A 72,089-nucleotide genomic window follows, 5' to 3' on the forward strand; every position below is an offset into this window, starting at 1 on the left:
CTTTTTAGATTTTAGACAAGTAGCATTGGGTTAACTTTTCTTAGTGACAGGCATGTTGAAACCTTTCCACGATCTTCCAATGTCAATGCATGCAATCTTGAGTGTTTATAAAATACAAAACTTTGAAGAGTTGCCACCATGCAGTTGCCAATATTATACCTCGGGCACTGATTTTTTTATTAATAACGAAAAATACGTTTTGATCGAGGACAATATCAATCATGATTTTTCTATTTCCTCTTGTTTATATTTACGGCTTACTTACTTATATACAATTTTGAAATCTAAAATGTAAAAGTGCAGCAACACTTAAGACAAAATAAGCATTTTATTTTTATTCAGGAAAACAATTTTTGTTATAAAATATTATTATTTTCTTCTCACGGACGCTTTATTTTCTTCGGCTGGCGCTATTTCTTTAGAACGGTAAAAGTGACGCCACCCAAATTCAAACTTGATTATTGATTGGTGGAAATAAACATTGCGTTTAAGTTTCATAACATTTGGATGAGGCAAACTTAAGTTAGAGAATGGTAACCAACTCTGGGGCGACGTGTATGTACTTACAGACGGACAAGGATGAAACTTAATACCTCTTCGCTACGGAAATAGTCAGATTTATTTTGTTGAATTCTTTTTTAAAAATAATTTTCGATTTTTGTTCTAATACTAAATTAAATTAAGGGATTTGTTCATATGCATAAATGTTATGTATACCCTTTCCCGCTTTTCACTCTAGTAAAGGTGCAGCGTAATCGAGAGCGTAATGATTGGCATTAATACTAAACAGATGAGGCTGTTACGATAACAAAAATACAAAAAGTCATTTAACCTTAGGTCACTGAAATACAAGGAATGGGTCTTCAATGTAGCGAGAATTCCCGCACCCGTAGGTGTCCTTCAGCTGGCCCCTAAAAATATGTATACTAGTATGTAGTGATAATGGACGTCATACTAAACTCCGAATTATACACAAGAAACTAAAATTAAAAATCATACAATACTTGGGACAGGCGCAAAATTGCGGCGGGGTTAAACATGTTAAACAAGTCAGAAATATGACAGTTGTTGTCCATTCGTTTGATGTGTTTGAGCTTTTGATTTTGCCATTTGATTAAGGACTTTCCGTTTTGAATTTTCCTCGGAGTTGAGTATTTTTGGGATTTAACTTTTTACACAATTTAATATAACAAAAAAATCTAAAGTGTTAGACTAAACCCTGGTCCTCAATGCTCTTCAACTTCGTACTTTATTTGGCCTTTTTTACATTTTTTGATTCGAGCGTCACTGATGAGTCTTTTGAAGACGAACCGCGCGTCTGGCGTAAATATAAAATTTCAATCCTGGTATCTATGATGAGTTTATAAAAAGCCATTCAACTTCTGTGTTTATGATTTTGCCTTCTTACTGTTTTTATTCATTTATTGATGTCTGAAAAACCTTGTCCTTAAGCTTTCTTAATTTTAACTCCAAACGAAATACTTAGTACATTTAGCATTAAAAAACTGAAAAACAATTTAGCTCTTGATATTGTCTTTTGATCACAATGAACAGAAGCATTTGTCCGAATCCAGGTAGTTTAAAATAATCCATTTTTTTAAAAGTTATATCGATGTCTGAAACAAACTTTATTCTTATACTGTATCTAAATATTAAATGCCAAAAACTCTAAGTCGAATTATCAGTAAAAATACTGATCAAAGCAAATATTGATAATGCTATGGTTCGAAGAGTATATCTAGTTAAGGCTTATAAGCAATACAAGCAATACAAACATATTTTGTTTTCTCATTGTTGACGGCCGTACGGTTGCCTATGATATCTTACATCCACTTTATTTGAACTTTGGTAAATAGTTGTCTCATTGGCAATCATACCACATCTCCTTATTGTTATATCTTATAAAAAAGTTAATATTTGATTTGAAGAGATTGAAACTTGTGTGTTAGGGAATATTTGAATATTGAATATCCGTTTCACAGATGATAGCGGATTGTCGTAACTACAATCCCGTCCCCCTTTCCCCGAATGTGACGTACCGAATTAGACTTATTACCGGGTTTGTACGAACATGAGCAACACGACGAATGCCACATATGGAGCAGCATCTCCTTACTCTTCCGCATCACCTGAGATCTCCCCCCAGTGTTTGTTGTGGTTCATGTTGCTCAGTCTTTAGTTTTCTATGTTGTGTTTTGTGTACTGTTGTTTGTATGTTCGTCTTTTCCGTTTTTAGCCATGGCGTTGTCAGTTTATTTTTGACCTACGAGTTTGAAGAGTTTGAATGTCCCTTTTGGTATCTTTCGCCTCTCTTTGGATACTTACTACATGACTAAGCGCGGTGTAATAATGTCCATTGGACGTATTGTCCTATCATATCAAGATCAAGAGTGGTTGGAGGTATTTATATGTTAAAAATCCATTTCCTGATCAAAGCTGCAATGAACGTGATCGTATGATGTTTGTCTAATATGATAGAACGAAACAAATTCGAATTTTGCAGCCGGAATTAAAAAAAATTGACAGCTTTATATTATTTTAATCACATAAAGTAAAAGTAATATCACGATTGTAGTTGTAGACTTTGACAATGAGGGTCAGTTGAGAACCATTATTTGCTATAAAAGATTATTTCAGTTTCCCAATTCTGAACTTTTCATTTATATGTAGCAACAATAAAGCAACGCCTGTATATGGAGTATACAGAAGGTAACTGCTTACAAGGAAAAAAAATTAAAGCAAGGGTTCCAGTGGTGAAGTTGAAGTCGTCACCTCGAAAATTTTAAGGACGCCATCACCTTTACTGAATATCTGTTTCACAGATGATGAAAGGTATGTTCTACTTGTCGTATAACACAAATCCAGTCCTCTCCTCCTCGGATGTGACATCACCGAATTAGACTATCACCGAGTTTGTACATGTTCACATGAAACAACACGACGGGTTCTACATGTGAAGAAGGTTTTTAGAAGGTTTTTTTAGAAGTTTTAGAAAAGGTATATGATCGATGTCTTATGAATTTGGTAATGTCTTTAAGTTAGATAAGAGTCTATTATTATTGGCACAATAATATTAATAATCCGAATTAACAGATTTTGTATAATTTAATATACTGAGTGCCAATGAAAACGCAACACTTGGTTTTTCAAGAATAAAATTTATATTAGAAATGATAATCTTTCAAAATAAATTGTTCTTGAAAATTAGCAATTTTAACAATAGATCGACATCAAACAAAAATGTTTTATTGTCATCTTTCGTGCTCACTATGTAAACGAATCATCCAATGTCGAATCATCAACTCACAGTCCTAACAAAAATATTACAACCCCGTGGTGCAGCGCAATCTCGACAGCGCCGTGGAATTGATCATGCCGGACGTTTAATGTGATCCAGAGGACTGTTATTCCACTTGTCCCGTAAAGCAAACTCAAGCTGACTTTATGATAGAATGAAATTCAAAACAGTGTGGCTGTGGCCATTGATTGACACATTAAATTCATCCATTGACTGGGACAATTTACATGAACGTTTGTCTGTAACGACCACTGTTCACGACGTACCTACGATAGACATTTAAACTGTGGGGTCACCAAAGGTTTCTTAACGCCTTTAATTATAAAATAATTCAAAAATTAATCAGGAATAACCTTTATGTTTTGATTTATATAATTGATATAAATCAAAACTTCGTTTTATTTCTGATTAGTTTTTCGAATTACTTAATTAAGGTGTTGAGAACCTCTGGTGACCCCATAGTTTAAGTGTCTTTAAAAAGTACATAGTGAGCAGTGGTCGTTACATACAAACGTTCACCTAAATTGTCCCATTCAATGGATGAATTTAATGTGTCAATCAATGGCCACAGCCACACTGTTTTGAATTTCATTCTATTGTGGGTGGTTTTCTTCGTCTAAACCATGTCAAATCTGATGCAAAATTTGCTCCTTCGGAAGAAAATCCGGCGAAAAGCATGACTTTTGGCCAAGGCGGGTACCAAATGTCTATGTTATCACCACTGCCGAATTTTGGTACATAATGAATGATTTTTGGTCTACAGAATTCGATGTTTACGCCAGACGGCCGTTTAGATGTCACTAAGGAAAGACTGTGGTGCTCTTTAACAATTTCAGCGCAAATGGTGCTTTACTGAAATTGCTCCAAAGGTTCTACCGTGACCACCATTGAACTCTGGTGACCTTTGAACAACCATCAGAGTCGATATCGGATATGTTAAAGGCCAAATGTATCGGTCTTGCTGAGCGTTTCTTGCTTTTTGTATCCCGGGATGTGGCTTATCATTAAATGATCCATTTTGGTTGAATGTGTGGATGATTTGGGTTATTGTAGAGGCTACAACATTCAGTCTTCTCGTAATTGTATGCTGGGAAAGGCTACATTGGATAATGCCCAAAACTGCATGTCGCTAGTTGTCAGAAAGTCCTGGCATTTACTCAGATGTTTATTGCAGTTTTTTAACAATAAGGGCGGGAAAATTCATGACATCAACCAAGCTTTAAATGACAAAATCGTGAAAATGGTACGTATGTTGAAAAGCGATGAACTCGGTTTATGTCCGTTCAAAATAACCCTTACTTCGCATTTGTTCCAAAAATCGCTCAACCGTAAAGTTGTCGACAATTGTCTTAAAAGTCATTTTCAACCAACTATACAAAGTTCTAATATAAATAAAATAAAACTTATAAGATTTTTTTTAAAAACAAAGTGTTGCGTTTTCATTGGCACTCAGTATACAACTTGTCAACATATTGTATAGGAGTAACACGACAGGTGTCATCTGTGCAAAAGGAATTACTTACCTTTCTGGAGCATCTAAGATCAACTTGGTTTTTAGTGGGGTTCGTGTTGCTCAGTCTATAGTTGTTTATGTTGTGTTTTGTATATTGCTGTTTATCTCTTGGTGTTTTTTCGTTTATGCCATGGTGTTGTCAGTTTGTCATCGACTTATGAGTTTGAATATCTCTTTGGTATCTTCTGCCTCTCATTTTTATTACAATTTGTATTCCAGCAAGCAAAAACTAGGCCTGTTACGAATGATTCCGGCAACAAAGGTAGGCGTGTTATACGCCATTTTGTAGATAAACTAATTTAGATTTACGCCATAACGAGTTTTTAGTGGGGTTGACAACCGAGAAATCAAAATAAAACGGAATTTCGCGACCGGGTGACATTTAAAAATAAATGCTAGTTAAGTACCTTGTGTTATATTAAGGTATATAGAAAAAAATATTCTGAAACAAGTGATTGTGCATATACATGTAGTTTAAAACCATCAACACAAAAAAAATATTGCTGAGATGAAAAAGAAATACGGAAGTCATAGGTGTACGGATTTTTTATCTTAAATTATTAATCTTGATGAATGGAATAGTGCAATTATATAAATAAATGATCGGTATGAGAAATTTGTTTTAAACATTTTATAAAGAACACCAGGGCCCAGTTTCACGAAGCTGTCTTAGGACTAAGACATGTCTTAGGATGGTCTTGCGACATATCTTAGTCCTAAGTGGGTTTCACAAAGCGGTCCTAAATTAGGACATCTCTTAAAGTTGGTCATAAAGTTAGGACAACGCGAGAGGTGTCTTATGATGGTCTTAGGATAGTTATACGTTTATTTATATAAATTACACTCATTTTTTATATTAATTTTGAAAAAAAATATCTTATTATTATCTAATTATCTATTCTCCTGTTCCTGCTTAAAACATATACATTGACGGATTATCAGGATTTGTCAACAATGAAAATTCGATGTATTGATATAAAAATGGCACGATTTTATCTCTTTACCTTTTATAACCAATAAAGTCGAAATTGAATTCAACTCACTTGTACCAAAACAATGTCATAATTTTATATTCTTTTTTCTTAATTTTGCATTGAAAATTTCATATTTATATTGATGTATTGTTTAAAGATAATTATATATAAATTACTTTTATTTTTTTATATTTATTTTGCAAATTATGTCATTATATTAATCAATATGTTTAGAATAATTTATGGTAAGACATACTACATTTACATGATTTTTTTCCGTAGATCATATTTATATTTGAAAATTTAAAGAACTTGCGACAGGTTTAGGATGTCTTAGCTAAGATGATCCTAAGACAGCTTCGAGACGGGGTCTGAGATATGTCCTAGGATAGTCATAAGAGGATCATAAGACATGTCCTAAGATATGTCTTATGACATGTCTTAGGATAGCTTCGTGAAACCGGCCCCAGGCTGTTCATTTTATATAATTCATTTTGAAATGTATTGATATAGTGTAAAATCCGATTTGTTTTAAATTCATTTGAGTTATTTGTAATATTTTTAATCTTAACTGCATTTAATTAACAAGTTACTGCGAGCAAACGTAGCCCAGTTTTCATCTTGCCTCCTATTTAGCTATGTACATTGTATATAGATTAGAAATATTCAAATTAGATCGAATTGATAGGAGAATTTTATATGTTCAAACTTTACTCTACGATGGACAAAGAAAACGACCGGCACACATTCTATTTTACCAAGAGAAATTCGTTTTTGGAAAGTAAAAGGTTAATAAGGTAAACGTTAAAATAATGTAAATAAACTAAATAAAAATCCAAAAAACTTAGTAAATTAGGAGCTTAAAGACCAAAAAAAGGACAAAAATATAGTCAAAACCGGGCGACGAATCAGAGCTTTGCATAAGGGAGATAAATTCGTTATTTTAAAATAGTTTCCAAATTTACAACAGCTAATCTTAATAGTACGATATCCTTATTTGCATGCCAGTACCGAAGTACTTTTTATACCTAGCTGGTGATACCCTCGGGGACTATCCACCAGCAGTGGTATTAACCATTTAGTATTAATAACATTAACGGTGACATTTTTTTCTGTACCAGATGCGCATTTCGACAATGCAAAAGCTGGGCTAGTAATCAGAGCTTTGCATGAGGTAAATTTATTCCTTAATTTAGAATTTTCTAACTTTATAACAGCATATTTTAACATTCAAATCATTTCTGAACCAGTTGTGACTTCCTACACAATCTGTAAAAACCTATAAATTGTATTTTTACCTTATTGGTATAATATAATAGTAAATACAAACAATACATGTATTTTAAAAAACACGTTTTAGTTCAAAGTCGTTCTGCTATGAAATTATTTAAAAAAAAGATAAGATAAGTGTGCCTTCTTCACTAGCATTCAGCCTGTACATACACAAAAGTAAAATACATCAGTTACACATGTACATGGGATTAAAAAAAGTTAATAAAAAATACACACTTGACACAAAATTGTGCTGAAAGCACAGAAAAAAATTATTGATTCTGTGTTTGTCTCCTAGCAAAAAAGTCATGGCTTGTCAAAACGTGGTTCGTTCTTTATATTTCTTCATTTGTACCCAATCAAGCGTGCACAGCTGAAATGTCTCGCCTGCTTTACTGATCATTGATTTTATGTTGAAAGTTTTAAAGATAAAGGTTTTACTACAAGTTTCACATAAACTTAACATTTTTAATGAGCCATGCAAATGAGTTTAAGGTCAGATGATACCTGCCAGACTGACATGTACACCTTACAATCATTCCATACACCAAGTATAGCTGACCTATTGCTATTAATATTTGAAAAACAGACTTAACCAACAACTTCAAATTAACCAATGGACCAGGAAAATGAGGTCAAGGTCAGATGATACCTGCCGGACAGACAGGTATACCTTAAAAATATTCTATACACCAAATATAGTTGACCTATTGCTATTAGTATTTGAAAAACAGACCGAAACACAAAAAATTCAAATTGACCAATAAACCATGAAAATGAGGTTAAGGTCAGAGAATCTCAGCCAAACTAACATGTAAACCTTACAATCATTCCATACACCTTTTATAATAGTTGACCTATTGCTAATAGTACTTTAAAAACAGACCAAAACATCTTAACACTGACCAATGAAACATGAAAATTAGGTGAAGGTCAGATGAAACCTGCAAGACTTACCGTATACAACATAAAGGTTGACTTCTGCTTATTGTATATGAGAAACAGACCTAATCACATAACTTAAACCTTGAAAACTGATCCATGAAATTATGCCGAGGTCAGGGGAACCATGTCTGACGGACACGTAGACGTTGCAAGGAACCCATATACCAAATATTGTTATCCTATTACTCATTATAAGTGAGAAATTTACATAACAAAAATAAACAGTCGCTGAACTATGAAAATGGTGGCAAGGACGATGGGCATATGACAGAAAGAAACTTCGTAACATAAGGTATCTGTATACAAAGTATGAAGCGTCTAGGTCTCTTACCCTGTTAAATCTAAAGCTTTATACAAGTAGTGTCCTGCTGGATTGTAGTACCTATGTATCGCATACTGCAACTTTCATCACAGGCGAGACAAAAAGTGCAATTCATTTTTATACCAGTCTTAGACAAACTTTTATTTGTTGTGTTTTTATCTTAGAAACACTACAGAGCAATGCAAATGTAAGGTGGCATAAATGAATGAACGTTTATGATATAAGTAATACAATCATCAGCTAAATTGAACTAGCGAGTATAAAAAGGGATTAATTGCATAATTAATTGAAAATGTGATAACACCAATACTGAGAAGAATATCGTAGTTCTCCTCTGGCCAAGCTCTGATGAGGTTTCGTGTTTCACAAAAATTCAATATATCATAGATCACATAAGGAATCTGAGATAATATGTACACAGTAACAATAACGTAAACCACTTTCGTCATTCGGGAGGTCATTTTTCTAAAAGGAATTTGATTCCTTTTCATAGAACATCTTTTAATTTTCCAAAGTTTTGCACAGTGAAGAATCACTAGGGCTAGTAATGCTGTAAAAGTCACCGGAATACTTATAAATGAGTAGTAATCTGTGTCCATTATATAACTTGGACACTCTTTTGTCTGTGACATAATGATTGCGTATGTTGTGTTGATAACTAACAGCACAAGCAGGCCAACGACAGACCTGATTAATACGAGTTTGCTGGTATGTGTTGTAATGTATTTGAATGCATCTGTCACCAAAACGTATCGTTCGTACGCCATGAAAACAACATTCCAACTCGACCACAAATATGGTGTATAAAATATAATAAAAGATGTGAGACAAAACGCGTTTGAAAATCCAATGGTTTCTTCAAAGTAATCAATATTTGGATAAAACACAAGCTCTTGTCCTATATTACACAACAGTGACAGAAGATCGCTAATAGCCAAGACACAAATACTCATTTGGAATGTTTTACTGTGCTTCAACTCTCTCCTGATCATAGTAATAACTACAACTAGGTTTCCAACGAATCCAAGGGCGAAGATGATAATAACAGTGACTGTAACCGGACAATTATACGGAAATCTCTGTGTGCATGGAAACACTGATGACCAATTAACACTGCTCGAACAGTTTGTACAGTTTGTCATAGTTATGATTACGCTCTTAAAGCGCTCTTTGCTCTTTGCAGGATAATCTTACAAGTTTCACGCTGGTTCAAAATTAAGAATCTCTAATGTTCTATACTAGCCAACTTTTATCCTCCTATGAAAAAAAATCTTACATAAAGCATCAATTAAAACTAACATGTAAAGTATGGATGATATAATATAGGCTCAGTTGAGATTTCCAAATCTCATCAATAGATAAAGAGGTCAATTGCAAAGCATAGTACATGTAACTTTATGTTGTATTGAATAGAAACGTATAATGGCAGACGTAGTTCTATCTTTAACGCTTTAGTTAGCTTACGATCAAATACACAACGTAACGCAATAATCTACATTGGTGCCGTGACTTCAAACGGAGAGAATGGACATAAGCCGATTAAAATCCTTGAGAGCGGGGAATAAAGCAGCGGTAACAGGTAATGTCCGGATACGGTGATTATAGACAGACGTATTCAACCGCAACGCCTAGCGCAGATTTCATAACAGGCGTTAAACGAGTAACTGCAGATAAAACCCGTCCGATACACTCAACAGACAAATCACTGACCTCGAATCGGAAGAAACAATGCATATATTGTGACGGAACCACTGGCCAAACGAATGTAAAGATGTCATAGATCACGATAAAAGAGTAGCCATTATAAAAGAAAAGAGGTTATGCTTTAATTGTTTAGGTAAGCATAAAATAGCCGATTGCAAATCCAAGAATACGTGTAAGTGTTGCCACCGGAAGCATCACTCTTCATTATGTAAACAGAACTCGTACTCAAAAAAACATCATATTGAAACTGAAAAATCGCAAAATAAAGTAGACACAGAAACTTCTATGTTGTATACCGCTAGCGAAGAAAGGTCCACTGTTTTACTGAAAACCGCATTCAGTCCAGTCGTTCACAAAAATACATGTATAGATGCAAGAATACTCTTTGTCGAGGGAGCTCAGCGCTCGTTTATAACAGAAGAACTAGCAGCTAAATTAGACATTAAAAAGGGGGGTCTTAAACATTAAGTATAGCTACATTTGGAATTACTACAAAAAAGGTGAGAAATGTTGACAAAACAACAATTAATCTTTAGTCTACAGAAAGAGAATTAATCCCTATTAAAGTTTTAATTGAACCAACCATTGCTTCACCACTTCAAACTCACAACATATGAATAACGCAAAAGTTTTCATATGTATGTGGTCAAGGAAGGAGAGCAATTTGACATATCCTTATTAATTGGAGGTGATTTTTACTGGGACATAGTTCAAGACAAAATAGTCCATGGAAACGGTCCAACTGCAGTTAGCTCGAAAATTGGATATTTATTTCCGGTCCTGTCCCTACACGAACCAGTAATGCATCTTTCTCAATGATGAATATACTAGAAGAAGAACAGTGCGATCTTGAAAAATGTTGGAAGCTTGAATCGTTGGGAATTGACGCTAAAGAACAAAATGATCCAGACCTAGCTGAATCAATTGAAAATTACTTACAAACCTCCATTACGAAGAAAAATCATAAGTATATTACGAAATTACCATGGAGAGAGAATGCGCAAGAACTACCGACAAATGAAGACATCGCAAAACGCAGAACGGAAAGCGTTATTCGTCCCCTTAAGAAGGATCCCGAGATGTTCCGAAAGTATGGTGAGATAATTACAGACCAAGAACAAAGAGGATTCATTGAAAAGGTATATGATTAAAGTACATGCACAAACAAGGTTTATTACATTCCGCATCATCCCGTAAAAAAGGATTCAGTCACCACCCCGATACGCATAGTATATAATTGTAGCTGTAGAGCGAACGACAGTAGTCCTTGTCTTAACGATTGCCTAGCAACATATCCACCAATTATGACTGATTTGACGAAGATATTAGTACGCTTTAGAATGTATAAATATGCAGTTACAGCGGATATTGAAAAAGCCTTTTTGCATATTGAATTTGATGTTGATGACAGAGATGTCACAAGATTTTATTGGTTAGAGAATCCCATGGACATAGAAAGCCGTTTGATTACTTACCGGTTTAAGGTTGTACTTTTCGGCGCCACCTGTTCGCCATTCATGTTAAGCGCCACGCTAATGAAACATTTTAGAGATAATCCTTCAACTACATCAACAGAATTACAGAGAAATGTTAACGTGGATAACGTTCTGACCAGTTTTACAGATAAACAATCACTTTTGAAATTCTACACGGAGTCAAGAAAATTATTGTCAGAGGCAGGATTCAACTTACGGTCTTTGAATTCTAATAGTACGGAATTACAGAACGTCGCAGGACGAGACAAGATCGACGACAATGACGACATAGTCACAGTTTTAGGCATGAGATGAGATAGGGAATCCGACGATTTGAAATTTCAACAGATTGAATTTATGGAAAGGACAAAATGATAACAAAGCGTGAGGTTTTGCGCACATCGTCTAGAATTTTCGACCCCCTAGGATTAATCACGCCAATTACGGTGAAAGCTAAGCTGTTTATGCAGACTTTATGGAAGGCAAAGTTGGATTGGGATGAATGTTTGTCCGACGAACTGAGAAGTGAATGGCAGGTATCGAGGAGGCTACCAAAATAGTATTTCCACGAATGTTAACGGAAGGAGTTATTACCGAGAAAACGTCGCTACATATTTTCACAGACGCCAGCCAGTTAGCATACGGAGCTTGTGCTTACTTAGTTACAGCAAATTCATCGGTCATCATGACGTCATGGCTAAAAACAGAGTAGTACCCGTAAAACCGATTTCATTACCACGTTTAGAACTGATGGGCACGCTTATCGGCGCCAGATTAGCAAGGCATCTTCTTAAAGTCATAACAACAGAACATGTGTATATGTGGAGAGATAGTCAAATTGTTTTGAGTTGGATTAAATCGTCAAAAAACTTAAAACCGTTCGTAGCAAATCGACTTAAAGAAATAAGAAAATTAACAGAGAATGCTGAATGAAATAATTGTCCAACAGATGACAATCCAGCTGAACACTTAACTCGCGGAATTTACGCTAAACACCTTTATAATAACAGCTTATGGATGAACGGTCCACAATGGATTTTAAATCGTGAAAATTGGCCGACATGGACGAGGAAAATTGAAGACTGCAGCACGAAGGTAACGGTTAGTGATGACAATACAGACGATGAAAGTTCAAATGCTTCAACACAGACAATTTCATGTATAGATACACAACGATACAGATCTTTAGAAAAAGCAATTAGAGTAACAGCATACCATACGTCTTGCGTTTTATACAGAATTTACGGAATTTAAAAGATAAACGGTCAGTCGGCTTTATCAGTGTTGAGGAGCGATGTAAAGCATTAAAAGTTCTAATAGTAACAGTACAACAGGAAACATTTAAGGATGAAATTGAAAGCTTGAATTCATCTTCACAGAAAAAAGTGCCACTTGTTCGACAACTTAAACTATATACAGACAAAAAGGGATTACTACGTTGTATCGGGAGAATACAAAACGCACCTGTGAAGGAGAGTACTAAATATCCGTTGTTATTGCCAACACATCACAGTCTTACGTCCTTAATCGTAATGGATGCACACACAAATACTTTACTCACCGGACTTAATAGTACAAACGCATATATTCAACAGAAATATTGGATACCGAGAATAAGGCAGTGCGTAAAATCACAAATTCGTAAATGCGTTCAATGCATTAAAATATCAGGAATTCCTTACAGCGCACCCGATCTGCCACCGCTACCTAAAGATCGAGTCAACTACGATTATCCTTTTTCAGTAACCGGCGTTGATTTCACAGGAGCTTTGTATACAAAAGGAAAACACATCGAATTAAGCAAAACATATATTTGTTTATTCACTTGCGCCGCTACACGATCTTTACACTTGGATGTAGTCACAGATTTAACCGAGGAGTCTTTCATGCTTGCTTTTAAAAGATTTGTCGCTAGGAGATCTACACCAAGGATTATGTTGTCCGATAATGCGACAACCTTCAAGGCAGCCGCCGAAAAGTTACAAGATCAAGCCAAGACAACCGAATACAAGAAAAACTTGCCGATCAAGGAACTGAGTGGAAATTCATACCCAACCGTGCACCGTGGTTTGGAGGCTTTTGGGAACGTCTAATTGGACTCACGAAAAAGTCATTTAAGCCATGCTAGGAAAGTCATGTGTCACTACGAAAATGTTGAATACAATTATAATCGAAATCGAGGGAACTCTAAACAATCGTCCTATAACTCACGTGTCTACTGATATTAAAGATCCCGAACCGCTGACGCCAGCGTACCTTTTATATGGTCGTCGACTTGACAACCAATCTGAACAGAATATTGACAGTGTTACTTCCGAAGATTTGCACGTGAAACTGAAAAAAAATTTACAGAGAAATAATGAACTAATCAACCATTTTCGCTCAAGATGGAAATACGAATATCTGACGTCACTCCATGAATTCCATCGTACATCTGGAAGAAACGAACAAACAATACAAATAGGTGACATTGTACAAGTACACAACGACACAAATCGTATAATGTGGAAATAAGCAGTTGTACAAGATTAAGTTCGTGGAAAGGATGGGCTCATTCGATCAGCTGTTACCAAGACCGACACAGGAATCACCAACCGTCCGATTGTGAAGCTCTATCCGTTGGAAATACGCAGTACAAATGATGACAGTGAATGAAATTTTCTCCCCTGGAAAAATTAGTTTATGTATAGACGTTTAATTAACTACGGTTATCAGATAGACTTGTAAAAGTGTTAAATTATTCAAACGTGAACAGTTAAAAAATATTGAGAGACTTTAACTATGATTTTATTTCATTTTATGTCACAATTAATCAGATATTTAATTTCAAATTTACAAATTTTTCATATTGTGTTTCAAATTTTAGTTAAATATCATTTTCTGCGGCCCAATAATGTATATAATTGCGCTAATATTAACGTACCTTTTTGTGGTACTGCCACTATCTTTGTGACGTCGCGTAATTGTAATACTTTATGTTGTATTGAATAGAAACGTATAATGGCAGACGTAGTTCTATGTTTAATGCCTTAGTTAGCTTACGATCAAATACACAACACAACGCAATAATCAACAGCACATGTAACTAGCATTCAAGGGTAAAATCACATACTCCAAAAGGCGCGAATTATAACCCGGATGTTTCATTCGTTAGAGTAAACGTGTCCTCATATGCATGCATCATCCGCCATGCGAATACACACTCGGTCAAAATCTCACAATCGAAAATAGAACACAATCGATAAAATAACTGATAAAACTACTATTCTAACATCAGACTATTCTGGTATTAGTATTACGCTTTATCTTACCTCCTATACATTTCTAGGAATATGATTGGTTAATAGAAACCTTGTGGAGACCGTGTATATTTCATATGGGGTTAGTAGGTGTGGTTTATTTCAATACACGGTTATTAGTGGTGTTACATTTGTAAAAACAACATAGTGTTGAGGAAGAACCTGAAAGGTTTCAACAGACGAAGAAATTGATAATGAACGATTGAAAATAAATTCATAAAACACACTAAAAGCTAACAAGTTGTTAGTTGTAGAGTCATACTACTAAAAGGGGACATAATAGTATATATATAGTCGAATAAATGGAAAACTACAAAAGTAAATAAAATGGTTCATAACGTCATCTCCTAGATTTTATAACTCAAGACCATCTTGTATTATTGACACTAAATATTTCAATACGACTGCAAATTTTTTTCTGGCAGTATAATGGTATGGCGATGTCGTCGTCCAAAGGCATTTGGTTTCCAGACAATAACTTGAGTATATATGTATGAATCTCTATGAAATTGTACCACAATGTTCCATACCACAAAAGGAAGGTTGTGATTGATTTTTGGAGTTATTGTCCTTCCTGTTAAGAATTGAGGGGCAAAAAAGGGCCAAAAACAAGACGTAGGTTCCAAATATTGAAGACTTAATCACTATGATAGGCCACTAGTCTAATTACCACATGTTGAGATAGTCGGTAATATCAATTCGTTACACAGTGTGCTCGTGATTTAATACGATAAATATGAGTTCAGTAAATTCTATATGGGGATTCGAACTTCGATCTTACCCCATATGCAATTTACTTACCCATATATATCGTAATAGGTCACTAGCAAACTAAAAACCATAAGCTTTAACTTCATTTAGCTATAGGTAAATAAACAAATGTAATAACAAAATTACCTTACTCAAAGGAAAGTTAAAAAAAAACACAAATACCGAATTCAGGCCAAGAGTCATACTACTAAGAGGGGACATAATAGTAAATAGTCGAATAAAGGGAAAATTACAAATTTAAAGTAAATAAAATGTTCACAACAAGCATTTTTCTTGTTTCAGGACAATAACTTGTGAATAAGTGTATGGATTGCTATGAAATTGTACCATAAGGTTCCATAACTTTAAAAAGAAGGTTGGGATTGATTTTGGGGGTTATGTCCCAAACTGTTTAGGAAAATAGGACAAAAAGGGAAAAGAAATTTTTTGTTTCCGGACAATTATCATAACTTGTGAATAAGTGTATGGATTTCTATGAAATTGTACCTCAAGGTTCCATGCTTCATATCTTGACTTAAATCTAGAAATTGACAATGAGGGTGGGTTGAAAACAAAACTTTACGACAAAAGAGATGATTTCAGCTTTCCAATTGTGAACTTTCCATTTCTAAGTAGCAACATTCCAGCAGCACCTGCATACGGGGTATATGTCTCCCAATTGATACGATATTCCCGTGCTTGCATTTCCTATTATGATTTTCTTGATAGAGGGTTACTGCTCACAAGGAAGCTATTAAACCAAGAGTTTCAAATGGTGAAGTTGAAATCATCCCTTCGTAAATTTTACGGACGCCATCACGAGTTGGTTGACCGTTATGGAATAACCGTTTCACAAATGATATCGGATATGTTCTTTACGTCGTAACTACAATCCCCTTCCCTTTCATGAATGTGACCTACCGAATTATACTATTTACCGGATTTGTAATCACATAAGCAACACGACGGGTGCCACATGTGGAGCAGGATCTGCTTACCCTTCCGGAGCACCTAAGATCACCCCTAGTTTTTGGTGGGGTTCGTGTTGTTAATTCTTTAGTTTTCTATTTTGTGTCATGTGTACTATTGTTTTTATGTTTGTCTTTTTCATTTTTAGCCATGGCGTTGTCAGTTTGTTTTAGATTTATGAGTTTGACTGTCCCTTTGGTATCTTTCGTCCCTCTTTTAAAAAGTAGGTTGGGATTGATTTTGGGGGTTATGGCCCAAACTGTTTAGGAGAAAAGGACAAAAAGGGGAAAACAAGAATTTCCTGGTTCTGGACAATAACTTGAGTATAAGTCTATGAATCTCTGTGAAACTGTACGATAAGTTTCCATACAAAAAAGGAAGGTTGTGTTGATTTTGGGGACATGCCCCTAACCGCTTAAGTAAGAGCCAACAGGGACGAACACAATACTTTTCTTAAAATTTTAAATTGCTTTTTCTTGACCAATGTCAATGGGGTTTTAGTCAAAGTCTTGAAGTAATTGTGTATTTAGATTTTTAATTTTGGGCCCCGTTTTCAAATTGGTCAACGTTGAGGTCCACAGTGTCGAAATTAAACTTTGTTTTATTTCATCAAAAAATGAAATATTGGGGTTCTTCAATATGCCGAATCCAACCGTGTATTTGGATTTATAATTTTGGGTCCCGTTTTTAAATTGGTTCGTTCACATTAATATCAAAAGGGTCCAAAGTTAAACTTATTTTGATTTTAACAAAGTTTAAATTTCGGGTTCTTTAATATGCATATATGTATTTAGATATTTGATTTTTGGCACAGTTTTCTAGTTGGTCCAAATCGGGGTACCAATTTTAACTCTGTTTGATTTCAACAAAAATTGAATATATGGGTTTTTTTAATATGTTGAATCTAATTGTGTATATTTAGATTTTGGATTCTGGGCCCCGTCATCAAATTGATTCACATTAAGGTCAAAAGAGTCTTAAATGAAACTATGTTTAATTCATCAAAAATGGAATTATTGGGGTTTCTTTAATATGCTGAATCTAACCATGTATTTAAATTTCGTATATTGGACCATAACAGGTAAATGTTCAATTTCAATTTTTAAGGTCTTAGACCACATTCATTCTGCGTCAGAAACCTATGCTGTGTCAAATATTTAATCACAATCAAAATTCAGAATTGTATCAAACTTGAAAGTTGTGTCCATACTTGCACCAGCTGTTCAGGGTTCGACCTCTGTGGTCGTATCAAGCTATTAGGTCTTGGAACGTGGCGGGAAACGTTTGCGAAAAAGGACAACCCGTTAATGTCTCCAAGTAGGACAACCTTTAAACTGCTTAAATCCATCATTGAAAAAACAAGAAGGTGGATTGCAAAATTTTTACTTATTCAGAGTAAAAATGTTTCTCATACAAAAATAAACAATATTATATATACATATACAATTGTCCAACAAGATAATAATGAACGCAAAACTTAAAACGATAATAAAATAATACAGAATACAATGCTCTTCAACTTTGTACTTGTTTGGCTTTTTAACTATATTGATCTGAGCGTCACTGATGAGTCTTGTGTAGACGAAACGCGCGTCTGGCGTATCAAATTATAAGCCTGGTACCTTTGATAACTTTTGGCCTAGGAAGGGGTCAACTACGCCACCTGGTGCCAAAAAACAAAAACATAACTTAGAAACTTAAACTTTGAATCATTCACTTTTGTATTAAATAAACTCATCATAGATACCAAGACTAAATTTTGTATAAACGCATGACGCGCGTTTCGTGTACAAAAGACTCATCAGTGACGCTCGAATCCAAAACAGTTAAAAATGCGTATTAATAAAACAAAAAGTGTGATAAAAAAAAGTTCTACTCACAAATATAAACAAATAATTTTCAGATATTTTTAAACGTAAACAAAGTTATACTAGCAAAAAGAATCAGCTTATGATGTCAAATTAATTATTCCAACTTCATATCCCTCAAACTATTTAAAAGGAACAATAATCATAAAACTATTAAATAAAAATTTAATAGATAAATAATTTTCTTTTTACAATATAAAACGATACTTACATTTAACTAGTTATGAATCATATACAGTACAACCTGTTTATTAGGAACTGTTTACATCAATGTTTCCAGTAGTGAAGTTTTAATGTGTAATAATAGTGTAACGATTTTTCCAAATCAATTGTCGCAATGAATAATCAATTGTTTTAGTTAACTAAGAAAGCCATTCCCATATACGATTATCAATTCACAAATGAAATCATGCCATTAGTTTGATTAAAATTATACCTGACCAACAGGGATTTCAAGATCCTGAGCGCGTAAATATAAAGATGTTTAACTGATTCAGAAGATGGCAAATTAAATGCATATTAATGACAAGTTGAGTATAATGTGATGTGAATATAAATCCTGTCTAGTACAATACCGACACGCTGGGCTTAACGTGCTAGTTCACAAGGCTACAATTTGCAGGAACACATGTCACCCTACCAGGACATATTATTTTGTCTCGGAGCCGACCAGTCTTTGCTCTTACTCTTAAGACATTGTTGTGAGTGACGTCATTCTATTGTTTTACCCGTTCTTTATTTCAGTGATTGGACTATCATTTATCTGTAAGAAACCATTATGTTACCTTTAGCAGTCCAATATTTTTAAGAATAGCCCTTCTCTTTCTTAAAAATATTGGACAGCTAAAGGTAGCATAACTGATTCTTACAGGTAAATGATAGTTCAATCACTGAAATAAAAAAAAAATATTAATTACCCCAATTGTTTTCATCATTAAACAAAAATACAACCTAAGAACAAATGACAATTAAAAAAACATTTTATTAAAGTCAGCTTCCAATACAACAACTTTGTCACTCATCAAAACGGTTTCTTGAGGGAAAAAAATCACTTTCAAATTGATTTTTAACACTACCAATACCTATATCACAGCCATTTTTCTCATGTTTTCGTATTGTCTCTTTTAGCACTAATTCAATAAGTTGATTATGCTCGTTGTAAGTCTTGTTTTGTTGCTATTATGAAATTCTTTTTTCAAAAGATTAATCCTCGTCCGTCTTTAGGTTATCAAAATTGACCTCTGGTGTTGCTCTTATTCTTCCTAACATCATTTTCAACTACAATTAAAATGAAAAAAGCAAAAATGAAAAAAGCAATAAAGTAATGCTTCTTAAGATTGATAGATCATGCCGCAATCCGTGTAGAACGCCACAGGCGGGGTGTCGGCTATGTTTGACTCGGGGTGGCAATTTCGAAGCGAAGAAAAACTATCAAAGTAAGTTCAAGCATCAAAATTTCTTTTTTTAGAATTCTTAGTACCATATAATAATGTATTGAACGGAAGGAACCGAAACATGATCTATTTCCTGCAAGCAGAGGCAGTCGTTTTCAGTGTTCTGTTTTCTCAAACACCTCTCCCTAGTTTTCCGTGTTACAGATTCTGAGGCTTCACATGCAAATTTCTGGATAAAAACTACTTTAGACGACTTTCCCCCGTATCATTTATATAGAATTGAATTCCTATCATGGAATTTAATCAAATACCAGCTTCACACTTAAAATTAATTGGTTTTAATACTAGTTTTTCATCAAAATATAAAGTGTCGTTCGGGGTGTCAGATTTTGTGTCTCAAGGGGTTGAGGCTTTTGATAAAACAAAGAATAGATTTGCAAATAAATATTTATCTGATACTTTTTAATTCAAACACATCTACTATATTATAAAAACACATTACAAACTGAAGGTACTAAATTAAGCCTGTTTTTTTGTCTGATAAGACATGGGCTTTTGATTTCATAAATAGTAAAAAATAACTCAAAATATTTTGTTTTAAAGCTGGAAAATTATTTGTTTTCCTTTTCAGTTACTACCATGGTCAGAAAAAGTCACGGCTGTGGCTCAATGCACCAAAACATGGAGGAAAATCATATAGCAGACCTCCATAAAAGAATTGGCCGAAGCTACCAACAGTCAAACCCCATCATTGGCATCAAAGTTCTTCACCAGGTTCAAAAGCACTCGTGCACGCCGCAAAAAGCATTCACTCCAAAACGATTTCAATTAATCTCTCCAATGAAACACTCACCGGTATCTTTATCATCAAATGAAAATACAGCTTCAATGAGACTTGAAGACGATGACACTACTATTCTTAACGATTTCAAAACAGCGATCCAAAATCTTAAAAAACTTAATCTGGCTGCTGATTTTCTATCTTTTATCCAAATGGTAAAAGAAAATAATTTTCCTCTAGACAATTTATCTCTTCTTCTTTTCCTGGAGACGGTCAGATTTATGTCAAAAAGAATAACATCGGAAATGTGGTATCGGAAAAAAAACAAAGAGGTTTTGGAAAACTTGCTACAGACTTTCGTAAATTTTTATATTTAACGGGTGGACCAAAAAGTATTGGACACATTACAGAAAACTTGTGTGAGCGCGGAATAGCCGATCCGAAAGACGAATTTTGCAGTTCCAAGCCAAAAGATACTATCAAACTTCATCGCCATGGACCTGGACCTAAAGTCAACTTCTCCAGGCATTCTTTATCCTGTATTGAATATGTTACATAACCAACAAATTGATGAGTTTAAGGAATGGCAGGTGACAATTGGCGTTAATCGAGATTTGTAATTGTGATCAGTGGATCACATGCGTCATTGTTTCAGCTAACCGAACGTGTAGGAAGTGGCCTTTCTTGTATTAACTCGGTTCTTTCTAGTGCAAGTGACATATTTGGAAAACAATCACATGTTAATGAAAGCACAGTAGACATCTCGTATCAAGGAAACAATGTCAGTCTCATAGAACATGATGAAATGTTTCAACGTTAGAACCAAGATATCTAAAGCAGAGGTCATACTTTGGGATATCAAGGTCCATGGTGATGAGGTCTGATAGTATCTTTTGGCTTGGAACGGAGCTTAAGAAAGCTTCCCTGTATATCAAAGGCCCGCAGTTTATGCCATAGTAGTGTTTTATTCACGGTATCAAACGCTTTTCGCATGGCGATAAAGCATACATGCGTTGACAGTCGAGATATTTGCTTTCATGTCGATCCGGCCCATATTTAAAGTCGATCCGGCCCCAATAAAAAAATATTTTTATAAGGAATAAAAAAAAAATATATATTAATTGTAATTCATAAATGTTTATGAATTTTATTATAATGTAATTATAATTTTATAATAAAGTTGTAAGGTAATAAAAAAAAAGGCCTTTGACAAATATTTTCTTTATTAACCTCTGGTGTTGCTCTTATTCTTCCTAACATCATTTTCAACTACAATTAAAATGAAAAAAGCAAAAATGAAAATAGATGAGTATAAAACAACTAGGTTGATAATGTTTTCATTACAAGTTTTCAAGATTCTTGGAAATAATTATAATAAAAACCTATATAACAGAATTTAGTACAACCAACAGACATCAACATTAATCAGTTTCTATTTTCACTTTTTGCTTTAATATAATCATGGAAGTCAATACAATACTTCCATGATATAATCAAACTGTAATTTTGTATATAAGTCTTAAATAATTTTTTCTTTGTTTTCATCATTAAACCATAAATATGAAGAAAAAAAGTATATAGTTTTGTTATAAATCAGGGAATATTAATTTGCGTGTTTTCAGGTGTAAAATGGTGAAAACCTTATAATTGAAAAAAAACCATATATTATTCGATTATCTAATATAGTTTATTCATATTTTGTTATGGGGACGGATAGACTTTGCGCCGGATCGGTTTGGGGACGGAACGACCGGATACCGAGATATTTTTCTCTCGTTCAAAGTTAAGTATAATGCTTGGATATGTTCTTCACAGTTTCTACCGTTGCAAGAGCCATTTTGTTCCTCGCATAAATGATCGTTATCTTCTAACCACTTACTAAGCCGTTGATTAATAAGTAATACAGTATATTCTACATGGTGCTGATATCAATGTTATTCCACGGTAGTTTAGTAGTATACGTTCATCGTCTGCGTTCGGTTTCAATATTGGGTTAATTATTGGCAGTGGCTATTTTGCCGGCACCGGCTAAATAGCAAATTTGCTTTTTTGCCGGCACTGATTAAAATATCTTAATTCAAGTTGGCAAAATAGCTTATTTGTATAAAACTGGCTATTTGACCGGCACCAGCATATGGTATTTTGTCGGCTCTGATTAAAATATCTGAATTCAACCGGCAAAATAACATATTTCTATAGAAATGGCTATTTGACCGGCGCCAGCAATATAGAGATTTGTTATTTTGCTGGTTCATTGTAAAGAGCTATCTTTATTTATTTTTAATTTTCTATAGCAGTAGGCTTTGAAAATGTGCACTGTCAACATAAAAGAATCAAATAATTCCTGATATACCAGTAGTCAAGGATGTGTATACACATGTGTATACACATCCTTGCAGTAGTTAAATAGGAAAACAGCTTTCAATATTTGAGACACATAATCGTTTTAAAACATTAATCAGCCAAAGTGTAAGTAAGAATTTATATAAAAAAGACTGAAAAACAAAATAAAAATATTGAGCATCTAATTGTTGCAATGAAATCATATCTAAACATGTACATTTGTAGATGAAATTATTTCAAAAATCAGTCAGTCTAATATGCTACCGTGATGTATGTTTATTGTATAAGAATCAAATCTCTTTTTAACTGTATGTTATAAAAAAAAAAACGAAAGTTAAAAATCTCATTGCATTATACATTTCAATCACATATCTTCAAAAATCAAAAATGTTTAAATTAAACTTTCTTTTGAAATAAAAGTCAGCTATTTGCATAAGAGTATTTAACAAAACAGTTTAACTTGGCTTCCGCTTATCTTATGTCAGCACAATAACATATTTTCTATTTTCCAGCACAGGTTACAAATTCTATTTAAGACAGACAGACAGATACCATAAACTTATTGACATATAAACATGTCAGCCAGAGTTTGAGCTTGTTTTGCTATATCTATAAAAACAAGATTGACGAAAAAAGGTCATTTATTCAAAATCATAAAATGCAAAAAAATACAATTTGCAAATAAAACATTTGACATAAAAGTTCATAATTAATATGCAATTATAATACATAATTAATACGAAATTACATCAACTAAAATCATATCAATTGAATAAATGACAAATAATAGCAAAGGTGGGGAGAAAAATCTGCCCAACTAAAAAAAAATAATCTATTAACAAAACTACTTGTAAAGATAAATAAAGGGAGGTTTGCGGGTGGGAAATTTAAATTTCACGCAATGTTTTAGAATCACAAGTTATCAAGGCGAAAGTTAATGATAAAAGGAAGTGCACACATGGCACGTAAACTTGTGTTGACCCCGCAAGATCATTGACCAATAAGAAGTAAGGAATCCACTCACATGGTTTTCTACACGTGAAAAAGTGATACACAATTTAGACAATAAATCAAATAGCAATGTTATACAAATCTGACCCCAAGGTCACATCAGAGACATCGTAAAATTTACAATATAAAGTTCTCATTCTTTTTATCAGTTAAAGCTATAAAACTACAAAGTTAATCTTCCCTGCTGTCTTAAATTATTTTATTCCGCTTCTCAATTAGCAAATAAAATTGGTTTTAAGACAGACAGACAGATACCATAAACTTATTGACATATAAACATGTCAGCCAGAGTTTGAGCTTGTTTTGCTATATCTATAAAAACAAGATTGACGAAAAAAGGTCATTTATTCAAAATCATAAAATGCAAAAAAATACAATTTGCAAATAAAACATTTGACATAAAAGTTCATAATTAATATGCAATTATAATACATAATTAATACGAAATTACATCAACTAAAATCATATCAATTGAATAAATGACAAATAATAGCAAAGACGGGGAGAAAAATCTGCCACAAATACACTCTTACATTAAGAGTGGATCCCCCACCCGAGGGCTCTGGCGACATGAATCCAGTCTAAAATTCATGTTATAAAAATCAATTATTTATTAATAAAAAAACAAAAAAATTTTAAAAATTTTACAGATTGCAGTTACAGACCAGGCAATGCTGACATCCATAACATGCTCTCAGAACAAATCACAAATTAAACATATAATAATGTACACAACTGTAAAATTCAAAATTGAAATTAGCATTTCTTATGACAATGATTAATCACAAGATTAATAAAACAGACACAGGTTATTAATAACAGATATTAAAATAATTAAATGGCACATGTTTTGGCAGGCAATGCTGACCCAAAGCTGTGCAATAAATAACTTAAAAATTTTGCATCCTTATATATTTCATAAAAGCACTCGATTTCCATCTCCCCATCCCTTGAATCACGGAGTGGGGAATTCCCCTAGCTGCAGCAGAAGTCGCAGCCCCTATCCTGAAACTGTGTGCTTTATAGTACCGAGTATCTAAACCGATGAATGAGAGAGCCGACTTTAAAGAGGTGGTGAAATAAGACCTAGTAACTGGAGCTCCGGACTTAAATTGGAACAAAGGTCCACTTGAATGGCCAAATTGAGACAGATAGTGATGTACATGAATGACTGGACACGTAATATTATCTGCACAAATCGGGATATAGATGGTTTTTGGATGCAGATCACTGTGTTTATAATATGTCATGGTTAAAGACATACCTTTCAAAGAACTATTTTCACGATCAAATGATATGTCGCCAACCTGAAGCACCTGCTTTGTATCGGAGCCGCCTTTGGTCGATATCTCACCTACTCGTAAAAAGGCATAAAAAGCAAGTAGAAACATAGCCTTAAGGGCTAATTGGTTGTCTACATTAACAATTACACACGGCAAAGAGTCAATTAATTTGATCAAGATGTCCTTAGTTATAGGTAGTCTAGGGTCATTCTTGCCTTTCAAATTCTGTACACCTTTCAGAATTTTATGAATAACAAACATATCTGTTGGATCAGGCCAGCTATTTGATTTGTGCACAAAACTCAAAGCCGATATATGGGTGGCGATAGTTGATGGACTATAATTTCGTAAGAATAAATTAGCAATAAAATGAGATAGGAGTATGTGGGAAGATGGAAATGGTCTGCATTCAGCATAATACGTCTCACAAAATTGTAAATAACTATTTATCATTCTAGAGTAAGATTTGTGTGTAGCATCTGATAAAGATGCTGTAAACAACTTAGCAACTACAGATTTAAAAATTGCACTGGAACTATTGTCTGTTTTGGAGACAACCATGGAGCAATCAGGCGCACTTTCTGGAAAGAAAAACGAGAGAGGAGATCACAAACGACATTATGATTTCCTGGGATATGCTTAGCTCGGAAGTATATATTATGCTTTAAAGATGCTAGGACTAAACGTCTTACAAGTCTCATAATGACGCTGACCTTCGAAGAAGTTTTATTGATAATTTCAACTACTGCAGAATTGTCAGTGAAAAACAAAACCTTACGATTTTCTAAACATTTGCCCCATATTTCGACAGCTAGCACAATAGGAAAAAGTTCCTTAACGGTTATATGTTCAGGTTCAATTTCAGGAGGCCAACTACCTGTGAACCAGTCATTACCAAATACAGCTACAAAGCCTCCATGCACTCCTGCGGCATCGGAATACAGTCTTAAAGTATCAGAGGACACCCAGTTGTCGAATAGAAAGCATAATTTCCCATTAAAATGTTCTATAAACTCGAACCAAGCCCTCAGATCCGCTCTTGCTTCTGCATTTAAGGTGATACGGAATTGAGGATTAGTGTGACCTAAAGTGAGATTTATTAATCTTCGCAAAAAAGCTCGACCCGGTATGATAACACTGCATGCAAAATTTAATAAGCCAATTAAAGATTGCAAATCTCTTAGAGTCACACTTCGCCGTCGTTTGACGGAAACTAGCATATCATATATTTTCTCGATTTTATCAGAAGGCAACCTGGCTATCATTTCATTAGAATCAATTTCGATGCCATAAATGGTTAAAACCGTGGTAGGAAATCGGGTTTTTTCATGCTTGATTGGCACTCCAATCGTTTTACATAACTTCAAAAAGGAATGCAGTGCATAGTCACAAGCTTTACTACTTGCTTTACTAACAAAGACAAAATCATCTAGAAGATGGGAAACGTTAGAAATACCGAATGAACTGGTTAATATCCAATGAAGGGCAGTTGAAAACTTTTCAAATAGTTGACACGATGAAGAAAGGCCCATGGGGAGACAAGTATCATAGTAGAATTTACCATTCCATGTAAAGCCTAAAAAATGGTAATCTTCTGGATTTATGGGCAATAAACGAAATGCATTTTCAACGTCCGCACGTGCCATCAGGGCTTTATGACCTTGACTTTGAATTAAATGAATGACATTTTCAATATTTTCATAAGATACCGAAGTATATTCAGCAGGGATTGACGAATTGACAGAATTTCCTTTAGGAAATGACAAATCATGTATAACACGGTATTGAACTTCTTCTTTTTTCGGTACGAGACCCAATGGGGAACAAATAAAATTAGGCAAGGGCGGCGAATTAAAAGGACCTCTATACCGCCCTTTCTTAATTTCCTTTTCTATTTTTTCCGTCACAATTTCAGGTTTATCCAGCGCACTTTGATGATTTTTACAAGTCAGAAATGAAATGTTTTCACCATTAGCACCTAACTTAAAGCCCTTTGTAAATCCATTAATCAAAAATTCTCTTAGTTCCGGATCATAAAGCTCTAAGTATTTACTAAGCATAACCAGTTTAACTGGAGTTGGAAGGTTTACCACCTGTTGGTCGTTTATTACAGATGTCTGAAGCATGTTTTTGTCCACAGTGAACACATTGGTGTTTGAGTTTGCACGCTTTGCTTCCACACATACCAGTGTCGCAGTATCTCCAACAGAAACCGATTGGGTATTTACCTTGCTTCTGTTGGGTTTTACCGAGAAAGGGCGACCTGCTGTTTTTTGAACCAGACGACTGAGAATGTTGCTGATAATTGACTGAATGTTTTATAGCCGTAGCCAAACGGTATAATTCATCGTGCAAAATGACCCAATCTAACCTATGAACTACTCTCAGCTTTCTAAATTCTTCATCATAAAGTTTTACTGCCTGAATGCCACTCTCATAACCAAGTTTTCTCATATTATTTCCATATTTTATCAGATCTAACATCATGTGCGGATACTTAGTAAGATAAATTGATAAAAATATATCAAAGGCGTTATTCCACTGGTGCATGCTTGAAATTGCTTTTGGGTTTGAATTGGAAGTTGTCATAAGTTTGACACCAGTGGCAATTACATGAATTTCTTCAGTGGATTGAGTTTGTGGCAGTAAGGCAGCAAAATCTACATATTCATTATTGAAAATAATATTTCTAATTTTTTCATTTACATGATATGCTAAAGGCAATGAGTTCTTGATTAAATTTACAGAGCTAAATGTTATAGGAGTAGTACCTTCCCTCTGTGAGTCTAAATTATAGTTCAATGGTAGAGGCATCGAAGTGTTGTCTTGAAGCAAGCTGGTGTTAACTGGATGTACAACAGTGTTCATTACGGTTGATGAAGAACAAGGCATTGGTGGAATAACTAAGCTTGGGTTTCTCATTGTAGAGGTACTTGCTTGAGTTTGCTGTGCTGTTGGATTAACTAACTCAGCTAGTGACGGCTGATGTTGAGATGTTGGTTCTTGAGATGATGGTTCATTTCGCATACGGTTAAGTAAAGCCAAAGCAATTTCGTCTGCCGTAGGCATTTTTTCAGGAGGACTTGTGGAAGATTGTCCCGCATTTTCAACGGAAATGTTACTTTCTGTGATATTTAATACTGTTGGTGACCTTTTTTGTGTCCGTTTTCTCTTCTCAGGTATGACTACTGGATCTGGCACAGTTACCGAACTGGAGGATTTAACCGAAGCTGCTCTCCTCTTTGGTTGTTTTGCTCTAGGCATACTTTAGTACTAGAGAAAAGAAAAAGAAAAAGAAATTGTAACAAACCGCTGAATGTATCCAAAAAAATAATTTTAAATTTGTTTTAATAATGCATTAATCTATATATTGCTGGTGCCGGTCAAATAGCTAGTTCTATACAAATAGGCTATTTTGCCGGCTCGAATGAAGCTATTTTGATTAGTGCCGGCAAAATAGCCACTGCCTTAATTACATTCGTCTTGTCCATTCTAATGGGACTTTCCGAGCTGAAAACATCCACTTATTATTTGGTACAGAAGTTCTTTTTTATTTGTGTCATTTTTAAGTACTGCTAGAATAAACTACTCTCTACAATCGGACAAAGGTCAACAATCTTAAGTAACCTTGTTGGTCTTCTTTACACTTAGAATGATTAACTTCAAGGTTATGTCCTGGTCCACAAATTAATCTAGTTTTTGCATTTTTCAAATAAACTAAAACAAACTAAAAATTTCAGGCTCATCAAGTAAAAGATCATTTCTGCATGTATGTAGTTGTTTTTAAATGGAATCCTGGTCTTTTAACCAATAAAAAAAAATCAAGCTTGTGGGGAAATATCAAGAAAATGTTATAAACACTTACTGAAGTGTTTACATTTTTACTTCTCAAATCACTTGTTTCAGTGGTTTTTAAAAAGACTCATTATTTTTGTGAAAATTGTCAATTTTTCAATACCGAAATCACATAAAGAGGTGATTCTGATATCCCTTGTTTAAGTTGTACCCCTGACTGACATATGTTCACTATTAAATAACTATTTGATTTAGTACTGCAACTGACATCGAAAAAGACGCTTAGTTAACGAGTTTAATGGTCCGGCATAACACACGGCTGCAAATTGTTTTAAATGATAGAATAATATCTATATTTTAATTTCCGTCGGGTCGTAAAAAGTTTCTATGGTCACATTTTTGTATTTTATCCCTTTAATGGGGGTACCCCTCAATTTACAGTTTTGGGTAGTTACCTTAAAATCAAAATATATATTTTTTGGTTAAGTTTCCCGCTATTTTCGTAAATATTTTCTATGCACATATCATCAAGGATCATCGGAATGATGAAGACATAAATATAATACCATCTACAAATAAAACTTTCAAACTTGAAGTTAGCTGTTTTTTAGGTAGAAATTTAACGCGTTTCTCTTTGAAAACGAGAAAACATATAATTCAAAAATAGTATTTGACATTTGAGAGGACAAAACATATTATTGCGATACTGCATGCAAATTTTGTTGGGCAAATTCCAAACAATTTTGTCAAAAACTCAAAAATAAAAACATCATTTGTACCTTTTTTAATTACGGAAATTTCCTATCCGTCAATCAGCTCCACCATTTATTTTTTCCTTCACCATCAATTTGATAGTTTCGATGTGATTATGTAGATTTTGTAGAAGAAGTTAATTTATTTTTGAGTGATTTGAATATATATAGTAGTTCGTTCGTGTATTTTCTGTAAATAAGTTATATTTTTGTTAATAAAATTTTGACTTTATATAAAAGTTAACCAAATCCTTCGGATAAGAGGTTTTTCCGGATAATGACTATAGTTGACATTGTGTAAAAATACATTGTATGTCAATGTTTAACCTCAGAGCAATTAATATGCATGCAAGTGGTCGGGGGAAAAGTACTATTGAAGATTCGCAGAGATTTGGTGTGTGACAAGGTGATGCTAAAACCAACTTCTCTTAATATTCTGCTTTCCGTGGGCGAATCATCAGTGATGTTATGAGACTTGCACCAGAAGGCAAAATTGGTGCGTCTTTAAATTAGATTGATTGATTGATTGTTGGTTGCTTAACGTCCAGTGACAAATATTTCATGCATGTTCAGGACGAGAACAAGTTAATAATAAAAACAATAGGTAAGTTTTGTCATAATAGAGGCCATTCGGGATGATGATCGGGAAAATTTAGACTGCCACTGGAAAATGATGGTATATTGGATTAGGACAGAAAAGTTCCATTGCAACAGGCCACCTTCGGACTCCTCAAAGAGTTGATGCAAGGGTTTTAACATGCAAAGAACGTGACACTCCCTTTACACGAGGCATCGGACGTAACGTCCCCATTCTGAGCGGACGTGACTGCGAACTTGATACATCCCGCACAGCCAAACGGACGCCCCACTTCGTTTTACTGCCGGTCGGGAGAAGACCAAGTGACCATATTTCGTTTCCCCAGTCACCCTTGGGGAACTTTAAATTAGAAACAACAGAAATCCATACATGCGATCAAACTGATCGACATGTATCCTCACAACCTGAGACTTTTATACGATCTTGCGCTCAGTTTCTTCCTTGTAGTTTGGATATGAAAACAGTGTTTTTGTGTAAAAGACAAACCTTTAAAAAAAAACAGAAAACTACGCAAAACTGAGTCCTCTAAACGTGTTGACAGTCTTTTAAGTTGTGCTTATTAATGTGAGTAATCATTTATCCATGCATCACCAAGTACTTATTGAAGTCAACACCTGTGCAATTAAGTAAAACAGTTACTGAAAAATTAGAATTTGAACTTGCTGTCAGTTCATTAATAACGATTGTTAGTGATGTGATTTGTTCTTCCATAAAAAAAGCCTTTCTCATGTAGCACATCCTCTATATATATATACCGATCAATTTTACCCAAGATTGTCTCTGATGCTTACCAAACTGCCAAACTCCAGAACTAAATAGATATTGTGACACCTTACAATTCATACACAGTGGGGCCAAGGGATATGAAATAAAGAGTTTAGTTCTGAACTCAATTTAGGGGATGCCATATCTGCTGCAGGAAAATTGAAGTCTATGTTAAGACTTTCAGAATTACAGCAAGGTCTGTCTGAAAATATTAAGGATACATTAAAAGAAGAACAATTACTTCACCCTGCCACCAGTGCTCTTATGAGCTATGTCCTCGTTTTGGTATTTCTATGGAAATGCATAGCTTGTTAATAGATATAGGAAGATGTGGTATGAGTGCCAACGATATAACACACCATCCAAGTCACAATTTATAAAAGTAAACCATTATAGGTCACGGTCCGGTCTTCAACACGGAGCCTAGGCTCAAAAGTTCATTTGTTAGTTAATTGACAAAAATAACACAAAGGCGCTTCTGAACCGTATATTGTCCCTAAAGATAACAAAAATTCGCAAATGGATGGCTATTACAAAATCAATCGTTTCTGTATCAACATTCGCCCCATTACATTTTGGATTGGCATATGCATATGGGAATATGGGTCACTAACATTGATCGAAACTTTGTACTCACATTTCTTTTGTGTTTCCTATGCAAAAGTAAGACTATATCTGACGAGTTTGACCGAATCATGACGGTATTTATGCTCCAGATAGCATTTGTACTCAAAAACTGTGTTTGCTTTGAACAAACTCTGTTCTACGCCGATCTTGTTCTTATGAAAAAGGGAAGTGTCTTGTAATGCTAATACGCGTACTGAATCCGCATATGATGACTAAGAGATTGATTCATGTCCCTATTTTATGAATACTTGAGCTATTGTGTGTCACTTTTAAAAGTTATATAAGGATCATGACTGATTTTGAATTACAACATTAGAAAATTAGCATTGCATTGTATAATTTTTCATCCTTCCCATAAAAAATTAATGAGTTAACTTTTTTACCAGGATTATCCAACTAAAAAAATGTTCATGCACCAAACTGACTTTGTTTTACACTCATTTTTTTTTAAACATCGCATTCGCCTCGTGTGACTATAGTATATTTGTGTTATAACTGCTTTGTCTAGACTTTGCAAATACACAATATGTATTTATCTATAACTAGATACTAATTTTCACAAAATACACAACCTTTAAGATGCAAAATTAAAAACACTGTTTTAGCGCTTGAATTTTGTTTTTTTCAAAGATAGAAAAAATATTGAAATAATTTGATAAACTGGTGTTTTATACTTTAGAAAATAATTCTGTAATATACTATAGTGAAATACTATACACAATATGAAAGTTTATGGATGTGAAAAGGTCAAGGCCACTTCTTCTTTTGCTATGTCTTAAATGGAAAAAAATCAGAGGGTTCGAAATCAACGCCATTTTTTAATGGCAGCTTTTCATATAAGTAGTCAAATTTGTCGTTTTAACATCGTTTATAGCATATGCTTATGATTGAATCGTTTTTGTAGCATTCTATTGAATAAATATCAGAATATTTCTCCTTTTTGTCCTTGTGGTTGAAATGTTGATATTTTTAGGTCTGACCTTTGACCTCAATTTCACAAAATTGTGACCACTCTGGATTTTTACGACCCAACTTTTCTTATTATACACGTTTTCCTCTTTCCATCGATATATAATTTAGGTGTGTGTTCTTCCGGACCATTAAAGTTTTAAAAAATGAACTCTGGTTGCAGTACTAATTCCCTTTAAACATGATATACTGACACATCAGTGAATGAATTTGTATTTGCATTAGTAAGTTATTTTTGAAATAAAAATGATATTCTAACATCTCATCTGTAGAATACAAAATTAATCTAAATTTTACGCCTAAAAAGATTTCACTAAATTCCATTGCTGATGTATGAAATAAAATAACCATATTTATCAAATCCATGTAAAATAGATAACATTACAATCATTTGAAAATACTTAGACATTTCTTCTCTATCACTGTCTATAGAAATCACCTACAGGGGTGTGATCAGAAAGTTTTAAAAACTCTACAAAATGTATATTCCAAAGAAAATAGTACATAATGAGGTGTTACAATTTTACATTTTCGTTAAAAAAAATCACTTCATTTTTTTAGGGGGAGGGGATCACATGATCTTTCAAAATCGTAGTTATCAATCATCTTTGAGTCAGTTCAAAAGGAATCTAAAACTGCACAATTGAAGCTGCCACAGTGATACTGTGAATTATGTATGTAAAAATGGCCTATATGTGTTAAGTGTCCAGTAAGTACAGCTGCAATTATATAGTTACTATTTTAAAGCAGCTGTCATAAAATTATCTTAACATATAGTTTTAAAAAAAACATACACGTTTGCATGCCCTTTATATAAATGAAAAAAATATAAGAAAACCGCTATCAGAAAAATATCCACAATAACATACAAAATAAGAAAAACGGAAAAATAAAGGAATTTGGACAACAAAGAGAAAACAGGGATTCGAACCTGAACCAATAAATCTCTTCTTCTAACTGGACCATTCAACTCACTCATCTAAATCTTGCGCCTTTCAACTTATTTTATATGATTGTGTAGTATGTATATATAAAGGTACAAGCCCTGCGTGTCCGTTGTACCAATGTGTATCATTTATTCACTGATATATATAAAATAGACATATAAATTGCAACCTATTGGTAGTCGAGAGGTTTCGTGTATGTGTTTTTGTCAGCCACACATAACAAACATCACGGAGGGGTTCGATTCCCAGTGAGCATAGTGAAGGCATATATACATGTAAAATTACAAAAGTTAAAGTTATCAAAGGTACCAGGGTTATAATTTAGTACGTCAGACGCGCGTTTCGTCTACATAAGACTCATCAGTGACGCTCATATCAAAATATTTATAAAGCCAAAATAGTACAAAGTTGAAGAGCATTGAAGATCCAAAATTCCAAAAAGTTGTGCCAAGGTACGTTTTTAAATTAATTCCATTAGTGAACAGAAATTGAAATTAAGGAAACAATTGCGTATAAGTTGCTGAGTCCATTTCAGCAAAAGATTTAGAAAACGTGATTCTAGATAAAGAAACCACAGTAAATAAATGGGCTGACGTCACGGCAATGGTTCAATTAGTATGAAAGTATATTTGTTTAAAACCCTGCTGTAATAAGGCACTTTAGCATGTACATGTATGTTACAACTTCTACAAGAAGCGTAGACAATAGTATAATAAATGGTAGTCCTAATGATTATGACGTCTTGTAAGGCTAATTAATTTCTTTTGCTGTGACCCATTTCTTCAACTTACATGTTTATTTGTACTAAATACACATGTAGATGAGGGTATATACTTCTACAACATTTTTGAAAATAAAACAGTAAGTTTCATATTACTTAATTACTGAAACAGTTAAATTTTTTACTTTCATAAATGTCCCCAAATGACAGCTTTTCCCCTTATTTGTAAGCAGAGATCAATTACCACTTTGCATTATAATTTAATTCCATCACAGCACAAGGCCAAATTACTGCATGAAAGCTTTGAAAAGTCCCCCTGCAGATTTTAGGTAATATGCCTGACTGACATGTCAGCAAATTTTGATTTTGTCGTACAATTATTGCCAATTGTCACTTGACCTGGCTACTGAGATTAAAATTTCTTTAGCATGTTTAGACACGAACAGGAATAATTCATCATTGGTGACTAGGCAATCGTGTAGCCCTGCTTTAAAACAACATTGAGAACTTTGTGCTGTGTTGTGGAAAATATTGTGATCATGGGAACTCTGTGTCTTACTTTTACATTTTAGTCCATTTACTGAATTCGTGTTCATTTTAAATCATATATTTTGTTGAAAATTATATTTAATCCTTTATTTTGTAGATTATAGGAAGAAGCTAATACTGTTTATATGGAAAATTTGAAGGAAGAAGACTTGGCAAATATGCAGTTTGAAGATAAAGTTAGTCATGTAGTAAATTTTTTATCACAAAAGTAAGTTGCATGTGTTAATAAAATTTCTGTAGATTATTCTTATTGTAGCTAAGGGATTATCTATTTGATAAATATAACCAACATAACATTTATTTTAACATGTTTAATGTCAAATTTAGTTTAGAATTTCAATTTTAAAAATCTCACTTTTTAGATTTTCAATGCCTGGGCCATTGTTTAACAAAATCTTTCACAAAAAAAATCTTCATCATAAAGGAAACACAAACAATTTTCATCATAAAGGAAACAAAAACTTTTATCATATTTATTGATTCTTTTTAATGATGATGAGTTTTACTTTTCATGCCTGTTCTACACATATTCCATAAAATACATTTGATGGCTTTTAATATCTTTTGGAAACTTTGTATTGTAGGAATCAAAACTATTTGCATATACATGTATGTACATGTCTTCAGTCTTCGTCTAAAACTGTTTGAACATGATTTATGATTTTTTCCTATTCAGTTACTAAAAAAGTTATAGCTATTTTTACTTGATTTATTTTTTGGGTGAGGACATCATTATCTAGTAGTCCATTAAAACATGTTTAAATTGAGGCTGATCTTTATTTGTAGAATTTCAAAAAGAGCTTTTAGAAGAGTGACGCCAATAATTAATGTGCAGAAGTTTATTTACCACATTAAAAAGTTTATAGATGATATATCACATTACAATCGGGTGAAGACATCAAGGTTACGTGTACCTGAAGGATTGTTAAAACAGCTTTTTGGTAAATTTGCAGAACTCTGCTGTTTAGGGGTAGAGTAAGTAGTATATATATGTCGACTTTAACCCTTCACCTTTTACTACAAGAAGCTGAATTTCAGGGCCAAATCTAAGATTTTGGTTTGATTGATTGATCGATGGGTTTTAAACACCACTTTCAGCACTATTGGTTATTTCGTGTCAGTCAGATTTTATTGTTGGAGGAAGCCAGAGTGCGCTCAGAGAACCGTTGAACTGTGGCAGGAAATAGGGTTCTGGAAACGGAGAAGTGATTTCTTCTTCCTGGAGGGACTGGGAAAACGTTTAGAAGTGTCATTTAGGTGTCAATATATGTCTTTGTTTTATATTCATTTAGTAGTTTTGTCAATATTGTTTCCTGTCTTTCATGGTATGATTTCTGTTTCAAATTGAAAAATTGTTTTATAGCATCATTTGAGCAATTCTACTTATACAATCATGTATATATACATGTACTGTGGACCGATACATCATTATTCATGAGATATCAATTTTGATGGGTTTCGTTGGTATAGGTGATCCAGGAAATTAAATATTCATGAAAGTACACATTTTCTATAGTTTGAATACAGATTTTGCTAAAAACATGAAATTCAAAAACCATAAAAAGGACAATATTTCCTCAACCCAGGAAAGTTGGTATCCACAAAAATAAATGAATCCACAGTATTTGAAATAAAATAAACTCAGCTTCAGTTACATATATGTCTATGTTTTAGCAGAAACTAAACAGTCATTATACATGTTATAATAACTGTCTTACTAATCAGTTTGAGGTTGAGGTTCACACCTATTTGCCCTTACCATCCCCCTTATATTCATAAGGTCAATTACAGAAATAGAGATTAAGACTAACAAAGACAACAGGAAAACAAAAAGGGCCATTATGAGAGCTCAAGGACCTATTCAGTAAATCATCATATTTTGCAGAAAAAGTCAACATTGACATTTCTTACAATTACATAATCCTGTCAAATAACCAAAGTAAATAATTTTAATTCTAATGCAACTTTGTTTGTAACGTTCGTTTTGATTGGATACCGTCGCCAATTTTCATGGCATCAATTCAAAACGTATGACAGATTTTAAATGTATGATTTGCATTGTTTTCTGTGAGTTTCATTAGAATGGAGATAACAATATTGTATTGTAAGCTCTGACGGCATCAATTGGTGATTTGATGGTCGCAAATACTCGTCTACTGGCTCCACTAACATGTCGCCAGTAAAATTAATTTGCCACCATCAAATCACCAATTGATGCGATCAGGGCTTAAACTACAATACAGTTATCTGCTAAGTGCAAGACCAAAATGTATAAGTACAAATTAATCATCTGGAAACATAAATGTGAATTTGTATGAAAATGTAACTGTAAGTAGTAAGTAGTAAGTAATTTGTTTATTATAGTGACTTGTGAACATAAATATAATACAATTACAAAGTTTATAGTCAAAGTTACACCCGGCCCATTGGACCTATAAGTCACCTTTTTAAAATATCAGTAAGGTTAAACATAATCACGTTATACATGTATATATACACAATTTCTCAAATCATTTGAAATTAAAGTTCAAAAAGTTAGAATAAATATACACAAAAATTAAATGTTCATAGATTATATAGCACCTGACGTCGGATATGAAATGCACGAACGATATATTTTGCTAATTTTCTTGTGTGAAGAGACATTAAAATGTTCAGTTTTTGTTCATGATTCAGATCTAAGAAGAGTTCTGTAGTTAAAAGTTCACCAAAAATGTTATTTCGACAATTCAAATAAAGCGGACAATTAAAGATAAAGTGTAGTTCAGTTTCGGCTTCTTGAAGATTACAAAAAATACAAAGTCTTTCTTCAGGTTTTTCACTTGAATATCTGCCTGTTTCAACTCTTAATGGTAAAATTCCACATCTTAACTGTGCCAAGTACGACCGTTCAATTTTACTTAAATTTAATTCAATATAGTGTTCAGTTTCGAAAATAGTTTTGAATGTCTTATAGGTACGTAATTTTGAGACGCTTTCGATAGAATTACTCCAAATGTCTGAATAAAAACGAGAAATGTTAAGTTCCACCAATGACATATCAACCTGTAATTTCAGTTCGTAATAATGTCCTAATTCAAGCTTGTAGAAAATATCCTTTAAATCGCTACACCAATTATTTTCACATCGTTCATAATCAAAGTCGAATGCTATTCTTGTAATGCGGTTTCTGTCAAATCGAATTAGTCTATTCCAATATCTAACCATATTTTTCCAGTGTCTATATTGACTCGGGATCCAACCAATATCTCCGTGTATAGCCAGATTTGGTGCGTACCTATGAACTCCCAAATAGTACCGAATAGCTCGATTCTGAATGTTGTCTATTGGTTGATATTTCCGATACCCCCATACACCAGACGAGTAATCAAGTATAGGAACAATGCAAGAATTAAACAATTTCTCATACGATTTATATCCAAAGTCTTTGAATCCGTGTATTTTACCAATTATGTGTCCAAATCCTCGGCCAGCACTTTTAGCAAGTATTTCCGCATTTAATAAAAAACTGCCATTATAGCTAAATGTTACACCTAAGTACTTATACTGATTCACTATTTCTAAAGAATTTCTACCAACACTAAAATTATATTCTGTTTGTTTGGATTTCCCATTTCGAAAGTGGATACATTTCGATTTGTCAGTATTAATCAAGACTCGCCATTGTTTACACCACCGATGAAGTTTATCCAACATACACTGCAGGTCCAATTCTGATTTAGCTATCAGTGCAATATCATCAGCGTACAATAAAACTGACAAGTTCTTATCAGCTAAATCGATTCCTACACCTAGATCGTTCAGTTCATTAACCAAATCATTAATAAATATAGAGAAAAGTGTTGGTGATAAATTGTCCCCTTGTTTTACACCGGATTTACAGTCAAATCAACTTGTAAGCTTGCCATTTAATCGGACGCAGGATTCGGAATTCTGATAAATGCTTTTGATAGAGTTATACAGTTTGCCATCAATGTTGTTTTTAAGTAGCTTATATAGCATCATATCCCTGTCTATGAAGTCAAAACATTTTCTGAGGTCAATAAACGCCACAAAGAGTGATTTATTGTTGCGGACGATAGAATTGAGTGTGTAAATGTGATCCTCACAAGATCGATCTTTCCTAAAGCCGTTCTGTTCGTCTGCCAGTATGTCCTCGTTTTCTAAGTAGAATGTTATCCTTTTATTCATAAAAGCACTATATAATTTGCTTATGCAAGACAACAGGCTTACACCTCTGTAGTTCATAGGCATTCGTGCATCCGATGAAGGATCTTTAAGTATCGGACATATCACAGATTTTCTCCAAATTGACGGTATAAGGCTAGTGTCCAAAATGAGTTGAAATAGTTTTAATATAGTCTCTATCACAATCGGAAACTTCTGTACAATGTACGGGATTTCGTCGAAACCACTGGCCGACTTTGATTTTGAGTGCATAACGATATCGTGGATTTCATCTAATGTAATGTTTCGGTTCAAGTATTCATTCTGTATAAATAAAGGATCCTCCATGTTAGTCTCTAGTAGATATTTGTGTGACATGACAGTTCTATAGTGTTCATAATCAAATTCGTCACTATTGCTTCCGGTGTACAAATTTTCAAAGTCAATCCGCCATTTATCCAACACTAATTACTTATCTGTTTCTATATTCCCACTTTCGTCGACAATTTCTATTGGTATAGACTTGTGATTTCTCGGTCCGAGGTTGCGAATTTTTTCCCAAAAGTCGTTCGGTTTTTTCGTAGTCATAGCTTCAATATCTACCGCCTTCATTTTTCTATATGTTCTTTCGGTTCGTCGCAGTGTTTTATCGAAAATATCTCTGGCTTGTATATAACTGTTCCGTAATGACGCTCTTGTATTACGATTTCCTTTACAGTGGGTGAATTCCTTTTCCTTAATCGACATCTTGTTCCAAAGACTCATCAAATTGTCATTCCAATACGGTTTTCTGTGTTTGTAACGTTTCTTAGAGCTATTATCCTCGAATTTTGGAATTTTATCGTTCATCTCTGATAAAATTATTTCGCACAATTCATTGTAGATTTTATCAATATTATCCTGAGTTTCTCTACAACGCTCGATGTTTTCTATTAAAGTAAGTAAGGCAGACCGTTGAATATCACTAGTCATAAAACCTAACGGTATCTGATTAAGTTTATAACGAAGATTTGAGTTGCGTTTTTCTTTTGTTTGCGTTGCGATGCAGTGACGCATGATATTGAATTCCGCCACAATAGCTGAGTGATCAGGCAATTTAAACTTGGCACCTATAAGATCGTGTAATTGAAAGTCATCAACAATCGATTGAACCGTTAACACCTTGAAGTAACTTATATCTTGAAAAATATCCTGCGGGACACATATGAAATCAACTACCGCTTTTCCTTTCTTCGAAATTGAAGTAAAATTATCCCCGTCGGCAAATCTACCGTTCAGTACACAAAATTTTGATTCGTTTAGAAATTCCATAAATTCATGCCCGTGCTGGTTATTACACTTGTCTATTTGGATTCTTTTTGCAATTTCATCGGTCTCGAATAACAGTTCGGACAGGGATCCAATTCGTGAATTAAAGTCACCAAGAAGAAAAAAGTCATCGCTATCATTATTCATGTAAATTTGAGCAAGCAAATGTGCGAAAAATCCTTGGGCATCACGTCCTCTGTTTGAATTTTCAGGAGGCAAATAACATGCGAAAACTATAAAACTGAAATCTGTATTGCGGCTTTCGAATTTTAGTCCAAGTATTCCATCGACCGACTTGTCAATTACCGAAACATTGAAAATTTTAAATATCAGATCTTTCACAAAGATTCCAACTCCTCCCGAGGCTTTTGGTGCATTGATATGTATTTCTGTTCTATTAAATCCGAACCATCTATAACCCGCCATAAAAATATTGTCTTGCGCTTTTAAGTGAGTCTCGCACACCGAAATTATATCACATTCAATTGCATTGATGATGCCTCTTCTTAAATCACAATTTTCTCTAGTCCATCCCCCAACATTAATGTGTCCGAGTTTAATAGATGAAATGGGCCGGTTCTGGTCCTATGGATGTGGGTTCTCGTTTTCATTTTGCTGATTTTCAGTTGGCGGTGATTGGTTGTTCTTTGGTTTAATACGACCATTTGCGTCAACACGGAACGATTTACCCTGTGGCAGATTTCTAAGAACAGCACGAGCGTTCATCTCTATTATACGTTCCACACGCGACTTGCTGCTTTTAATGTATACATTTTTGTAAATTTCATTGTCTTTAAGTTTCATTTTATTTCTCAAAACTTTGACCTTTTCATCTTTATTTCTTAGACTGAATTTTACAATCCCTGGGCGATCATCAAATCTATTCGGCAGACGAGTTGCAGCGGTAACATGAACATATGAAAACACATCTTCGCCAAGTGCGCGGATAAGATTTTCAGTTTTATATAGCAAATCTTCACTTTCCGTAACGGGTATGCCGCTGGCTGTTATAGTTATTTCTGGATTGTCAAGCGGATTGACCGGGTTTAAGACACCGATACCGTTAAATGCAGATTGAGTGTTATTGTGTTCTTCAATGCCCTCTAGACGTGTTTGTAATGATTGAACAGTAATTAGGAGTTGATCTGTACGTCTTGTTTCACTACCAATGTCAACTGATAACTCATCACGTAGTGCTCTAATTTTGTTGTCTACATTTGCCATTAAATCAGTTCTAAGTTTATCAAGTTTTGACTCGAACATTCGTTTCATCCCTTCTTGGTTTGTTTTGAGATCTTGTATAGCATTTACGATAGTATCAAGTTTTTCAGAGACTGTAGGGTCTTTGTTTTTATTCACATTTTTCGCATCTGAGGCCATTTTTGTTTCTGAGTGTTTTTTCGTAGGGTTATGATCTGGTTTGGATGTTTCACTAAAGATACTGCTTTCTAGATCGTCATCAGAATTATATAAAATTGAGTTCGTGTGATTTAATATTTCACTCACCGATATATCTGAGTCGTGTATGTACTCTGTTAACTCTCTTCGCCGTGACTGTTTACTTTGTTTGTTGTGTTTAGAATCAGTTCCACTTCCACTACTATTTCTATCCTTTCTTTTCTTACTATTGTTTTTTGACATTATATACTAACATTGTAAGTCATCAAAAGTCTTTGCATAGTCTATATATCCAACATAAATATCAAATTTCGAACACTGATTAAAAAATTAAAAAATCAAAAAATTATTTCATTATAATTTGGTTCTTAACAAGCGCATATATATTTTTACTGAAAAACACAAACTGCAAAGATTTAATTATCATATTATGTTTGTATTCTAAAAACAAATGAATTTAGATGGATAGTAAATCTAGTAGGACACTTTTATTTTAAGTACGCTATAGACAATATTGGCATAAAACTGTGGATAAGAAATACTAGTCAATATAAGATTTTTAGTCGTCAAATTATATTTAAGTTCAACATTTGACATTGGTATCGGTTTGTCTATCAGTAGCATGAGTAGTAAAAATATTTTGAAAACATTAAATATTTTATTTTAGATTTTGTAATGAAGCTAATCAATCTGTTTGGAAAAATTTAGATGGAATAGAAAATGTTACTTCTCAACCTGGTCTGAGACTTGATAAGTGTGGATTTAATAATGAGTACACAGGAGAATTGATATCAGTGACTCAGGTAAAGAAGCAACAACACACAACATTTGTTAGTAATGTCTCCCTCCACAATTGTGGGTATTCATATTGTGATTGTACAGGGTGTCTGTTTGCTTTTTCATCTGTCTGTCAATTTTGTTTTCATCACTCTATCTTATACACATTATAGTACTGCAACCAGAGTTCATTTTTCAAAACTTTAATGGTCCGGCAGAACACACACCTAAATTATATATCGATGGAAAGAGGAAAACGTGTACAATAAGAAAAGTTGGGTCGTAAAAATCCAGAGTGGTCACAATTTTGTGAACTTGAGGTCAATGGTCAGATCTAAAAATATCAATATTTCAACCACAAGGACAAAAAGGAGAAATTTTCTGATATTTATTCAATAGAATGCTAAAAACCGATTCAATTATAAGCATATGCTATAAACGATGTTAAAACGACAAGTTTGACTTCTTATATGAAGTGCTGCCATTACAAAATGGCGTTGATTTGGAACCTTCTGATTTTTTCCATTTAAGATATAGCAAAAGAAGAAGTGACCTTGACCTTTTCACATCCATAAACTTTCATATTGTGTATAGTATTTCACTATAGTATATTACAGAATTATTTTCGAAAGTATAAAATACCAGTTTATCAAATTATTTCAATATTTTTTCTATCTTTGAAAAAAAACAAAAATTCAAGCGCTGAAACAGTGTTTTTAATTTTGCATCTTAAAGGTTGTATATTTTGTGAAAATTAGTATCTAGTTATAGATAAATACATATTGTGTATTTGCAAAGTCTGGACAGAGCAGTTATAACACAAAATATACTTAAGTCACCCGAGGCGAATAGTGGGATAATCCTGGTAAACAAGTTAACTCATTAATTTTTTAAGGGAAGGATGATATATTATACAATGCAATGCCAATTTTCTAATGTTGTAATTCAAAATCAGTCATGATCCTAATATAGCTTTTAAAAGCGACACACACTAGCTCAAGTATTCATAAAATAGGGACACGAATCAATCTCTTAGTCATCATATGAGGATTCAGTACGCGTATAAGCATTACAAGACACTTCCCTTTTTTTTATAAGAAAAAGCAAACACTGTTTTTGAGTACAAATGCTATATGGAGCGTAAATACCGTCATCATTCGGTCGAACTCGTCAGATATAGTCTTACCTTTGCATAGGAAACACAAAAAAAATGTGAGTACAAAGTGTCGATCAATGTTCGTGACCCATATTTAATATGCATATGCATGATGTATCTGCACTGCCAATCCCAAATGTAATGGGGCGAATGTTGCTACAGAAACGATTGATTTTGTAATAGCCATACATTTACGAATTTTTTGTTATCTTTAGGGACAATATACGGTTCAGAAACGCCTTTGTATTATTTTTCATCAATAAACTAACAAATGAACTTTTGAGCCTAGGCTCCGTGTTGAAGACCGGGCCGTGACCTATAATGGTTTACTTTTATAAATTGTGACTTGGATGGTGTGTTGTATCATTGGCACTCATACCACATCTTCCTATATATATTAACAAGCTATGCGGGCATCATTTCCATAGAAATACCAAACGAGGACATAGCTCATAAGAGCACTGGTGGCAGGGTAAAGTAATTGTTCTTCTTTTAATGTATCCTTGATATTTTCAGACACACCTTGGTGTAATACTGGAAGTCTTAACATAGACTTCAATTTTCCTGCAGCAGATATGGCATCCCCTAAATTGAGTTCAGAGCTAAACTCTATATTTCATACCCCATGACCCCACTGTGTCTGAATGGTAAGGTGTCACAATATCTAGTTAGTTCTGGAGTTTGGCAGTTTGGTAAGCATCAGAGACAATCGTGGGTAAAATTGATCGATATATATAGAGGATGTGCTACATGAGAAAGGCTTTTTCTTATGGAAGAACAAATCACATCACTAACAATCGTTATTAATGAACTGACAGCAAGTTCAAATTCTAAATTTTCAGTAACTGTTTTACTTAATTGCACAGATGTTGACTTAAATAAGTACTTGGTTATGCATGGATAAATGATTACTCACATTAATAAGCACAACTTAAAAGACTGTCAACACGTTTAATGGACTCAGTTTTTTTTTTAAAGGTTTTTCTTTTACACTAAAACCCTGTTTTCATATCCAAACTACAAGGAAGAAACTGAGCGCGAGATCGTAAAACAGTGTCAGGTTGTGGGGATACATGTCGATCAGTTTGATCACATATATGGATTTCTGTTGTTTTTTAATTTAAAGTTCCCCAAGGGTGACTGGGGAAACGAAATATGGTCACTTGGTTTTTTCCCGACCGGCAGTAAAACGAAGTGGGGCGTCCGTTTGACTGTGCAGGATGTACATCAAGTTCGCAGTCACGTCCGGTCAGAATGGGGACGTTAAATCCGATGCCTCGTGTAAAGGGAGTGTCATGTTCTTTACACGTTAAAACACTTGCATCAACTCTTTGAGGGGTCCATAGGTGGCATGTTGCAATGGAAAATGTCTGTCCCAATCCAATATACCATCATTTTTCAGTGACAGTCTAAATTTTCAAGATCATCATCCCGAATGGCCTCTATTAGGACAAAACCTACCCATTGTTTTTATTGTTAACTTGTTCTCGTCCTGAACATGCATGAACTATTGGCCACTGGACGTTAAGCAACCAAAAATCAATCCATAAATCTAATTGAAAGACGCACCAAGTTTTCCTTCTGGTGCAAGTCTCATAACATCACTGATTATTCGCCCACGGAAAGCAGATTATCAAGAGAAGTTGGTTTTAGCATCACCTTGTCACACACCAAATCTCTGAGAAACTTCAATAGTACTTTTCCCCCCGACCACTTGCATGCATATTAATTGCTCTTAGGTTAAACATTGACATACAATGTCAACTATAGTCATTATCCGGAAAAACCTCTTATCCGAAGGATTTGGTTAACTTTTATTTAAAGTCAAAATTTTATTAACAAAAGTATAACTTATTTACAGAAAATACACGAAAGAACTACTATATATATTCAAATCACTCAAACATAAATTAACTTCTCCTACAAAATCTACATGTTAAATGTTAAATACTGTTATTGAATCATATGTTTTCTCGTTTTCAAAGAAAAACGCGTTAAATTTCTATCTAAACAACAGCCAACTTTAAGTATGAAAGTTTTGCTTGGAGATGGTATTATATTTATTCCTTCATCATTCCGATGATCCTTGATGATATGTTCACTGCATAGAAAATATTTACGAAAATAGCGGGAAATTTAACAAAAAAATGTATTTTTGGATTTTACGGTAACTACCCAAAACCGTAATTGAGGGGTACCCCCATTAAAGTGATAAAAAACAAAAATGTGACCATAGAAACCTTTTTACGACCCGACGGAAATTAAAATATAGATATTATTCTATCATTTAAAACAATTTGCAGCCGTGTGTTATTCCGGACCATTAAAGTCGTTAACTTAGCGTCTTTTTCGATGTCAGTTGCAGTACTATTATACTTCATTCATTGGAACTTATTACTTATTGGGACTATTGTGGGGCAAATAGGTATACTCAATAGTTATGTGTTATCCCAAAGTCTTCCCAACCACACAATATTTGAAGTGAAAGTTATATACATACTTAACACATGACATGGGCAAAATCTCTTTGTTCTTACTGTACTATAATCTGGATAATGCACAGCAAAGGTGTGCATTAACTACCTCAGATATACTGCACAGTTCAAATCTATTTTTACCTTTAGGGGCGGTTCCTAGATGTTGACAGGGGCGTTATTCTATCAAATTAAAAAAATATATCACCGAGTGTAGCGAGACTAAAACAATATTGACGATTTGAAGGCAAAACACGATACTTTGTCCAATCCTAGGGTGAACGACATGTTGAAATTGAAATTGCGACAAAATTAAACTTTGTACAAACATCGTAGTTTCAAAATAGGAAAAAAGAAAGGTTTCTCATTCCTTTTTTTTCATCTTAGCTTGAACATAAAAATTTTATTGTATTTTGCGTACAACATAAATCTTAAATCAGTGTTTTAAAGTCAGAAAGAGAGTTAAAACAATGTTTGGTCATTTCCGCCAAAAAAGAAGTGTATCTAAGAATATCCGAATTTAATATAACGACTTTTTCAATATCTATTCCTAGCTGGAGATCAATCAGACTTCATTTAGATGGACGTGTCTTAAAAATTAATACAGTAGATACAAAAAAAATTGGGGGAGGGGGAGGAAAAGATTGGAAAGAGAAACGTATTTTCTGTTTATTCAACATTTAAAATTTAGGTAATATATCATCTTCCTCGGTTTATCTTTCTCTAATTTAAAGCACATCATTGATGGAAAGATTTTCAAAAGCAATTAATCTAAACTCAATAACCCTTTCAGTTATGATTTTTTTTTCATACAACGATTTGAAGGTACTCAAATTGTCAAAGTCTTAATCGTCACTTATTAAATAAAAAAATGGGAATAGATTAAACAGAAACATTAAGAAAAAATCTACCATTAAATCGCAATTTTACAAAAAGTCTAAACCCCAAAAAAGTTGTCAATTTGAAACTCACCAATGAAAGTCGTATTTCCCCCTTTCTTAGGATCCGTGGATTGCGGAAAATCGTCCACATCTAAAACGTTCACGTAAATTAATGACGTCATGTGTTAAAACAGTTATTGGCCAATCAAATCGGTATATAGAATTTAATCTGCACGCGCTCAGGATGACCCTTTAACCCGAACTCCTACGTCGTTCGGGTTAATAAGGGTCACCTGAGCTGTGCAGATTAAATTCTATATACCGACTTGCTTGGTCAATAACTATAACATATACTTAATATATGTTGTAGTTGTGCACCATATATTTATTTTTTCATTGAGAGACCATAATGGATTTTTAATGGAATCTCAATACATGTAGTAGCTTTGCCATTTATATAGAGGAACACCTTGTCATCCACAATTCTTTGCTGGTTTGAATACAACATAATTATGTGTGTACATAATGTTATTTTTAACTGAGAGACCACATTGGAAATTTAGTTGGGGTCATGATAGGTGAAACAAGTCAACATTTGTTTTTTGGTAATACCCTGCAGTCGTCCTGCTAATCCTCTTTAGCCACTCAATGATTCAAAGTAAAACATTAATTATATATATACTAATAAAAATTATAGTCATACAACAAATATTTGTTTTTTGAAATGACGACTTTTTGGTGGGCCCAACTCTTGAGTAACTCAGGAATTGTTCGTATACTAAACATTTTCATTATGAACTAAGAAAGACAACTCAATTTGGTTTATAATGAAACTTTTTTTAACATATTTGATTGATTCATTGTTATGTAGTTTTACAGTATTAATTTATTTTCTGCAATAAAGGTCTTTAAGAATAATTTACTTTTGATCCAAATAAGGACTTCTGAATTGATAAGCATTAATTCCACAAATCTGCTTTAGGTTGAAGGTGAGTCCTTTGCATTACTTAATGTAACTTGCATTTATAAACTGTAGATCTGTTCTAATCATGTAAATGGTCTTCAGAGGAGTAACATACTGCAATCCAAACGTCTGCTGAAAAAAATTCATACACAAAAAAACAATTCAATACACTTCAATTGTTCACATGGAAAGACCTAACGAATAAATAAATGATTGATGCACAAATATAAGAACCTATTCTTTCTCTGTTTTAGCTAGGTAAAGCTAAGGGAGGAAGAATTTGAAAGTAATGAACCACCAAAAAAGTAGTATAGAAGACATGCACGACGTTCTGGAGGATCAGATGCAGATGCATATAGTTCAGCAGAAAACAGTGATGTAATAGACTTGGATTTACAGGACTATGTACTTGGACAGCATGCTGGGCAGCTTTTGTTAGATCTGAACAGAGAATATATCAATAAGGAAGATAAATATTATGAAGATGATAGAAAAATAAATATGCCAGCTGGCATGATTGTTAATGGTATATATGTAAGTGCTCTAGTCAATCAAGTGATGTTGTTTCAGTCTTAACTTTAACCATGACTTTTGTTACAATTTATTTACACACTTATTTAGAGTTCATGAAATTTTAATGACTGTAAGTCATTACGACTAGGACAGAGGACATTCCTGCTTTTCCTACAGAATGTTTGTCAGTTTTTTGTTTACCCTGGAACTTTTTCAGGTATCAAAAAAATATCATAAAACTGAATATCTGTCTTTTGATATTGAATTCAAAGTTTTGTTTCAAAACCATATACATGAATATACATAAGTTGTGAAGTTGAAGCTTATAAATTAACACTAAATATCAAGGGCTAAAGAGATCATTTGTATTTTCTGGTCCTCATTGCATTTCACATGTAGGAGTAAGAGCAAAGGCTGGTTGGTCTCTCGTCAGAACTACAGGATCCATTGATATGACATGATGGGAAATGGTGCATTGTGTTCTAGCTCAGTTGACTCAGGATAAGTATGTGACTCGTGTGTTAGTCTAGTACAAAGCAGGATACACTCATATCATATTTACATATACAAATTATGAATTTGCATGAAATATGGTTTTTGGAATTAAAAATCATCAACTCATAGTATTTTATATTGATATTTTATAATTAGGTTTACATAACTGTGTTAGATATGACATTGAGACACTATCAGAAGTTAAGGAATAACAAAACACTAGATGAAAATGATAGAGCTACAATCTATTATACGCATGCAAGAAATATCCTTATGGAAAGGTCTCGGAGAGTTTTAATCGGAGAATTCCTGAGACTCAACAACATGGAGTTGACTTGATTTTTAAGAGGTAAATAACAATTTACAGCTGATTACTAACCTGGGTAATCAGTGGAATATAACAGGATATATCAAGAAAAGCTCGGTTTCTTGGTATAACAATGTAACAAGCATATTTGGTGAATAAATATATAATGTCGTTAAAAAAAACAAACAAAAACTAAATAATTTATTGTTGAATTTTAAAAGTGTATCTGACTACTTTAAGGATTCTATAATTTTAACAAATTTTTCAAGAAACATCCCTTTTTTGCCTGTGTTACAATAGAAAGAAGAAATCTAAATTTGATCAATATTTAAAAAAAGATATTTTAAGGATGGGTGAAGCAAATAAAACAAAATATCAGTTAAATATTGTTCATTAAGTACTGACTTGGGATTGTCACTTTGATACCATTTTGTCAACAATTTTAAAACTTCAGTGCTTAGAAATTAGAAGATCTTGCAAAAACTTTTGCTTTTGTACTAACCTTTAAAGTGGCAAACATTGGTATGGTATTTTTCAAAGTTTGACAAAAATATTGGTGACGTTTCTCCAACATTTGGTAATTAAACTAAAACAACATTAGGGATTATGGGGTCCTCCTAAGGACTGGATCTTGATATCTACCTGTAATTCACCTGTTCTTGACCAAAATATTGTTAAAAAGGTATATATTTTTTAATAGTCTCCCAAAATTGTAAAAGTCCATATAGTCTAACACAGTGATGTAATTTTTTATTTTATATAAAAAAAAGATGTGCAAGGTATGATAGACAATGAGACAACTCTCTACAAGAGACAAAATGAAATAGAAGTTAACAATTATACATAAAAAAGAAGATGTGGTATGATTGCCAATGAGACAACTATTCACAAGAGACCAAATGACACAGACATTAACAAATATAGATCACCGTACAGCCTTCAACAATGAGCTAAGTCATACCGCATAGTCAGCTTTAAAAGGACCCGAGAAAACAAATGTTTAACAATTCAAACGAGAAAACTAACGGCCTAATTTATGTACAATATAATGAACGAAAAACGAATATATAACACAGCAACGACAACCACCGAATTACAGGCTCCAACCATTCCCCTTATCTTGAGACATTGGTGCAACAGAACAATAAAAGAACTGTACAAAAACATACATAAACAAGCAACAAATAATCTAAGACTAAATTATCAATCACTACACATCCAGTATCCGTTACCGTACGGCCGGAAGCAATTTTTTGCTTTTTTCAATATTTTTTCTCTATTCTTCATAATAATGTATTATAGAATTTACAATGTTGCGATCTTGAATAAAAATTAACATTTTATATTTTGAGAGCTATTAAGAATTTATATATCTTGAGTCATTAATCTTATATAAAAGTACAAAACGCAGCTTATTATCACCGATACAGAACTTTATTCAAAATTCTTAGTCAACTAGCATTAATTGTCCAAAGCTCAAGTAACAAATCAAAAATACTAGTAGTGCACAATATTCACCAAGCCAGTTCCCACAGTTAAACACTATGATAGATCACGACGCGACGTGATGTACCCAATTTGTATCAGCTCCGTTTTCGTGGAAAAAGTGGACAGATATACGACTGACTATTTCATCTGCTAAGACAGCATACCACGAAAACTGGCTTCGGCTCTAGTGATATACAGACAGAACGACTATGTATATATATGGTTCTTCGCACTAGAAGACAATCGCTTTTGGTGACTTTTTACATAAATAAAACTTGGCTGTTTTGCATCGGTTTAGATTTTAACATCTACATGTAACACAAATACAAAAATATATCAAGTAATAGAATACATTACTAAAATGAGGTACAGTCAGTGAATATTTCGATTTTTCATGTTACTTGTAATAAAAAAAATCTTTTAAAAAAATAATTTCGAGATTATTTCAGATTAATATATGGTTTGTTAATGTTTTGATATAAATATTTTTTTATAATACTTTAGTTAAGACCTGATATAGTTAAATTACAGGTAATTATCACGATGCCAGTCCTTATGAGGACCCCCTAATTCCTTATGTTGTTTTAGTCTAATTATCAAATGTTGGAGAAACGTGACTAAACCAAAATATTGTATTGCAGTGACAGTTTTTAAGGCAGAAATTATCAGGACTAGTACTTTCCAACAAACACATTTTAGAGGAAAAGTGAAATTGTTGATAAACATACTCTATTTTATACACAGTTAACTTAGGGGATCTTCCTGAACATCATATTAAGGTCTCTACTATGTATTTGTTGCCCAAATTACACAACGTTTGGCAATCCATTTATTTTGTCTCTAATAAATGTTTCACTACTAAAATTTAAATTTTGGTGACTAGTTTCCCCACATCTTTTTAAAATCTTGTTTTTAATTATTTTAACATGTTTTATGAAAGTATTGGAGTTTATTTTCTTTGGAGTGTTATAAAAACGCTTTATGTGTATATATCTGTTGCAGTAATTACAAGTCTTTTTTTTAAGTGATAAAAAATATGATAAATATACTAATTGGAATTTGGAGGAGATGTTCGAATGCCAATCTTTTCTTATGGAGAACATTTGCGCGCAGTTGTTTTAATGTGTTGGTTTACATATCCGATTGTTCTATTTTCAGAAAAAAGATGAAAATCGAAATTTCTTGCTTTTATTTTCCAGGCTTTTCTACCAAATCCATTATCCCTGAAATGTAAATAAAAAAATCTAAGTACATGTAGTAGCAGTTATCTCAAATTGTGGCCATTGTTTTATCATGTTTAAACATAAAACAACATGATAAAACTTCATTCATTGAGTTTGTAGTCTGTAAAATAAAAATCTCAAAATTGTCTCTTTGTTCTTTAAAATTTTGTTCTAAAAATAGACAATTGAAACAGATCTAGAGACAATATTTTGGCAAATAATTTTACGGAACGAAAACCTATGTATAACGTAAAAGCCCTTTACAATAAGTCCTTTTTTGTTATAATTCTGAAATTATGCTTTTTGAACTATTTTGGGGGACGCTGTTACATCGTCATTTATGAAACTGACCCGTTCAAAGGAAAACGATCTTTAATAAAAAGTAACAGAAGATGAACACTGGCATTTGGGATTTTTCTAGTTTCATAGATTCTACAACATGTCTTTATTCATTTGGATATCAAAACCGGGTTACATTTCTCATGCTTTTCTGCTTGAAGCTCATGAACATTATTCACTTTGTTTCCTGAAATTTGATTAATAGCAACATATATAGATACACTAAGAAATTACTTGTCAACAATATCATTTTTGTTTTGCAGAATAAGAATATGATATGACATCTCGTCAAAAGACAGAGAAAAACAGAAAACTTCTAACGTTTAAATAGAGGGGCGGCCAATTTCAGGGCTTCTAGATAAAAATAATGAGAAGTGTCACGGGGTATGACTATAAACGTCTTGTAGAGGAGAAACTGGCGCTTCTTTTGCTTAAGGTATCAAAGGGTGCTATGTTCAAAAATCTGAAACTAGAGCTCAAAATTTGAAAAAAATGGTAAAAAACCGAGGGGTCGGCCCATTCAAGGGCTTGTAGAAAAAAATAATGAGGGGTGTCACGGGGTATGACTATATATGTTTTAAAGATGAGAAACAGGCGCTTCTTTTGCGCAAGGTATGGAAGGGCGCTATGTTCAAAAATCTGAAACTGGAGCTCAAAATTTGGAAAAAAAATGGTAAAAAACAGGGGGTGGGCCTATTCAAAGGCTTCTAGACAAAAACTATGAGGGTTGTCACGGGGTATGACTATATACGTCTTGAAGAGGAGAAACAGGCACTTCTTTTGCGCAAGGTATTAAAGGGCGCTATGTTCAAAAATCTGAAACTAGAGCCCAAAATTTGAAAAAAATGGTAAATAAATAAGGGGGTCGGCCTATTCCAGGGCTTGAGAAAAATAATGAGGGGTGTCACGGGGTATGACTATATAGGCCTTGTAAAGGAGAAACAGGCGCTTCTTTTGCGCAAGGTATCGAAGGGCGCTATGTTCAAAAATCTGAAACTAGAGCCAAAAATTTGAAGAAAAAAAAATGGTAAAAAAGTAAGGGGGGTCGGCCTATTCCTGGTTTATAATGCGACGAGGAAGACAATAGTACGCTGCTACTACGCACCTGCCGTCCTTTAGTACGACCAAATGGTTGAGACGGAAAAAAGTATTTTGGCATAGAACAGACAACAGCAGAAGTTCACCAACAGGTCTTCAATGCAGTGAGAAATTCCCGCACCTGGAGGCGTCTTCCAGCTGGCCCCTAAACAAATATATATACTAGTTCAGTGATAATGAACGCCATACTAAACTCCAAATTATACACAAGAAACTTTTTAAAAATAATAAAAGACTAACAAAGGCCAGAGGCTCCTGACTTGCGACAGGCGCAAAAATGCGGCGGGGTTAAATATGTTTATTAGATCTCAACCCTCCCCTTATACCTGTAGCCAATGTAGAGAAGTAAACGCATAACAATACGCACATTAAAATTCAGTTTAAGAGAAGTCGGAGTCTGATGTCAGAACATTCATTGTAACCTATGACTGACATTTTTTACAATAAGTTCTTTTAAAATGCGTAATGATGTGTGGTTGTTTATTCTGCATTAGTTAGATGTATAGGGGGAGTTGAAATCTCAAAAACATGTTAAACCCAGCCGCATATTTGTGCCTGTCCCAAGTCAGGAACCTCTGTCAATGGTTAGTATTTAATGTTTTTAAGCTATGGCCATTATGTTTTTCGGTCTGTGCGTCTGTCCGTTCGTTCGTTCATGCGTCGGTCCCGCTTCAGGTTAAAGTTTTAGGCCAATATAGTTGTTTCATGAAGTTGAAGTCCTTGACTCCCTTCTCAAAAATATGCGATCACAAAAATTTCAAACAACTCCAGTGATCTGTCCCAAATGTGTGATGGTAATGTACGATTTCAGCCGGGTTTATTTTGTTGCAAAAAGATTTACCAAAAGTATCGCCATTCAGTTGTCGCCTGTTCATTGTATGCACAATCTAATTTTCAACGACCCGTAGCTTGCTAAATAGCTCGGTGTCCCATACTTTTTTATTATATTTTTGAAAAAAAGCATAGTACAATCTTCACTTTGGCTAAGTATAAGAAAATTCTATCACAAAAAATATATATACCTATGATCTACCTTAACTAGTGAAAGATTAAGAGAAGATCTCAACATTGTTCCAAAATATCACAACCGATACCAGAATATCTCAACATGACATACATTTTGTACTTTATAACATATTCAGCTTAATGAAATTGTATACGTAGATAAAAAGAACAAACTGTAATTTTATGTTACTTTATAAGATTTAGAAAATACCAAATTACTGATATATATTTTATCGCACTGTCATTTTGTCAATAACTGACTGTACTGTTGACAGTCTTACTTTACTGAACATTCTTGCTGTTTACAATTTTCTCTATCTATAATGAAGTTGGCTCAGAAGTTTTAAAGGAAAACATTTTGTAAAAGTTTACAAAAATTTACATAATTTACGAAAATTCGACATTTACCTGCTAGAGAAAAGTCATTCCAATGTCATTTTAAATTATATTGGTCCTTGTTATACACGAGACAAATTCTAATTCAATTATCTATGGCATGAAATTCTCCTATTTTACAAAAAAACTCATTGATTTTCAGTAAATTGACGAAAAGTCGACCTACCCTGTGTTTTTTTTTTTTGGATATTTTGAACCAGAAAAACCCAACAGGAAGTGCCAGAATACTTTTTTTTCCGTCTCAACCATTTGGTTGAGAAGATGGTTTACCAGGCGTGATAGATATCATTAAAAAATAATATATTATCTTTAGGCAATCCTGAAAATGATAGATCGAATTTATTTATTTTACAAAAATTAGTAAAATTATCCTTTTTATGGATTATCAAGTGCCTTATTTGTCTTATATGCACGTCTTCTTTTTAATTAGAAGAAAGATTCTGAAACAGAAAAAAAAGTGAAAAGAAATTAGAAAAAAGTCACAGAAAAGACAATATTTAAACATATAAATATCTAAAACTTGCATCATATAGTATTGTCAATATTCTGCAGGTAAAAGCTGATCAGCCTATATCCTCGTATAAAAAAATGCATTTTTGTTGATATTGAATGAATCATGCTTAAGCATTACCTCGTAGGAACTTAAAAGTCGGACTTTCCATTGGAATTGAGATTAATATATAATCTTGAATTTTTTTTAAAATTTTTCCATAGGTTTACAATATTTGCATAGCCTTTTTGCTCACCTTGGCCCTTTGGCCAAGTGAGCTTTTCTCATCACATCGCGTCCGTCGTCGTCCGTCGTCCGTCGTCGTTAACTTTTACAAAAATCTTCTCCTCTGAAACTACTGGGCCAAATTTAACCATACTTGGCCACAATCATTATTGGGGTATCTAGTTTAAAAAATGTGTACGGTGACCCGGCCAACCAACCAAGATGGTCGTCATGGCTAAAAATAGAACATAGTGGTAAAATGTAGATTCTGGCTTATATCTCTGCAACCAAAGCATTTAGAGCAAATCTGTTTGAGGTTAAATTGTTTATCAGGTCACGATCTATCTGCTCTGAAATTTTCAGACAAATCGGACAACCTGTTGTTGAAATACTGTCCCTGAATACTATTATAGATAGAGATAAACTGTAAACAGCAATAATGTTCAGCAAAGTAAGATCTACAAATAAGACAGCCTGACCAAAATTGTCAGTTGACCCCTTACGGAGTGATTGACCTTTATAGTCAATTTTTAACAATTTTTCTAAAGTTTTAATTATCTTTTAAATAAATCTTCTCCTCTGAAACTACTTAGACTAATTTAACTAAACTTGGCCACAATCATCATTTGGGGTATCTAGTTTTAAAAATGTGTCTGATGACACCGCCCACCAACCAAGATGGCCAACATTACTAAAAATAGATCATAGGGGTAAAATGCAGTTTTTGACTAATTAATATCTCTGAAACCAAGGCATTTAGAGCAAATCTGACAGTGGTATAAATGTTCATTAAGTGAAGATCTTACTGCCCAGAAATTTTTAGACAAATTAGGCAACCTGTTGTTGGGTTGCTGCCTCTGAATTGGTAATTTTAAGAAATTTTTGCAGTTTTTGGTTATTAACTTCAATATTATCTTAGATGATTCAGAAGATAAACTGTAAAAAGCAATTATGTATAGCAAAGTAAGATCTACAAATAAGTCAACTTTACCAAAATGGTCAACTGACACCTTAAGGAGTTATTGCTCTTTATAGTAAAATTTTTATCTTAAACAATTTTCGTAAATTATGTAAATTTTTGTAAACTTTTACAAAATGTTTTCCTTTAAAACTTCTGAGCCAACTTCATTATAGATAGAGAAAATTGTAAACAGCAAGAATGTTCAGTAAAGTAAGACTGACAAACGCATCATCATCACCAAAACACATTTTTATCATTCTATTCTTGTCTATAATTTGTGTCCTTTGTTTAATATGCTGCTTGCACATAGACCAAGGTGATCGACACCGGCTCTTTAGAGCCTCTAGTTGAAATTTGCAAAATTTTATCTAATCCTAACAGCATTTCTATTTTATACGTCTAATATATTTGAAACATTTATCATTTTATTTAATAAATCCAGTTTTTTATCTCTAAAATCTAAAAATCTAAAAATAAGTATTCCAAAAAATTTCTCATATACAGGGGAGGTAATCTCAGTTCAAAAAACAAGAACACCTAAGTTGAAATGGAATACTCGTGCAGATTCGGAAATCTAACTTCGTTCCAGTCAATGATTCACATATTATCGACTTATCCGTAAATCAAGGATTTTTCAATTTAGAATTATTGATTTTTTAACATGAGCAGACGCCAGTTCTAGTACCACGAATATTTTGAAAACAGTAAATTATTTGCTTCCAACAAACAACACATTAAAATATCTTCGCATTACTCGCGTCCGCTCATAGTTAAAAATTGCTCAAACTAATACAAACACTTCTGATTATCATAAACTCTACGTCTTTCAAGAGAAAGAGATATTCTATAATTTTCACACACTTAGAAAGAAAAGAAACATTGACTGTGTTTGTAAGATGCATGGGACACTATACTTTTTAGAAACAATCATTTGTCTTGGTTTCTTTTCTTTCTAAATTCAACGAAAATAGGGGATCAGTTGCAATAACTTATAGTACCTATAATCCCGGTTAGTTTTTAAACAGTTTTAGATAAGAGGGTCGGGCCACCTGACACCCCACTACCTTCCTCGTGATACCCGTCGCAACACGCCTGGTCAGGGACGGAGGAAATAATAAGTCTTCAATCTCCCATACAGACAGAGTTATCGTCCTTTCCACAGATTGGTAAGTCTTAGGTAGCAATTATTACACAGTTAGAAGTTTAGTTTCGCATTTTGGCCATGGTGAAATTTTTAAATATGCAAGTTTTTGTACAATAAAATTGATTTTTTAGATAATTGAAGAATAATTTAGCCTTCTTGGTGTGTTTATATGAACATTTAGATTGTTTTTAACATGTTTTATAGGCCATTTATATGTATGACAGTCCGTATTTTCCTATCCGTACCGTCCATTATAGGTCCATAAATTATTGTAGTGTTTATCAACAAAGATTTTGCGCTCGATCTTTTCAATTCAATTTTATGGAAAAACGAGCAGAAATGCATATGATTTTTTTTGGACAACTTGATAGATAAAAACCAATGGATTCAGGAAAGGTATCACTGTAATTAATTGCAATTTTCCTTTAGGCCAAATTTTGGAGACTTTTGTGACATGTTCATCCCCTTTTTTGCTATATTTTGTATCTAAGAAATGCAGATTGTTGCCATGGTTACACCCAAAAAGGATTATATTTCACCATTATGACCATTAGAAATCAAATCTATGGAAGATTCTGTTTTTATAAATATATACATGCATAACACACATATAAAGCCTTATTTGTTAGACAGGAGGGGAAAGAGGGTGTTTAAAAATTATGAGTGTCAATTTTAAGTTTTTTTCCTAACTGTGTATTGCTACCTCAGGAAGGTTATTCCGAATAATATACGCGACTATATATGGGAAATGAACGACAATAAAATCTGAAAAAAAAATTACAACAATTAAAGTTGACCTATTGCTTATAGTTTAAGAAAAACAGACCTATCCACAAAAACTTAATCCTGAGAAACGAACTGGGAAAATGAGGTCAAGATCAAATAAAACATGCGAGACTGACATGTACATCATAATATATTTCCATACATCAAATAAAGTAGACCTTTAGTTTGCATATAATATTAGAAAAAAAAAGAAGACAAAAACTAACAATATTAAATTTGACCACTAAACCATGAAAATGAGGTCAAGGTCATATGACACCTGCCAGTTGGAAAGGTACACCGTATCATAATTCAATACACCAAGTATAGAAGACCTTTTACATAACAGTTTAAGAAAATCAGACCAAAACTCGAAAACTTAACTATAACCAGTGAACCATGAATATGAGGCAAAGGTCAGATAACACCTCCCAGTTGGACATGTAAATCTTACAATCCCTCCATACACCAAATATACTAGACCTATTGCTTATAGTATCTGAGATATGGACTTCACCACCAAAACTTAACCTTGTTCACTGATCCATCAAATGAGGTCGAGGTCAAGTAAAAACTGTCTGACGGGCATAAGGACCTTGCAAGTACACACATTCATACAAGGCATGCAACATCCAGGCATTTTACCTTCTGAAATATAAAGCTTTGTACACATTGTTTACGCCTCCGCAAGCTAGACAACAAATGGGACCAACATACTAAAACAATAATTTGTATGCATGTTTTTTCACATTTATTCGAAAATTCCAACTCCTTGAAGAACACAACGGTAATATTTCCGCTACCATTTGCACTTTAAATTATACTTGATTGTCTTATGAATTCAAAGTTGATGGCGTTATATCTGTTCGTTCACTTTTCAGCTTTAAGAATATTGTTCTATTGCAAGGATGACTGCTAATTGAATCTGTATTTTCATACAACGTAAATAAATTAGGCTTTAACATTTATTAAATTGAAATACAATGGACACATCGATCATACATTACTGCCAGTGACCTTCAGAAATGTTTCTATCCATACCTTTATAAAAGTAAGGTCACTTTTTTCAATAAAATTTCTACTATAAAGATTTTCATAAACGGAAACAAGATTATCATCTTTCATGTTCATTACAAGATTAAAAAGAGCACCCACTTTTTCGTAAATATCCAGCTCTGCATTAAAATCTCCAGATATTGAATGAATATTTCTCTCTTGTACAACATATGGCACAGAAAAGGCTAGTCTTAAGTCAGACCGATAAAAAAAATATTGTGCTATATAACTTCTCCATATATCGCTAACACGTCCATTTATACTTATCGGTAACGCCATATATTTAAATGCTGACGACGTCCACAACGTGGCTTGCGCATTGAAGGGAGAAAATGTTTGTTTTGGTACAACAAATGGCTTATGTGTTTCTTTAGTTGCTGAAAAGTTAAATGGGACATTTCGGGTAAATCTATAAATAGCATCAACATCCGGTTGTTCGTTAGCAAGACACTGTATTGCACCAACTTTTACGGAAACTTTTGTGTCGCATATCTGTGGTGGTATCGTTTTATTATCTTTGATGGACTCCAAGGGAAAACCTCTAGGCCATACCCGTGTTTCAGATACTCCAAAATAAGGATATGGATTGAATAATTTACTTCCTTTGTCATTACAAACGGTGGCTGATTCTCCTTTGGTTAATCTTTCAATCTCGATTAAATCAAATACTCCATTATTGTCGTCGTCAAAGTCCCAAATATACTTTGCTTTGTGGTGAATAGCGTACATGTATCCGATATTTTTCCTCCCAAAATGTTTTACTGGGATAACCTCTGATAATAACGGATATAAAGTTTTTTGTCTGTTAATCGATAAGTATATAACTCTATTTTTATTTTCGTCGTTTACAACACTTTTTAAATAAGCGTCTTCTGATGGCGTCGTCACATCTGCTACAATTACGACACACCAGGAGGGGCGTTTTGCTATATTTCGTACCGAGTTAGATGGCTGATGAATAGTAGTAACCACAGCCCAATTATCACAGATTTTAGAGTCACTTTCGTTTGAAAATAGTGTGGTCTTCTTATCTATACTAATTTGGGGAACTTTTCTTACCACGTCTCCAGAAAATATAGACCCAGACACACCACTTATAATTGTTCGTTCAGAAACATCATCCATTTTAATGGATTGTTCAACTTTGCTTTTCTCCATAAATGCAAAGTCGTTGTATGATTGTAGAAGTTCCATCATTTCATAGGTCGATTTGTGAAAAACCAACTGTTTGAGACAAAAACCAGGTTTTAAATATTTCTTGTAAATAGCGTGGGAGTTCGCTCCGCACTGTACTATTCTGTCATTGTCAGAAATAAAATTAACCTTATCACTGTATATAGACAGCCATTCTGCAAGGGAAGTATCCCCAAAGTCTATGTCAATTAAGTCCTCTTTATTTTTGCATTTTGCCTGACCACAGTAATGTCTTTTAGAAATACTGGACATAAGATCACGTCCTAAAAATAGAAACATTTCGTCCACTCTGTTGTCCCTATTTATTTGTCTTGATTGTCCATGCCTCCAGCCATAGTACAGATTACTCGACTTTATGCTATCTAGTCTATAGAATACCTGTGGAACACACAAAAATGCATCGTCGTCTATTCTACTTCCAAGGAGAGCATCAGGATATACTGTATGAACATATTTCCACCATATGTACATCTTTTCTCCAAATTTTACCGCTCGTCCATGATTTGTTACATTCAGATATACAATGTCATGATTTAATGCATTTTCTGCAATTGACTCAGAAGATGGCTCGTCTAGTAAAAATTTATAAGTTATTTTAAATGGCAATATATGTTGCATACGAAGCATTGCTTTTATCCAAGTTTTTCTTTGAGTATCTCGAAAACGTTGCTTTCCATTAGCACTTAATATTCCCATCACAATTTGATCACGTTGTTCGTCGATTGGAGATTTGGTTTGTGTAGTATATTGCTCAACAACTCCGTTGTCTAATTTGATTTCTTGTCGTTGAAATATCTGTATATGATTAGTGGGAGAATATATAATATAAAGTAAGAGAAATCCACACATTATATACGGAATCCATATTGTTTGCGCAATTTTCCGACACGTACTTGAGGAACACATTTCTCGAATCATGTTTGGTGGATTGAGGTTTTCCAACAACTGTCCTGTTGTCTGTACGTCTATAAATGAATTAAAAAATGTATTTTTAAATATATTAAATAAATGAGTCCTACCTTATAAAACTATACATGTCTTTATAATCCTTGTCCCATAGTAATATGCTTAACAGAAAAATATTACAGGTTACAAGTTTCGCCTCAAATTTTTTTATTGAATAGGTGCTATTGATTTAAAAAACCAAGTACACTGTTTCTGAAGAATTGATTTTAGTGTACGTCCATATTTTCGGGTTTGGCGTTTAAAAAAAAAAAGAGAAAGAATTCAAAAAGTTGTTCGACACATTAAAAACTATGTCTTCTCGTATTCTCCCGTCTTCAATGTAAAGGATCGTGATTATAAAAAACTATCTAGATTACACATTGATTGAATAGGTTTCGATAATTTATTCTAAACAACTTCATTAAAATGCGAACTACATCATAATTCAAATCAAAATCACTACCTGTAGAAAGGTGGAAGATTCGCGTTACGCTTGATATTCCCTACCACAGAAACAACACAAACATATAAGGATGTTTTCTATATACCATGTTTAATAATGGCAATTTCTAAATGCAAAAATGAAGGTTAACAAACAAGTTTGCTTGTATGAATTGTTCTACATTTGACATCTTGTTGCCTTTTATAATAGCTGACCATGAGAAAAATGTTTTGCTGGTTGTTGAAGTCCGTGTCGTGACCTCTAGTTGCTAATTTCTGTTTTATTTGGTCTCTTGTGGAGAATTGTCTCAATTGCAATCATATCACATCTTCTTATATTTATATATAACTAGAACACACCCGCGAAATCGCGGGCATATACAGCTTGTGAACTGTTGCAGTATAATTTTTTGTAAAAGATATTATGTATGGAGAATTTCATAAAAGGTATCAAAAGCCCTCTCCCTTTTTCCAAAGTCCGATATTTGTTTCCTTTCTTTTAAATTCAATTATTTTCGTGTTTCTGGCCTCAGACCATAATTATTCTTCTCCTTTGCTACAAAGCATCTTTTGGTAAAAGTCAAATTAAATTAAAAATTTGCACCGCTTCAAACATGAAATAAATGTAACTGCTTATATATAGTTATTATTAGTCTAATAAAATATGCTTCTAGGACAATCCATCAGTGCTTTTTCTTTTGAGAGCCTTATTAACATGCCAATGGTAGGATATATTTTTTTGTATAAATGACTAAGACCGTGTAAGGATAATTTGGGGGTGGTCGGAGGGGTTCTGATCCCGAAATCCCGGGCTTAAAAACATAAAATCCCGAGATGCGGAATTTGAAGAAATTCATATGCCGAAATCCCGAAATCGAAAAATATGTTCACGGATATCGTAAGGATCAATCCACAAATCCCGAGCTTATAAACACCCGATCCCGACGTCCCGTAAAAGGTCCTGCCTCCCTCTAATCTCTACCCTACTTAAATTTTTGTCAAAACACTACTTTCACTTTAAACAGTATTTTTTTTATGCCCCATTTATGGGCATCATGTCATCTAGTCTGTCACGCATTCGTGCGTGCGTTCGTTCGTTCGTTCGTTCGTTCGTTCGTTCGTTCGTTCGTTCGTTCGTTCGTTCGTTCGTCCGTCCGTCTGTCCCGCTTCAGGTTAAAGTTTTTGGTCGAGGTAGTTTTTGATGAAGTAAAAGTCCAATCAACTCGAAACTTAATAAATTATATAATAGTGTCGATGTGACATCCGTGTACTATGGACTCTTGTTTCCACATGTTTTTCTTTTTTTTTCCTTCTTTTTTAAATGTATATATGCAACTGGTATGACCCCTTAAAAAGTAAACATTTCAAAGAAAACAGTAGACAGAATACAGAGAGTCTCTGTATATTAAAGTAGTAAAATCGTAGTTTACATGTAGATAAACGCGAAAAATAATTGTCCTCTATAAGGAGGTATAATAGTTGTGGTTCTTGCGATCTAAACACCATAATATGGAGAACGTTCTTATTGGCTTATTTTTTTTTTCATTTTTGTAATCTATCATACGATTGGTTGTACTTGTAAAATTGAGAATGGAAATGGGGAATATGCCAAAGAGACAACAACCCGACCATAGAAAAAAACAACAGCAGAAGGTCACCAACAGGTCTTCAATGTAGGGAGAAATTCCCGCACCCGGAGGCGTCCTTCAACTGGCCCCTAAACAAATATATACTAGTTCAGTGATAATGAACGCCATACTAATTTCCAAATTGTACACAAGAAACTAAAATTAAAATAATACAAGACTAACAAAGGCCAGAGGCTCCTGACTTGGGACAGGCGCAAAAATGCGGCGGGGTTAAACATGTTTGTGAGATCTCAACCCTCCCCCTATACCTCTAGCCAATGTAGAAAAGTAAACGCATAACAATACGCACATTAAAATTCAGTTCAAGAGAAGTCCGAGTCTGATGTCAGAAGATGTAACCAAAGAAAATAAACAAAATGACAATAATACATAAATAACAACAGACTACTAGCAGTTAACTGACATGCCAGCTCCAGACTTCAATTAAACTGACTGAAAGATTATGATTTCATCATATGAACATCAGGCACAATCCTTCCCGTTAGGGGTTTAGTATCATACCATCATAACATATATGAGAAGAACATAACTCGTGTCATGCCAACAACTGGTTTTTGAATAAATGTGTTTAGTTCCGATGCAAAGACCCTATAAGTGAATCAATATTAACGCCAAAATATGCAATCTTTAATGACCTGACAACAGTATCGTAACTATATCCCTTCTTAATAAGTCTATTCAAAGGTTTTGTTAGTTTTTGTTGCATGTTTCAAACCGGAAGTATTATCTATGACGAAAAGACAGTCTGATGACGGAATCAATATCCGGACTCCTTTTTTGTCGTTTTTCTCCAAAAATAACTCTATCTGATTTATCATAAGAATAGATGACTATGCATGTTACCTATAGAACACAGAGGCATGATGATTAATTTATCGTGGAAGGAAGAGAAGCGACACACAAAATGAGGTCTTCTCGTTGAATAGTATAGATATGTAGAAAGCAGATTTTGTTTTTGTTTCATACGAAAATTCACAATATCAAACTATTTTCGAGACTCACCCCTATATATGATACAAAAGAACTCTGTCAAGTTTTTATCTTTTCATTGATCAGGTGCAGGAATATAGCGATGACTTCAAAGATAGAAAAGTTTATATTTAGCTACGGCAGGCCCCCATAACACTGCATGTCGAATTTGGTTTTAATGCTACCGTTAACTGTATATTTTGCGTATCATCCGAAACATCTGCAATATCAAGACGGATAGCGCAAAACACTATATCTGTCCACAATCACAATCCTAAACGGACTTGAATTATAACCCATTTACACGAATTCGTGAATATTGATGTCATTCGAAATCGGGTTTGAATCTCGCATGCATGGCCATTAGACATGCTTGTGAACAAGATATAACTCCAAAATTATTTCTTTGTTACACTGAAAAATGTTAAATAAAGTTGTGTGATGTATTGAAGAATACATTTACTCAGGGGCAGTGTGGTACGGAGCCCTGTTGGTCTCACACAGATTATAAAGTGTATTTTAAAGTCCTGCGCTGAAGATGTGTAAGGTCTAGCGCTGGAGATGTAAAGTCTAGCGCTAGAGATGTAAAGTCTAGCGCTGGAGATGTAAAGTCCAGCGCTGAAGATGTAAAGTCCAGCGCTGGAGATCTAAAGTCTAGCGCTGGAGATGTAAAGTCAAGCGCTGAAGATGTAAAGTCTAGCGCTGGGGATGTTAAGTCTAGCGCTGGAGATGTGTAAAATCTAGCGCTGGAGATATGCAAAGTCTAGCACTGGAAATGTAAAGTCAAGCGCTGGAGATGTAAAATAAAGCGCTGGAGATGTAAAGTCTAGCGTTGAAGATGTAAAATCAAGTGCTGGAGATGTAAAGTCTGGCGCTGAAGATGTAAAGTCAAGCGCTGGAGATGTAAAGTCAAGCGCTGGAGATGTAAAGTCTAGCGCTGAAGATGTAAAGTCTAGCGCTGAAGATGTAAAATCAAGCGCTGGAGATGTAAAGTCAAGCGCTGGAGATGTAAAATCAAGCACCGGAGATGTAAAGTCTGGCGCTGGATATGTAAAGTCAAGCGCTGGAGATGTGTCTACTTTCAAAATTGTATCTGATGTTCCGGCCTGTCATCCAACATGGCCGCCGTGGCTATCAATAGAACTAAAAACTATAAATGTTTTGCTAAAGAGACTACTTTATGGAACGCCGTAGCTGCCGAATACAAACATATGTTTATATACATGAATGCACATACTTTTCAATGTCTGCACATGTTTTTTTCTATGTATACACATACTTTGCATATATATGAACATAGTTTACTTTATATGCACTTACTTTTTATATATATATGCACATACTTTTCCTACATATGCACATCGTTTACCTTATATGCACATACTTTTCCTACATATGCACATCGTTTACCTTATATGCACATACTTTTCTATATATGCACATACGTCTACTTGTATTTTTGTCCATCTGATGAGTTAAGCCTTTTTCAACTGATTGTTATAGTTCGTTCTTATGTTGTACTGTTATACCACTGTCCCAGGTTAGGGGGAGGGTTGGGATCCCGCTAACATAGTTAACCCCGGCACATTATTTATGTATGTGCCTGTCCCAAGCCAGGAGCCTGTAATTCAGTGGTTGTCATTTGTTTATGTGTTACATATTTGTTTTTCGTTCATTTTTTACATAAATAAGGCCGTTAGTTTTCTCGTTTGAATTGTTTTACATTGTCTTATCGGGGCCTATTATAGCTGACTATGCGGTATGGGCTTTGCTCATTGTTGAAGGCCGTACGGTGACCTATAGTTGTTAATGTCTGTGTCATTTTGGTCTTTTGTGGATAGTTGTCTCATTGGCAATCATACCACATCTTCTTTTTTACATATATGCGCATTTTTTTTTATATATCTATTTGCACATAGTTAATCTAATATGCATATAATTTTTTTTATATATGCACATACTTATTCTACATATGAATGTACAAATATAGTTCTGCATGTGAATACTTTTCTCAGTATACATGAACATAGTTTTTCAACGTGAGAATTACAATTCATATTAATCTTATGATCTGTTGTTTTTTTTTTCAAACTGAACTAAGCCTAAGGGTTCCAATATCATAAAAGGAATGTTTATTAAGAATTTCTTAATGATGTATGTTGTTCAATTAAGCAACTGTTGGAATCATTTTTATATGAATGCAATATTATTTTGGTATGTATGATGGTATGGCGCTGTTGTCTTTATTTATAGTCACTTGGTTTTTATGTCAAAACGTTGAAGGAGTCGATTTGTTTTTATTAAATTTTAACACATGGATTATTACCACTAACGGGTCAAAAGTTGAAAAATGCATTCTTATAAAACTTAATTTAAATTGCCATTTTCTTTACCAAGTTTAATGTGCTTTCAAAGTATTCAGTATAGTCTAACATCTCAAAATGTGAATTGTTTTCTATTATTATGGTGTTATAGAAAGGGACAAAGACGGGGGATTTTTTTTTATGCCATGCCGATAGGCGTATGGAGCATTATACATGTATTACCCTAATCGTCCGTTTTACCGTCCGTCGTTCCATCTTTCCATTTTATTTTGCTGCACTCTAATTCAACTTTGCCTCTACTTAATTTGATAAAGGTCATACACAAAGGTAAAAAAACTATAAAACGCAAAAAATCACCTGCAGTTCTGCTCCTTTATAACTAGGAAAATTTCATTTCTTTTTTTGTTTGTTTTTGCACTCTCACCTTAATCCCCAAATGCTGAAAATGTAGACGCAAAACAAGAAATGCAGAGTAAATCAGACAAATCATAATTTAGAACTGCAGCACGTCATATCATATTTGATATTCACACCTTTTTAAAGCTTTTCAATACGTATACATTTTATTTTTACGGCGTCGGCGTTGGCTTCGCAATGTATTAGTTTGTGATTAGATCTAGTTTATGTTGAATCACAAGTGGTGGTTCAATGATATGTTTTATGCAGTTGTATAAGTATTGGAACATCTCATTTCCATAGATAATATTTGACCCTGTCCCCTCAGTAATTGTCTATTGACTTTGAAAATTTATTGGCATTTGCAAGTCATATTTCTATGGAGGTTATAAGCCCACCCCCTCATCATGGTTCATTGACATTGAAACTTTTACATAGTTTACAAATTTATGTGTGTTTAAAGGGAACGACTTATGATAAGTCCATGGTATTTTGTATGTAGTTGTATATTGGCACATTTCCATGGATATTGTTCAGCCAAGTACTTTCAGTCGTGGTTCATCAACTTTGAATATTTCCATAACTTACATGTTAAAGTATTGCTATTTTGGTTTCAACATTTGCATTGTCAAAATTACAAAAAGGCGTTACATAACCATTTCAGTTTATTTTTTTAATATTTTAAGGAAGTTATATAATATATATTTATATAATTACTTTCGTATACAAAGAGAAAAATTCAAGAGAGATATCATACATTACTCCCACCCGACCCCCAATTTTCAAAAGCTTACAACTTGAAAATGAATACATGATTCTATCAATATTTTTGTCTCTTTAAGATATAATATAAAATTACTTATCAAATTGATAAAATGGCCCAAGGGCCCAGCTTCTTATTACTGCAAACGTAAAACCCTGAATAATTCGAGCAAATATGGCCCCTTTAAATACGTTTGACATATCTACATTTGGATTGTGATTATCATTTTGATAATAGTCATCTTTTGAAAGACATCAAGAAATTCAGTGGGCCATTCTTATACACTCTTTATAGAAAAAAATTGACATTGACCAAATAATTATGAATCATGAAAATGTGCCACATATAGTTGACCTACTGCGTTATTACATCTGAGAAGCGGTACATAATAACTTAATTTTAACATTGATCACTCATAAAAAAGGGAGGAATTCACATGACAAAAAAACTATAACTTTGTTCAACCAGTCGCTGTACCATTCATAATAGGTCAAGTCCAAAGAACATATGACAGACGGAAACTTCGAAACATAAGGCTATTACAAACAAAGTATGAAGCATCCAGGTATTCTATCTTAATACCGAATATAAAGCTCTATAGAAATAGTTTTCGCCATCGCTGGACAGTAATACCTTTGTCTCACTCTATGACATTTTAAATTCACTGTTTATAGATTATTCCAACACCGACAAAGTGCATTCGGCTCTTACTAATGTTTTTACTAATAAAACATAAAACCTGTATCAAAAAAAAAAAAAGTCTGAAAACACGAATTTTGCAAATTTTCAATTTTTCAAGTTATAAAGGGGCATAATTGTCCAAAAAATTACTGCCCAAATTCTAACTCGGCCTAACCTTGTGTGATTATTAACATTGTGTGTGAATTTCAATAATTTTGGGTAAGGCAAATTAACGACAGAGTGCGGAAACCAAACTAAATGCATTACTATAACTTGTGACCCGTTATCACTGAATTTTTGGGACAAAAACCACTGAATTCAACACGCCATTAGTGATAATAATCCTTGTGTTAAAATGTAATACAAACGACTCATACAAAATACAAAGTTATGGCATTAAAACAAGTGACTATAGATGAAGACAACAGCGCCTACCATCATACATGCCAAAATAGTATTGCATTCATATGAAAATGATTTCAAAAGTTGCTTAATTGAACAACATACATCATTAAGAAATTCTTAATTAACCTTCTTTTTATGATATTGGAACCCTTAGGCTTAGTTCAGTTTGAAAAAAACAACAGAAAAGCATAATATGAATTGTAATTCTCACGTTGAAAAACTATGTTCATGTATACTGAGAAAAGTATTCACATGCAGAACTACATTTGTACATTCATATGTAGAATAAGTATGTGCATATATAGAAAAAAAGTATATGCATATGAGGTTAACTATGTTCAAATAGATATATAGAAAAGTATGTGCATATGAGGTAAACGATGTGCATATGTAGGGAAAGTATGTGCATATAAGGTAAACGATGTGCATATGTAGGAAAAGTATGTGCATATAAGGTAAACGATGTGCATATGTAGGAAAAGTATGTGCATATATATATAAAAAGTAAGTGCATATAAAGAAAACTATGTTCATATGTATGCAAAGTTTGTGTATACATAGAAAACAACATGTGCCGACATTGAAAAGTATGTGCATTCATGTATATAAACATATGTTTGTATTCGGCAGCTACGGCGTTCCATAAAGTAGTCTCTTTAGCAAAACAGCGCAGGTCTATAAGAATACGTGCAATTTGTGCGAACAAGTTGCACAACTCGTGCGCAAAAGTTAATAACTCGTGCGCACAAGTTGTGTTACTCGTGCGCACAAGATAGTAACTTGTGCGCGCAAGTTGGTAACTTATGCGCACAAGTTGAAATTTTTTTTTGCATGGCACTCCAGGGCTTCCGTACATTTCAATGAATGAAATGAAATAGCACGGACATAGTTTGTGAAGGATAAATTGTTTTATTTCTGCTTCAGGTAAATTTTAATACTCATATATCTTTACATTTTTTTATTTTAAAAAGCAATACAATATTATATAAATCCCCTTTTTGGAATTTGATTTTTTTTATAGATATAAAACTCTCTGTATGAATATTTGAATTCAGACCATTCAACATTAAATGATTACTTTTTATTGATAAATTTAAATGTATTGCGTTTCTCCGAAAACAACCCTTTGCTTTATATATCAGCAGTCTAACATTGTGCTTTTTTGAGGGAAAGAAAAATAATTCCCTCAAATGTAAGGTATGTAACTTAAATAAATATCATTTTATTTATTCTTACCAATTTTTTTTTTGTGTATTCTATTATGTGTACCATGAGAAAATGCATGAAATTTTGCAAAATTCAAATGTTTTTATTTTAATCTTGCTCTTTCATCTTTTAATTAATCTGTCAAGTAGGCTATTTTCCCAAGGAAAATGCCTTAGGGGATTGTACACTTCGTTAGTGCAGCTTTTAAGAGTTTACTTTCATAATTAACTGACAATGAAAAGTCATTCATGTATTAATAGCATTTCATGGTGCATGAAAGACCATGTACTATGAAAATCAGAGGGCAAAAAAATGACTTTTCATTGGACGAGAAGGGGTGAGTACGTTCTAAAGATTGATAAGAGGATAAGTCTTAAGTAATTAGAACATACTCACCCCTTCTCGTCCAATGAAAAGTCATTTTTTTCCCCTCTAATTTTCATAGTACATGGTTTTCCATGCACTATGAAATGCTATACATGAATGACTTTTCATTGTCAGTTAATTATGAAAGTGAACTCTTAATAACTGCACTAATGAAGTGTACAATCCCCGGAGGCATTTTCCCTGGGAAAAGAGTCTACTGATTAAAGATGAAAGAGCAAAGATTAAAACAAAACATTTTGAATTTTACAAATTTTTATAAATTTTCTTATGGTACACATATATAGAATAAACAAAACAATATGGGGGTAAGGATGTAGGTAAAATAATATTTATTTATTATATACCGGGCATTTGAGGGATTTTTTTTTCTTTCAAGAAAACAATTCCATACTGCTGATATAGAAAGCAAAGGATTCTTTTTCGGAGACACATTAATACATATAAAGTTATCAATAAAAAAGTAAGCATTTAACACTGAATGGTCTGGATTTAAATGCTTATACAGAGTTTTATATTTATAAAAAAAAATCAAAAAGGGGATTTATATAACATTGTGTTGCTTTTTAAAATAAAAAAATCTCAAGATATATAAGTATTAAATTTTACCTGAAGCAGAAGATAAACAATTTATCCATTTATCATCACAAACTATGTCAGTGCTATTTCCTTCCATCCATTGAAATGATGATTACCTATGTTTTACATTTGGTTAATCATAAAAAGTGAACTCTTATTAAGGTTTGAATATTACAATGGGAAAGCTGATTTTGTAAGGTCACTCGAAAGTGTGAATATGTTCTAAATTGGTCAGACAATACTTGGTCATGTTTTATGAAGATTTAAGCCCTCGGCTTCGCCTTGGGCTTAAAACTTCATAAAACATGACCAAGTATTGTCTAACCTATAATTAAAATTAAATCTGTCAAATAAAATTATTCAGACCTTTGCAAGTACATGTATTTATGCCTGAGGGATAAAATGCAATTAATTTGTTTAAGAAAAAAATGGCTTTGAAATGGATATAGGAAGATGTGGTGTGAGTGCCAATGAGACAACTCTCCATCCAAATAACAATTTATAAAAGTAAACCATTATAGGTCAATGTACGGCCTTCAACACGGAGCCTTGGCTCACACCGAACAAAAAGCTATAAAGGGCCCCAAAATTACGGTTTT

The 72,089-nt window shown here is 33.6% G+C and overlaps 2 protein-coding genes across 2 annotated transcripts; both read right to left on the reverse strand.

Moving 5' to 3' along the window:
• Positions 1 to 27,268: 27,268 nt before the first annotated feature.
• Positions 27,269 to 28,465, reverse strand: LOC139520680 (uncharacterized). Its single transcript, XM_071313550.1, has one exon. It carries the CDS (start codon positions 28,463 to 28,465, stop codon positions 27,269 to 27,271), a length of 1,197 nt encoding a protein of 398 aa, XP_071169651.1.
• A 30,785-nt stretch (positions 28,466 to 59,250) lies between these two features.
• On the reverse strand, positions 59,251 to 61,709 carry LOC139490131 (uncharacterized). The gene has a single exon (XM_071276984.1). The coding sequence runs from the start codon at positions 61,664 to 61,666 to the stop codon at positions 59,495 to 59,497; it is 2,172 nt and encodes a 723-aa protein (XP_071133085.1). The 5' UTR covers positions 61,667 to 61,709; the 3' UTR covers positions 59,251 to 59,494.
• Positions 61,710 to 72,089: the final 10,380 nt, after the last annotated feature.

This window comes from Mytilus edulis, chromosome 1 (genome assembly GCF_963676685.1).
Source record: "Mytilus edulis chromosome 1, xbMytEdul2.2, whole genome shotgun sequence".
Taxonomy (NCBI): domain Eukaryota; kingdom Metazoa; phylum Mollusca; class Bivalvia; order Mytilida; family Mytilidae; genus Mytilus; species Mytilus edulis.

Excerpts from the sequence above, each read along its gene's own strand:
- LOC139520680 (XM_071313550.1), bottom strand. The coding sequence starts at position 28,465 with ATGCCTAGAGCAAAACAACCAAAGAGGAGAGCAGCTTCGGTTAAATCC.
- LOC139490131 (XM_071276984.1), bottom strand. The coding sequence starts at position 61,666 with ATGATTCGAGAAATGTGTTCCTCAAGTACGTGTCGGAAAATTGCGCAA.